Below are 72089 nucleotides of genomic sequence, written 5' to 3'. Positions count from 1 at the left end.
ATGTGTGTGCATGTAGAAACCATTCTGTGATAAGCATTTGTGTTTTTCATGTGTTTGTAGACAGATAACTGTGCTGTTTTTATGTTTTGGTAGAATTAGAAGCCAGTCATTGTTTATGAATTTGTGAAATGAGTTATGTTATGTTTCTATACTAAAATGTAGTACTACTTCTAGATGAAGAAATGTGTTTTGGTATAGTGCAAGTTGTTTGTCTAGAATCACACAGTGAGTCTGTGTGCATTTGGGAACCACTGTGAGAGAAGCATTTGGTAACATTGTGTATTTGCTGACAGATAACTGTTTTAACTTGTCATGTTGTGAAGTTTTAGTAGCATTAGAAGACAGTTATGGCTTATGATTTGATTAAATGAGTCAGGCTTTGACAGAAAAGTGTAGTCCTGAAATATGTAGATTGTGTGCAGTTCCCATACCACTTGCACTGTAGTGAATGAGTTTTGGTAAGCTCCTAGGGATAGTGGTGCTTGTAGAGAATCACAGTGTGAGTTAGTGTGTATTTGGGATCAGTGTGAGAGAAGCATTTGGTGACATCATGTATTTGCTGATAGATAACTTTTTTAAAACCTGTCATGTTGTGAAGTTTTAATAGCATTAATATCCAGTCTTTGCTTATGCGTTGATTAAATGAGTCATGCTTTGACACTGATGTGCTGTACTTAAATATGTAGATTGTGTTCAGTACCATTAACTCTTCTAGACTAGTGAATGAGTTTTGGTAAACTCCTAGGATAGTGTTGATTGTCTAAAATCACACTGTGAGTCTGTGTGCATTTGGGTAAGGATTGTGAGAGAAGCATTTGGTAACATCGTGTATTTGCTTACAGATAACTGTTTTAAAACCGGTCATGTTGTCAAGTTTTAGTAGCATTAGAAGCCAGTCTTTGATTATGCTTTGATTATATGAGTCAAACTTTGACATAAAAGTGCAGTTCCGAAATATGAAGATTGTGTGCAGTTCCCTTATCACTTCCACGGTAGTGAATGGTTTTGGTAAACTCCTAGGTATAGTGGTTGTTGTCTAGAATCACACTGTGAGTCTGTGTGCATTTGGGAACCACTGTGAGAGAAGCATTTGGTAACATCGTGTATTTGCTGACAGATAACTAATTTAAAACCTGTCATGTTGTCAAGTTTTGGTAGCATTAGAAGCCAGTCATTGCTTATGCGTTGATTAAATGAGTCAGGCATTGACAATAAATTGCAGTCGTGAAATATGTAGATTGTGTGCAGTTCCCTTACCACTTGCACTGTAGTGAATGAGTTTTGGTAAACTCCTAGGGATAGTGGTGCTTGTCTAGAATCACACTGTGAGTTAGTGTGTATTTGGGATCAGTGTGAGAGAAGCATTTGGTAACATCATGTATTTGCTAACAGATAACTGTTTTAAAACTTGTCATGTTGTGAAGTTTTAGTAGCATTAGAATCCAGTCTTTGCTTATGCGTTGATTAAATGAGTCATGCTTTGACACTGATGTGCTGTACTTAAATATGTAGATTGTGTGCAGTACCATTAACTCTTCCACACTAGTGAATGAGTTTTGGTAAACTCCTAGGATAGTGTTGCTTGTCTAAAACCACACTGTGAGTCTGTGTGCATTTGGGTGAGGATTGTGAGAGAAGCATTTGGTAACATTGTGTATTTGCTGACAGATAACTGTTTTAAAACCAGTCATGTTGTCAAGTTTTAGTAGCATTAGAAGCCAGTCTTCGCTTATGCTTTGATTAAATGAGTCAGGCTTTGACACAAAAGTGCAGTCCTGAAATATGAAGATTGTGTGCAGTTTCCTTACCACTTCCACAGTAGTGAATGATTTTTGGTAAACTCCTGGGTATAGTGGTTGTTGTCTAGAATCACACTGTGAGTGTGTGTGCATTTGGGAACCACTGTGAGAGAAGTGTTTGGTAACATCGTGTATTTGCTGACAGATAACTGTTTTAAAACATGTCATGTTGTCAAGTTTTAGTAGCATTAGAAGACAGTTATGGCTTATGCGTTGATTAAATAAGTCAGGCATTGACACTAAAGTGCAGTCGTGAAATATGTAGATTGTGTGCAGTTCCCTTACCACTTCCACTGTAGTGAATGAGTTTTGGTAATCTGCTAGGGATAGTGTTGTTTGTCTAGAATCACACTGTGAGTCTGTGTGCATTTGGGAACCTCTGTGAGAGAAGCATTTGGTAACATCGTGTATTTGCTGACAGATAACTAATTTAAAACCTCTCATGTTGGCAAGTTTTAGTAGCATTAGAAGCTGGTCTTTGCTTATGCATTGATAAAATGAGTCAGGGTTTGACACTAAGGTGCAATACCATGTACTATTCTGTTAACTGTGGCAGAACTGAAAATTTAAATGTTTTACCTAAGCACTGTCCTAGAAGTAGTCTGATTATTTAGTCAGTTTCTAAGTACCAAATAGATTGCTTCAAATGTCTATGCAGTATGCATGTAGTGTTCTAACATACTATACACTTGTCTTTTACACCTTCAATTCCCTAGTCAGTATCCATACACTTCCAGGAAACATCCTGTCACTTCCTTTGCAGTCCTCTAGAGACCCATTCAACAGCATGTACTAATCCATTCACTGTGCCAAAACCAAAACACTTATAAATTCACCAAGACACTCTCTTTCCAGTACTCTAATGATTCAGTCACTGCCTAAGTATTCATGCACTGAGCCAGGTCTTAGCACATGGACTTCTTCAACCCATATCCACTATGCATGCAGTCCTCTAACCACCTACACACTTGTCTTTCACACCTTCAATTCGCCAGTCAGTATCCATTCACTTCCAGCAAACACCCTGTCACTCCCGTTGCACTCCTCTAGTGACCCATTCAGCATCATGTACTAATGCATTCACTGCGCCAAACCCTAATAAATTCACCCAGACACTCTCCTTGCAGTACTCTAATCATTCAGTCAGTACCCAGGTACTCATCCAGTGACCCAGGCCTTAGTATATGGACTGCTTCACACCCTTTTCCACTATGCATGCAGTCCTCTAACCACCTACACAATTGTCTTTCACACCTTGAATTCCCTAGTCAGTATCCATACACTTCGAGGAAATACCCTGTCACTCCCTTTGCAGTCCTCTAGTGACCCATTCAGCACCATGTACTAATCCATTCACTGTGCTAAAACCCAAACACTTATAAATTCACCAAGATACTATCTCTGCAGTACTCTAATCATTCAGTCAGTGCCTAAGTATTCATACACTGAGCCAGGCCTTAGCACATGGACTGCTTCAAACCCCTATGCACTATGCATGCAGTCTTCTAACCACCTTGGGGCATATGTATCAACATCTCCATTTGCGATTCTCAAATAGCGATTTTTAAAGAATCGCTATTTGAGAATTGCAAAATGGGATGTATTTAAAAAATCGCAAAACTTTAGCGATTTCTTAAAATTCCTTAATTGCGATTAGCAAATTGCGAAATCGCAATTAAGGAATACCTTCCCATTCATTTCTATGGGCCAGAAGACCCATAGGAATGAATGGGAAGTAATTCTCAAATTGCGATTCGCAATTTGCTAATCGCAATTTGAGAATAATTTCAAAGGTGCAAGGGTGTCATGATGACACCCTGATGCACCCCTGAAATGAGCATGTGTGTGCATATGGCGCACATACATGCCCTAAGGGCATGTATGTGCGCAACGTGGCACTTTGTAAAATTACAAAAAGTGCATTTTTAACAGAAATCGCAAATTACCACCAACTAGAAGTTGGTGGTAATTTGCGATTTCTTATGGATAATTCGCAATGCTTTGGTGCGTGGTACATATCATTTAAGAAATCGCAATTTGCGATTTCTTAAATGCTTGCGCAAACTTAAGAAATCGCTAAATTAGCGATTCCTTAAATTTGCGATGAGAATTTGCCTCATACATCCCGTTTTGCGAATTTTTAATCGCAAATGCTGTTTTTTGCAAATCGCAGCGTTTGCGATTAAAAATTCGGTTGATACATATGCCCCCTAGACACTTGTCTTTCAAACTTTCAATTTCCTAGTCAGTACCCATACTGTCCAGCACTTGTCACTGCCTTTGCACTCCTCTAGTGACCCATTCAGTACCAAGTACTAATCTATTCCCTGTGCGAAAAGCCTAGCACTTATAAATTCACCTAGGCACTCTCCTTGCTGTACTTTAATCATTCAGTCAGTACCCAAGTAGTCATGCAGTGAGCCAGGCATTAGCACATGGACTGCTTTAAATGCCTATGCAGTATGGATGCAGTCCTGTAATCACCTACACAGTTGTGTTTCACACCTTCTATTCCCTAGTTAGTATTCATACTCTTCTAGCAAACACCCTGTCACTCACCCAGTGTGTCTCCTTATAGTACTGTAATCATTTAGTCAGTTAGCATGTAGTCTTTTAGTGAGGTAGGCTTTAGGGCATGAACTGCTTCAAAGTAGTATACACTATGCATGTAGTGTTTTAACGATCGTCACACTTGTGGTTCAGGGCTATAGTTTCCTAGTCAGTTTTTATATAAAATGTGTTTGTACAGTAATGGAACAACATGCGGAGTTAGTAAAGAAAGACTCAATGGCTCAAGATACTATGTTTCTTTCATTAATCGATGCAAGAACCCTAGTGAAAATGTTCTTAAGGGATAAAATGGCAGCCAGCTATAGTAAACATAATTTAGAAAAATATGAGTATGGGGAACACATAGGACACATATTGGCTTATCAGACTGCAGAGACAAAGACGAAAATCAGGATAAATTCTATTAAGGGAGCAGATGGGCTCATGTATACCGAATCTTCAGACACTTTAGAACAATTTTTGTTGTTCTATCAACATCTTTATTCTCTTACGTGGGCCCCAAATCGAGATGAGATACTATGTTATATTGATTACAGCGGTCTCCCAGCAGCAGATGTTGAGAGAACTGCTACTCTGGATGAGATGGTCTCGATAGAAGAAGTGGAGCTGGCAATATCAACATTGCCTTTGGGGAAAGCGGCTGGAGATGACTCACTGCCATTAGAATTCTATAAATCCTATAAAAAGACTTTGCTTTTTCCTCTTACCAGGGTAATACAATTCGTGGCCGCTAGCGGGGAGGTACCGGAATCGTGGAATACGACACAGATTGTGTTCTTAAAAAAGGGCAAACCACCAACAGAATGTGGATCATACTGGCCAATCTCTCTTATCAATACGGACGCCAAGATATTCTCAAAGATCTTGGCGACTCGTCTAGCTCCGCTTATGCCGGGACTAGTCTCTGAAAGACAACATGGGTTCATACTGGGGAGGGACACTACTGCCCACGTCAATATGGCTATTGGAGCATTTGACTTTGCAGAGAGAAAGAAGATTGATTTTGGAATGATTCTTCTAGACGCCGAAAAAGCTTTTGACCGCGTTAGGTGGGAATTTCTATGGGCTGTATTGGCTAAGATCGGTTTAGGCATGCAGTTCCAGTCTTGTGTACAGGCTTTACACTGCAATCCTCAGGCCAAGCTGTCTTATATGGGGTCCCGATCAATACCATTTCGGATCTTGTGCGGGACTAGGCAGGGATGCCCCCTGTCTCTGCTACTTTTCGCCCTATATATAGAGCCATTTCTACGTACTTTACAATCTTGCATGCATATTAAGCCATTGGAATCTGGGACTTTTAAACTCAAGTTCACGGCATACGCTGATGACATAGCGGTCTATGCAACTAACCCAAGCGAGGACGTGACAAGGATTAAGGAAGAAGCTGAGAAATATGGCAATGTCTCAGGTTATAAATTGAATGCTAATAAAACTCAAGTGCTTACTACGGCCGGGATCCAAAAATCTATAGCTGGGGCATGTACAATTGTGACTTACTTGGGGGTAAAGATAGTAGCCAAAGTTAATCAGATCATTGACTTAAATTACGTACCACTCCTACATGCAACTACCAAGCTGTTCAAAATCTGGCATAGGCTTCCTCTAGGACTGCTTGGTAGATGCAATCTAATCAAAATGAAAAAACTCCCTAAATTTTTATACCTGTTTCATTCGATTCCCTTAAAAGTTCCTAATACATTCTTTAAAAAACTTGAGGGGATATGTAGCAGCTTCATCTGGGGTTATAAAAAATCTAGGAGAGCAATTGAGCTTCTTAAATCTTCATTTGAACAAGGCGGACTTGGCTTTCCGGATTTCAAAATTTATTTCTGGGCCTCATTTACAGGTCGCATTCGCTGTCTGTTGGGTCTGGATCAGACAGACTCAGTGTTTGAGTTTATTTAAGGAAACCAGAGGGAGATGTTCTTATATGAATAAATGACCCAAACTACTTCAAGCGAGTGAAGTTTAAGACTGTGAGGGATACTGTATATATTTGGAGAGATATGTCTGCCAGGTGTAAATTACTAATATGTCATAGAAAATTTCCACTATGGGGGAATCCTCTGCTCCCTGAGGTGTTTCAGGACCAAGCAGGCAAATCTTGGGTGAAGTATGGAGTTACATGTTTGGGCGAAATGTACAATGAGAGAGGAATCAAATAATTTGAAAATTTGCGCCTAGCTTATAAACTCCCGGCTCATTTTTTCTTCAAATATCTACAGGTTAGAGATTATTTGGCTCCTAATCTGGCGGTAACTGAGATTATGCAGTCAAATATTTGGGATTGTATATATGGAGGGGAGACCAAATTCTTGATAGGGCTGATGTACGTACATCTACATAGTTTTAGATCAGACGGTAGCGAGAAATTAGCTGAACGCTGGAGCCAAACTCTGGGTTTAGCGGTCTCATCTAGAATGATTAAACAAGCCTTAGGTAACGTTAAGGATTCAGTCCACTCTGCTAGTTTGCAACTTCAGCAATTACGTACTACCTGCATGTTGTACTATACCCCGGCTAAAATAGCCAAATGGGCTCAAGCTAATACGACAGGGCCAAAAAAAACTGTCCCAAATGAGAACTCTATGCTGCTAATCTATTACATATGTTTATTGCATGCCCAGTACTGGCGGGTTATTGGCAGAAAATGGAACAGCTACTCCAGTCTAAACTTGGGCTGGATCATCCACTTACTGAGCTTGAGATTATGTTGGGGTATAAGGAGGATAACCCCGCTATCGCACGCCTCTTTTCAATCTTAATGGCTTCTGCCAGAATGGCTATTGCCAGGGTATGGGTCTCTCCCACACCTCCCTCGGTTGCGGAATGCTGGGCTATTATTAGAGAAACTTATGGTCTAGAGGCTGCTCTGGCAAAGGCAAGGGGAATTCACTCCTTAGTTAAATTAGAAGCGCTATGGAGACCGATGGCTTTTGATGGAATAATTTAGTATTTGTTAGTATTATATGAAATAACCTGTGTCCCCTATGATTTTTGACTTTTGCTTTTCTCTCTATTGCAATTTCTATGTTTTATGCCTGATTTATAAATTCTAAAACTCCAGTTTTTGTTTTATTGTATAAATGTGCCATTCTTGATGATGAAAATAAAAAATTAAATAAAAAAAAGTACAGTAATTAAATAGTATAAATTTGAAAGTTATTAATATACATTTTTTTGGGATTCTTTTTTACAGATACAGAACAGGAGTGTTTCTCATCTGTTTGCACTCTTCTCGTTCAAGATTGTTTGGATGAAGGGTCCTTAGGTGTTTCATCATACTTGCCGTGCCGCACGAGTATTTTTTGTTAGGAACCCCTCGTAACAGAACTCTTTGGCAAATCTTGCGAGTGACGAAGGTGGCATTGGTCTTTGTTTGCCCCTTGGGAAAAGTAACAAATTTCCTCACCACTGAAGAAAAACGTTGTGGGCGTGGTGCCTTCTGCAAAAAATTTTCCTCAGATTCGGTAAATATTTTAAAGCGGCAACATTTACAGTTTTTGTAAGTTAAATTTTGATAGCTGTATGCATTTTATATATCTGTGATTTGTTTCTTGTGGTATTTTGTTGAGAATGCCATGTTGTTGTTTTTTTAACAATCTTTCTGATTTTCCAGGTCTGTCGTTGACATCCATGGTCCCCACAGGAGTGTTCCGCCTTGTTGTGTTGTATTATTGTTGTTACATTTTGTTTATTAGTTTATTGTTCATATATATGTTAATAAAAAATAAAGTTTGAAAATAGTTTATCGTTTATATATTTATTATTATAAAAAATAAAGTTTGAAAAAAAAATTAATAAGGTTTTTGGTTGTTCTCTTAACTACTGTGTGACTCTTTCTTGTTCTTATTACTGTTATTTGAGGGAGTCCACCATGGTGTTAAATTTTGGGGCACTTATCGCTGGAATACTGGTGATATCTGCAGTTTGCACCAACTTCTGAATAGTGTGTAAGATTTATCTCAACTTTCCTTCCGTTAAATCGCTGATAATTAAATGGAGAGTAGCCGTTCCTGTGCAAAAAGCCACGAGGTGCACCTTTCCGATTTATTCTAAATACTAAAATCCTGTATTGAATTGCACTGAGGTATTGGCTGCACTTACAGTGTACACACAAAATCTATTAAGAAATCTCACTGTATTTATATAGATTGGGAATAGTGCGTCAGGTGCTGGATCTTGACGAGATACACTGCTCAGTTCGTATATTGTTCTGCACACGAGAAAAATCACATCACAACTTTCACACCAATTGCAATGCGAAACAAATTCCGGCGATAAGACACGTTAGCACCAGGGATTTTACACCTGCTTTCTGCTGGTGTTAAGCAGGACAACTACCTGCACCATGAAAGGGAACACAGCCAAGAGCCACACCAGAACACCCACAGGTGCCATAGAGTCAATGAGCATGATACAGGGATACCCATGAGGGCCAGAAGACTCATCTCAACAACTCCAGGACCGCCAATGCCCCCCAAACCCACATCTTAGTAAGTGTGTTACTGTGGTCATTGTCTTAGTATGATAGGCACGAGCCCTGCAACATCACAGTGTGCTGTCACCTCAGCGTTGGCAGTGAGCCTGGATGTGTAGCTATGCACGCATCCTCCTGCATACACAACTGTTGTGTGCTGGTCTGCGGTTCACAGGTCAGTGCAGGGGTGTGCCTATCCGGCAAGGGGAACGGGGTGTCTCGGACATGTCCATGTACAGGAAGTGCGGTAAGTGTGTCTCTGTGTTCTGGTGTGGCCTGCGACAAGAGCCGCAGCAGTCGATGTTGTAAAGTGGCATGCACCACCTCCAAACTGCACTGTGATGTTGTAGTTGGAATGTAGCAGGACATGCGCAAATAGGCATTACAATGGTGTGCCGTACGAGTGCACGAGATACAATAGCGCACCGTACAAAAGTGTGGGAGCTCGTGGGAGGGAGGAGCTGCCGTTTGGCAATATAACACAGAGTGAACTTGACCATGTGCCACATGCTGGGCATCTCATCCATGATGACCACATTTGCAGACATCCCACAACACCAACGACTGGCCTTTGTATACATCCTGTAAGAATGCAGCGTGGTTTTCACTTCTATGCTCGTTCAGTGGTGTGATGTTGGCGGGTTGTGTAACTTGTGCTCCTTGTTGGTGTGTTTCATTTTGGCCATTGTTAGTCTATATGTGTGTTGTACTTAATTGTGCATGTGTGCCATTCTGCCCATCTCCCCCCTCCCCCCACTCCCTGCTTCTTCCTCTTCCTAGTGCTGTTGTGTCTATAATGTTGTTGCTGCACACATAAATACATGTAAAGAATAAATTAGAATAGTTTCTTGATTATTTTAGGTTTCAAAACTTCTCTATTGGTTTCTTTTTAATTTTCCATACGAACCGTGTTTTTAATATTCAACAACACATAGAAGTCAGAAGTGCAACGTATTCTATCAACACACTTTCTAGAACATTCTACAACACGTGCAGGTTAAAAGTTCATCAATTTTTTAAAGCTTAACGATATTTTTTTTAACATTTTCTTGAATATTTAACGACACATGCAGGTTAAAAGTTGACGATTGTTTTAAGTTCGAACAGTGCCTTCCAAATGCAAGTAGCAGGTGTGGTTGAGCTGAGCAAATTTTATCCTATGATATGTACTCCACGTTGAAACTGCTTTTTCTTAACCAATCACAAAGATGCTTTTCCACAAAACTAATGTGCACCCTACTTTTAAAAAAGAATGCTTTTCATGATATCTTTAGAGATGAGTTATAGATAGGAATTAGCATTTAAAAAACCTTTGAAATTCACTGAAAAAACCATAGGTTTCATGCACGTTATAGTTAGGAATTGGCATTTAAAAAACTTTTGAAATTCACTGAAAAAAACATAGGTTTCAGGCACGTTATAGTTAGGAATTAGCATTTAAAAAAACTTAGAAATTCACTGAAAAAACCATAGGTTTCAGGGGCGTTATAGTTAGCTGGACATTTCCCTCGTACAAAACCCTAGAAATTCCCCTGTTATAGTTAGTTCAGCTAACTATAAGTCGCGCCCCCGCAATGCACTGCTGATGACGTCACATATTACATCACTCATGACATGGTCAGTGACATCACTGATGACATCACTCAGACATCTCAAATGACATCACTGATGACATCACTGATGATGTCATCCATGTGATAAATTAGTACATCTTCTCACACCCTAATATAACCTTTGATACACCGACTCAAAATTTCAAACGGCCATTTTGACAACCATAGATACTCCAATACCAATAACTACACACCCACTCATTGACTTTTAGGTATACATACATGTCCACTCACTCACCTGTACAGTCACTCATACTTACAGTTACTCTGTGCATTTATATACCTATATAGACACTCACATACTGCCAATCATCCATTGAGGTACTGACACATCTAGTCAGTCATGCAAATAATTAAACACAGTCCAATTTACTCACCTATACAGTTAAACACACTCAAGTTCACTTACTCATAAAAATACTAACAAATTCTGTGACTTCCTGCAGAAAAATAAACAGCACATGACACAGATATCATTGCACTATGGCGCATACAGCCACTCCCAAAATCACACACTCTCACATATAGATAGTTATATACTCTTACACACATATACACTGCGTTTCACATATGTAGTTACTGACACATGTACAACTGAGATATACATTCAATCACTAACACACCCATACGTACACTCACCCAACCATACAGTCCATCACAGATGCACTCTTAAAACCATGCACCCACTGAATCACCCACTCACACATCTAGTCACAGAGTCAAACACACCCTACCCACACAAACACTCAGGCACCCATACAGATACTCAGACAACCAATCAATAACCCATATAGACACTCATATAGCTATTCACAAAACCATGCAGCCACTTATACACCAACACACAGACACATACAGACATTCACACAGTTTAGTCACTAGTCTGCAGTAAGATACATTTAATGACTCACTTATAGAGTCAGTTACGCACCTAGAAAATCATCCATTCACACACTTGTACACCCACTTATTCTTCAACAGGCCTTTCCCTATATATATTAAACATAATAAAACTGTTCAGAAACACATACTCAATGGATGATGTCATCAGTGATGTCATCAGTGATGTCATTTGAGATGTCATCAGTGATGTCATCAGTGATGTCACTGACAATGTCATGAGTGATGTAATATGTGACATCATCAGCAGTGCATTGCGGGGGCGCGAGTTATAGTCAGCTGAACTATCTATAACAGGGGAATTTCTAGGGTTTTGTACGAGGGAAATGTCCAGCTAACTATAACGCCCCTGAAACCTATGGTTTTTTCAGTGAATATATATATATACACACACAAACACATATATATTGGTCGGGACACGGATAGTTACCAACCCCTACGCTATCTATTACGAAACCTCGTGGCTGATGAGGGGTTCTCAAAATGACTATCTTCTTGGCAGCTGCACGAGGTATTTTTACATGGAGTTTGCAGCAATAAGTGGAGGAGTTGTGAACTGTGTGCCTTGGAAGTGCCCATGTCGGGGTACAATATGGAACAGCGGCATTTGTCATCTAGACTGTTGAATTATGGATATCAACACTTTATGAAAAATTCCCGTAATGAAAACGGAGGGGATATACCATTGGCACAAGATAGACCAATTCCTTTCCTTCTCTTAGTGGCTGCAGCCAATGGGAATCGATCTACCAGTTGAAAAGTACCGGCGTGTATGTGCTGTCGACTTTTGTTTTAAAGCGAGCAGAAGAAGGCAGAATGCCGAAATGCAACCTCGCTGAATAAAGAATTGGATATGCCCCGTGAGTGCAGCATGTTTTCTTTTGAAGACAGGAGCTTGTAATTTAAATGGACCCACTTCCATTTTGGTATGCACCTGTTGCAAGATGCAGTAAGCGCTGAAGTGGACTTTGGAGCAGTAGTATTGTAAGGCGCAATGCACCGCCACGAAGGGGAACTGTGGTGTTAACGTCGACATGGTCGCCAGACATACGGACTGGTGGGGACACGGATATTTACCAACACCTACGCTATCTATTACGGAACCTCGTGGCTGACGAGGGGTTCTCTAAATTACTATCTTCTTGGCAGCTGCACAAGATATTTTTACATGGAGTTTGCAGCAATAAGGGGAGGGTTTGTGAACTGTTTGCCTTGGAAGTGCCCATGTCAGGGTACAATATGGAACAGCGGCATTTGTCATCTAGTTTGCTGAATAATGGATATCAACACTTTATTATTATATTCCCGTAAAGAAAACGGAGTGGATATACCATTGGCACAAGATAGACAAATCCCTTTCCTTCTCTTAGTGGCTGCACCCAATGGGAATCGATCTACCAGTTTAAAAGTACCGGCGTGTATGTGCTGTCGACTTTTGTTTTAAAGCGAGCAGAAGAAGGCAGAACGCCGAAATGCAACCTCGCTGAATAAAGAATTGGATATGCCCCGTGAGTGCAGCATGTTTTCTTTTGAAGACAGGAGCTTGTATTTTAAATGGACCCACTTCCATTTTGGTATGCACCTGTTGCAAGATGCAGTGAGCGCCGAAGTGGACTTTGGAGCAGTAGTATTGTAAGGCGCAATGCACCGCCACGAAGGGGAACTGTGGTGTTAACATCGACATGGTCACCAGACATACGGACTGGTGGGGACACGGATATTTACCAACACCTACGCTATCTATTACGGAACCTCGTGGCTGACGAGGGGTTCTCTAAATTACTATCTTCTTGGCAGCTGCACAAGATATTTTTACATGGAGTTTGCAGCAATAAGGGGAGGAGTTGTGAACTGTTTGCCTTGGATGTGCCAATGTCAGGGTACAATATGGAACAGCGGCATTTGTCATCTAGTTTGCTGAATAATGGATATCAACACTTTATTAATATATTCCCCTAAAGAAAACGGAGGGGATATACCATTGGCACAAGATAGACAAATCCCTTTCCTTCTCTTAGTGGCTGCACCCAATGGGAATCGATCTACCAGTTGAAAAGTACCGGCGTGTATGTGCTGTCGACTTTTGTTTTAAAGCGAGCAGAAGAAGGCAGAACGCCGAAATGCATCCTCGCTGAATAAAGAATTGGATATGCCCCGTGAGTGCAGCATGTTTTCTTTTGAAGACAGGAGCTTGTAATATATATGTATGTATGTATATATTCACTGAAAAAACCATAGGTTTCAGGGGCGTTATAGTTAGTTGAACATTTCACTCATACAAAAACCATAGAAATTCCCCGTTATAGTTAGTTCAGCTAACTATAACTCGGGCGCCCGCAATGCACTGCTGATAATGTCACATATTACATCACTCATGACATGGTCAGTGACATCACTTATGACATCACTGATGACATCTCAAATGACATCACTGATGAGTACATGTATGAGTGACTGTAAAGGACTGTTGGTGAATGAGTGGATGTGTGTGTAGATCTTGGAATGACTAAATAGGTGTCTTGTAAGTGGTATTGGTATGTCCACTGTTTTGAAAATGTTAGTTTCTATTTTTGATGTATGTATCAAAGGTTATATTAGGCTGAGAGGAGGTCTGCCAATCTATCACAAGGATGAGGTCATCAGTGATGTCATTTGAGATATCCTCAGTGATGTCATGAGTGATGTCACTGACCATGTCATGAGTGATGTAATATGTGATGTCATCAGCAGTGCATTGCGGGCATGCGAGTTATAGTTAGCTGAACTAACTATAACGGGGGAATTTCTATGGTTTTGTACAAGTGAAATGTCCAACTAACTATAACGCCCCTGAAACCTATGTTTTTCTTCTGTGAATTTCTAAGTTTTTTCAAATGCTAATTTGTAACTATAACGTGCCTGAAACCTATGGTGTTTTAAGTTAATTTCTAAGGTTTTTTTAAATGCTAGTTTCTAACTATGCCTACAGAGGTAAGACATGTGAAGAAAGAAGAAAAAACACACATAAAGAAGAAAAAGAAATGCAGAAAGAAGCAACAAAAGTCCTCAAAGACGAAGAAAAGTGCAGGAAGAAGGAAGACGTGCAGAAATAACAAACAGAGGAGCAGAAAGAGGCCTTGTTGCAAAATCATCCTGTACACTCAACTTTTTCAGATGGGTACTGGTGGTAACTGACTGTGACTAACCAGTCCTCAAGCCAGTGCTATGCTAAAAGACACATAGAATACCGTTAAAACACCTACATACACTAGGGAACACTATGCGTTGGGGTACCCCTGTGTTTACCATGGCCCCTCTGTAAGACCCTAGTACATAATAGAGCAGGGGGATTAAAACTTCCACTTAAAACGCGCCACAGGGCGTGTTTGAAAACTGATGAAGGGAGGAGGAGTGCTGAGCTGACGTGTGCAAACACGCCCTGTGGTCGTTTTAATTTGGTGGATAAACTCCCCTTGAATCCTTAGTGTCCCTTGGGTACAACTAGCCCACTAGGTACCTCCAGTGAGCACCACAGAGCTGTGTTGCAGAGAGGTGTAAAAAGGGGCATGGCCTGGACCACCTCTCTGCAATGCAGCACAGTGTCGCTTACTGGAAACACCTGGTGGGCTAGCTAGCCCCCAGGGGCCCTCAGGATTGAAGGGGAATTATTTCCACAACTTAAAACACGTCACAGGGTGTGTTTGCACACGTCACCTCAGGCCCTGTCCCCTCCCTTCACCACTGTGTAAACGCGCCCTGTAGCCGTTTTACGTTGGGAGATTAATTCCCCTTGAATCCTGAGGGTCCCTGGGGTCCAACTAGACCACTAGGTACCTCCAGTAAGCACCACAGAGCTGCGTTGCAGAGAGGTATGTAAAGGGGAACGGCCTAGACCACCTCTGCAATGCAGCACAGTGGCGCTTACTGGAAGCACCTGGTGGGCTAGTTGGCCCCCAGGGGCCCTCAGGATTGAAGGGGAATTATTTCCACAACTTAAAACGAGCCACAGGGCGTGTTTGTACATGTCACCTCAGGCCCCGTCCCCTCCCTTCACCACTTGTAAACGTGCCCTGTGGCGTTTTAAGTTGGGAGATTAAGTCCCCTTGAATACTAAGGGTCCCTAGGGTCAAACTAACCCACTAGGTACCTCCAGTAAGCACCCCCGGGATTTGGCCCACCCGGGGTCTAAATATTAACGAAGTGGGGGAGCCCGTGCATCGTTTTTTTAAATTTTAGCCGAAATTCGCACGGGGTGCGCGAATCTCACAAGTTTTGTTTTAAACAAATATTCTTTTTTGGGCCCTGGTGGTCCTTGTGGGACCCCCTGAGCAGACCTAGGGGATCGGGGTGTTTCTACCCTGCCCCCTTTTAGCTTTTTGCGCATTACTTTTTCTGTTTTCTTGTGCCTCAGTTCTACCGAGGCACAAGATGGCTGCCAACACTTCCTGGTTTGGATAGTTGACAGCCAATTAGCATAAAGCTTGTGATCGGGAGGGTGCCCAGATCCTGCACGGCCATAGATATATATGTGTTTTTACTTTTTATTTTCTCAGCAACTACTGAACGGATTTACACCATTTAACAAAAAGGGTTCTTCCTGAACCAAGAACTACCTCTTTGCCAAATTTGGTGTAATTCCGTTCAGCAGTTCGGGCTATAGCCGTGTCTAAAGTTTCCTTGGAAAATTGCATGAGGAAAACACATTTTGGGACCTCCCTTTTTTCTCAGCCCTCGCTTGACGAATCACCTTGAAACTTTCAAGATAGGAGCGGACCGGAGCGCCCCACGAGTTTTGAAAATTTCGCGAAGATTCGTCAATCGGCGCCAAAGTTATTGGGAATAGAATGTTGCGAATTTCCTATGGAAAATAGGTCCTAACCATAACTATCTACTGGCGACCGCCAGTAGATAGTATATGTATATATATATATAAATATCCACCAAAGATTCCTCTCCCGCGAGAGAAAAGAACCATAGGGACACAACGGGGAGCCTTTGGAGAACACTTTATTGCTGCATGGAGGGCATGACGCGTTTCGGGTTGAGTCCCTTTATCAAATGCCAAACACCTGAAACTGCTCCCTGTTGCCTTTCAAATGATCCATTTTACTCCCATTGGTGGGAGCCCAGCAGAGTCAACCAATCGCAGTAGCACTTCTTCGCAGTCCCTCTGGTGGACCATGACTCCCAGAAAGCACCATTTCGGCTTGCAGGTACGTGCTTTGGCCTGTTGACCCCTTGTAACCCAAAGTGAGTGCTGGTGATGCATGAACCAGCGTGTGTGGGTGCAGATTAAAATCGCAAGTGTCCTTGCCGCACAAAGTCCTCTCCCGGGCCCCCTTAGACGTCTCACTGCAATGTATAGGTCCAGGCAGTCTCGGAGGCTCTGCAGCAATGTACAAGCCTCACCGTGTAATCACGAACTGTTTCACAGCGATGTTTTGCTCCGTTCCTAAATGTGGGGGCCAGGGCTTTTCCAATACCTTGGAGTCCAAAAAGCTAGAAAGCTGGTGCCCTTCTCACTCGGGCCACCGATGAGACGGGTCCCTCCAGCGCGCCTAGGGCATTGCGCGCAACACATCCACCAAAGATTCCTCTCCCGCGAGAGAAAAGAACAAGAGGGACACAACGGAGAGCCTTTGGAGAACACTTTATTGCTGCATTGAGGGCATGACGCGTTTCGGGTTGAGTCCCTTTATCAAATGCCAAACGCCTGAAACTACTCCCTGTTGCCTTTCAAATTATCCATTTTACTCCCATTGGTGGGAGCCCAGCAGAGTCAACCAATCGCAGTAGCACTTCTTCGCAGTCCCTCTGGTGGACCACGACTCCCAGAAAGCACCATTTCGGCTTGCAGGTACGTGTTTTGGCCTGTTGACCCCTTTTAACCCAAAGTGAGTGCTGGTGATGCATGAACAAGCGTGTGTGGGTGCAGATTAAAACCACAAGTGTCCTTGCCGCACAAAGTCCTCTCCCGGGCCCCCTTAGACGTCTCACCGCAATGTATAGGTCCAGGCAGTCTCGGAGGCTCTGCAGCAATGTACATATGTCTATATATATATTGGTTTAACTTAGCTTAAATAGACTTATGTTTTGCTGTACAGGAATGTATGGTAAAAACATATTTGTGGTAAAATAATTTGCACGGCAAACGCTTTGCGTGGATAAGGCATTGTGGTGTAAAGGTGGTGTGGTACAGGCATGCGTTGTAAATGAATGTGTGTGTTTTAACTTCATACAACACCCCACCACACACACACACACACACACACACACACACAGCACCCAATGAAGAACCACATCCATTTCGGAAACAGCCAGACCTTTTTTCTTAGTCAATGATTAAATCACTTGGTTGGTGGACCCTATCTTCTGCCTTATTCATCAGTCAGTTTTGTCCGACACACCGATGTTGCATAAGTAGGGCGCCGGGACACCCAACCACCTCTCGTTGTTAATTCAAATGACATGCTATTGAAAGAGACATGCGATAAAATGTCAATACTTAACAGACGAAGACGCACAATGAATAATAACTGTACAATTTCATTTGCGAGCATTGCAATGTTCTGAGCTCTAGTTTAACATTGCAATGCATATTTATGTAGCACATGAATGTTTCTCTAAAAGTGAATTATGATGGTTGATTAGTGCTAATATGTGTTCTGGTAGGTGCACATGGTATAAAGAAATTTGGCTATAAAGAAATGCTTGCAACCTAAGTTTGTGAAACGCGAAAAATATTTTGAAAGCCTCCCAAAACTAGACTATGGTAGTCTGAATTACTGTTTTAAAAATTCCATAAAAGAACCAAACGTTTGTTTTCAAAACTTGATTCGTCCTCGGGCGGCTGTCCAAAGGAATTGTCACAGTGAAGAAATGGTATGCTTTGTTGCTTCTTATAATGTGCATTTAATGTTATGTTTTGGGGCCGAGTAGAGTGCTTGTCACTGGTACACTGGGTAGTGGGTGGTGTACAACACATACCATTTGTTGAAATGCTAAGTACGCATTCTCCCTTTTCTCAGAAATTGCACGCCAATCATACCTTATGTGTGGTGCTAGAGGACGGTATACTTTGGACAATTAAACTATAAGGACTTTGGCAATATGTAAACCTTCACAAGCCTCCTTACGGTGACGTACCATGATGTAATTTCTTTGTTAAGGAAAGAGCGAAATGCAATTCACCTTTACGTTTGTTGACAAATTATCTTTTTCCTCATCTTGAAGGAACACAGTGGACTAACCGGGCATGCAGATGGCTAAGCAGTAATGTGTGTTCGAAAAATCTGCTAGCTTTTGTCTAGCTATATTTTCTGCTAAATGATCTGCGGCCCCGAACAGCACTTACTATTTGCTAAATTAAAAAGATGATGCTGCAAATGCAAAGGTTGAGTCGGATCCCAGTTATTTATTAATATTCTACTTGGAAAAATTACAAACTCATCTACCGAAAACCACTTTGGTATGATGGCTGAGGACACAATGTGTTCTGTGAGCTGTGTTTGCATAGGCTGCTGTAAAACTAAAGAAGTTCAATGGGCGATGTGGGTCCTCTTCACTGGCATAGGCAATACTCAATGGCATTGTGATCTAACTGTAAATACTTTCCACTAAGAAAAGTGCTGAGGATGCTGAACATAATGTGGATCATCAGCAAACCAGCATATCCACTGGTTTATGGATAAGGCATTTGGGAAACATCTGTTAACTACAATAAATGTAAATTAGTTTCTTGCATCTGCTAGCATCCCCCATTCTTGCAGGATCCCTAAAATGATGTGTGCGCGAGATTATAAATGCAAATAGCTTTACCCTTTTTGATTGTTAAGAAGTAAAAAGGCTATTGGGTATCCTTCTATTTAGGATATTGATATTCAACAACACATTTCTCAAATATGCGATTAGTAAAAATCCTCTTTTTGAAGAATGTGTCATTGTTTCGGCAACCTCCCCCCCTTACGATGGTTTGTTTGTGAAAAGTGCAGCAGCATTGGACTTTCCTATATGTACTGTGACATAGCTTAATTCATGTTCATCATTAGCACACTTCTGCAGTCCTAAGTGTGAAGAAGGTGCCAGTTCCCACCAAAAAGTGAATAAAGCTATTTCTATGATGTGTTCATTCTGTGAAAGGAAAATAGAAAGCAGACAGTGGCCTAGAACCAATGCTTGTCCTCCTCTCCGTGGCGCTTTTGGGCTTGTGCCATAAAGACCACAAATTTACCAAGAAGTGACATAAACCCAGCAAAAAGTGTTCTGTTGGAATTACTTTCTGATGCAAATCGTGATGTGTGTTGCAAATTTGCATTAAGTCCCGCATCGCATTGCAGGAGGAGGTGAGGCTCTCACTACTCACCACTCAGTCGCTGTTTTCTGAAGGAGTCGCCGGACGGGACTGCAGGTCCCAGGAGCCCTGAGCGCCGCAGCTGTGTAGCGGCCCGCCCTCACGCCATCCCACCCATTAACGGGATAACGGACCACCTCTATTTCCCATTGGCTGTTGTCTTGGCTACAAAAGCACCAGTACAAGCGGAGCGGGACGCGACGCGGGACGCCCTGGACGAAGCCCGGACTAAGGGCGGACAGTCTGAGACAGTCCGGGACAGGAGGGGGCAGGTGGGAGCAGCAGACCGGCCTATCGATATTCGTGTTATTTAATTCACCATAGCGCATTCTGTTGTGTGTATTGATAGCCAAGTCACTTTTTGTTATCGTTTAAAGCTCCTAGGAGATCGGAGGTCGTATGTGATAACCCATTTGGGAAACACTGGTATATTGTTGTCTGGTGTCTACAAGCAGAAATTTAAGGGGGTGTGGGAGCCTGATTTGCTAATTATGCCTAAAGCAAAGACAGCAGCCCTGACCACAACCATGGACAATTACCTGGTTAAGATGGTCGATAAAATTAACCAGGAACGTAGGAAATCTCTAGGTCGTCCAGGGTCACAGAGTTTGGTGTCCCCCCCGCCTAATTGTTTGGCCTCCGAGACCCCCCTTGTTCAGGATGCTAATTCTCCCTCATTACCCACTAATTGTATATCTGAGGGAGTTGTAACTGACATCATTAGCTCGGAAAGTGATACTCCTGAGTCTACGATCGACCCTGAACCAGGCCAAGCTATTTTTCCTGATGTACCCATCCCCAGCCAGTCTGTATCCAGACGCCAAAAATTAACACGCACCTGTAGGAACACCAGTAAACCCACACAGTCTAAGCGAGGAGGGAATCGCCATGCTAACAAAAAGGACACCACCCCGCAGATTAATGTCCCAGCCCAATCGGTGCTAACGGAAGGAGCTAAGGTCATTTTAGATAAAGAACAGTTGGATCTTATAACCCAGGCTATAGCTGCCAAGTTTGACATATTTGTTAAACCTCTATTGACCAAACTTTCCACTCTCGCCGATGAAGTAGTCAGATTGGGAGGCATTTTGGATTCTTTTATCAAGGCTAGACCAGCCCCAAACAATATTACTGGTACACAGGTGCCAGAGGAGACTTCTTTAACTACCTCTAATTCAGCCCTAATGGTGGCTGAGAACAGCAGTTCTGAATGCAGACCTGGGTGTGCCCTTGGAAAGCCTGTTGTGGGTCCCAATGTACCATATCAGCGGCAAGATATCACTAAACCACCCGCTGGTTCAGAACTGGGGGAATCGTTGGGCCATAATGTTAACACTCCTAGCACCAGAAACCCCCAACCGGACCTGCCACCTACGTGTGCACCATTTGTAGCAGTTCTTATGAATGTCCCCCCTGTTAAGAGGTCTGATAGCAATCCTGCTAGTGTAGAATCACACTCGTCATTAAAGAATAAAACTGTGGACTGGCTCCACCGACAGTGTGATTTCCCTATAGCATTATCCAGAGACATACTTAGTACCAGGAGAATTAACTGGGTTGGTAAGTCCCGTAAGACCTGCGAAGGCGACTGTATAGTCATCAACTTTCGCAACCCTCAACTTACCGCCACAGTTTTAATTAAAGCCGCTTCTCTCCCTGTGAGTGAACATGGTATATCCTTGCGGCCGCTTGGGTACTTTTATAGGGATTTTGCAACTCAACCTGTCATTCAATCTGTTGATGAGCGCCACTGGTATAGGCCTAGAGTACAGGATCTGTGTGCTACCCCCACTATCTCTACGTTTAATAGATTCCAGCCATTAAGTGGGCTTGATTACAATGATTGACTGGAGCCATCCATAGATGGTGTTAGGTCGGAGGACTTGGACTCGAGTAAAGGGAGCAACTATAGGGCCCCTAGGATAACAACGATTATTACTAATAATATTGGTGTAAGCCAACCAGACTCTACTGTGGTATGCGACCACGAAAAATTGGTTAACGTGAGAGGGGATAGGTCCTTATTGAATCCTTCCACCTGCTTAGTTAACCCTGATTCATGTGTCATAGCTTGTTGGAATGTTGCGGGACTTTCCCACAAGGACGATTGCTTAGGTTGGTTTGATTTTATCAATCTTTTTAATATTTTATGTTTTCAGGAAACCTGGAGTTTGGTCCCCATTAATTATAACGGGTTTGTCTCATATCAAATACCAGCAGTGGCTTCGAACTCAGGAAGAGCCAAGGGTGGCCTCCTGACACTGATTTCTGTTGACGCTCCGTTTGTAGTAAAGAAACATGTCCCGGTGGGGGACCATTCCCAGATCCTTTGGCTTTGTAAGGAGCAGGATAGGAATATCCTTTTAATTAATTTTTATAATAATGTTTTTGATAAATCTAGGCAAAGGATAGCTTTTGCTTTGGAGGAAGCCTTGGTTAAAATTGTTACAGGAAATGAAATCGCCTTCGATTTTATCTGGTTGGGTGATTTTAATATCTCTACCTGTATGTCCTCTGCCCATAGGGTCTGTGGTTTTTTAAGCTCCCGAGGAGAGGGAGTCGCCCATTTTCCCCATAATCCATATGGGGATTCATTAAATAAAATCCTGATGACATATGATATGGAGATCATGGGGAATGCGAGGGGTGTCCTTGATGAAATTGTCCCTACCTTCACGGGCAGAAACGCTAACTCTGTCATTGATTATTTTTGCACTTCCTCTAGCCTTATTCCATGGTGTTCTGCCCCTTTGGTTGTAGATAATTTGATTAGTGACCACAACTGCCTGACCATGGAGATGGCCTTTTGGAAAACTAATATAGGTCCTAAACCAAGTATTGTGGATAACATTGAACCACATAGACCCAATGGGTATAGAATTAGGTGGAAGGGGGAGAAGGCAGACCTCCTGTCTAGTTCCATCATTGAGAACTGCTCTAAAGAAATTGAAACTATCCTAGTGAGTGATGAACCGACAGCTGTAATTTTGAATACATTTGTCGATATCAATCACTCTATAGAAGCAGTATTCACCAAACATTTTAAGGGCGATTCAAATCGGCAAAGGGGGTGGTTTGATCATGCCTGCACTGCTGCCCTGAAGAGCCTTAAGGTGGCACTGGCAGAAAAACAGAGGGACATTACTTTTATCCAGCATCTTAGGGCAACCTATAAGGCAGCGGTTTCAGAAAGAAAGGCAGAACTTAAGTGTGAGGCCTGGGATAAGTTAGACAGGGCCGCCGAAACCTCTGACTCCTCGCTGTTTTGGGCCACAGTCAACAGCCCTTTCTTAAGGGATGAGGTTACGCCTATTCTGTCAGCTAATGTTAGCGTGGGAAGCTGGGTCTCCCACTTTTCCCTGATTTTTGATTCTGATAAACACGTGGATAATGGAGGTGGGGTCTGGCCAATTCTTCCCCTAGATATCACACCTATCGAGGTTAAGAAATGCATTATTGCAAGTAAAGGTGGGAAGGCTCAGGGACCCGATGGTGTGCCGGTGGATATTTATAAAAAAGAACCTGAAATCTGGGGCCCATTATTGACTAAGGTATTTAATACTGCTGTGAGACATGGGGCACCGCCCACATGGGAGGAATCTATTATTATTCCCATCTATAAGAAGGGGGAGAAGGGCGATGTTAAGAACTATCGGCCAATCTCCCTTCTTGATTCGTCCGTGAAAATTATGAGCCGGGTGCTCCTTGTCAGATTAGAAGAATGGGCAGAAAATAATAACATCCTGGCCAATTCTCAATACGGATTTAGGAAGGGCAGAGGCACTGTAGAACAGTGTCTCAACCTAGAACTACTAATTGGAAAATATACTTTGGCCAAGAAAGGTTCCCTCTTCCTCTGTTTCGCCGACCTTAGTAGTGCCTTCGATATGGTTAACCATCAGATTCTCTGGGAGACACTACTTGGAATGGGGGCACCGGAGGGTATTGTCTATTTTCTGGCCAGACTGTATGCTAATCTTAGTTCTAGTGTTCGATATGGCCCGGGTGGGGAGTGTACTCCTAAGTTTCCTGTTAAGCGTGGCATTAGGCAGGGGTGTGTGTTAGCCCCCTTGCTTTTCACACTTTTTATCAACGAGGTAGACTCTGTCTTAAGGTCTGTGGGGGCAGACGCCCCAATCATTCTTGACTCCTATATCCCGGTATTATTATATGCGGACGACGCAGTACTTCTTTCTAGGACCCCTGTCGGCCTCCAACGCCTCATGGACAGGTTTTCCTTGTTTATTGGGGAAAGGAAGCTGGTCATTAACAAAACAAAGACCTTTGTCATGGAATGTGGTAAGGGCCGTAAAAAACCTCATTCCTTCTTTATGGAAGGACAGAGGGTACAGACGGTAGATACATTTAACTACCTGGGTATCATCTTTTCCAAGACAGGTAGCTGGCCCAGTGAAGTCACCCACGTTAGAGCAAGAATGGCGAAATGTGCTCACGGGGTATTCACGTTCGCCTCTAAAATCGGGGATAAACGTATTAGTGACATGCTGAAGATCTACCAGATGAGGTGCCTTTCAATTGCCCTTTATGGAGCAGGTGTCTGGGGGCATGTTTCGGTTGGGAGTCTCCAAGTGGAGGAAAACCTGTTTTTAAAAAGGTTACTCTGTTTGCCTACTTCAGCATCCACGCATTTGGTGCATAGGGAATTTGGAATATCCCATCTCCTAGATTCCATTGCCCATAGACCCTTAATGCTGTGGCGTGCGATCTGGGCTAAGGAGGAGACCTCCATGAACAGAGCTATTATTACGGACTGTTTATCTTTAGATAATTATTTGAAGATCCCCTGGGTAAATTTTGTTTTGCACAGTTTTAAGGACATATATGGTCTTAATTTATACGAGGACTGTTATGCTGCCAACAGTATGTCCAAAAGCGAATTGAAGTCAGTTTGGTTGTCACTAAAGTATGAGCAACATCTGAAGGCCAGTAGCAATTTATCCACCTGTAAGCTCTATGACAGCTGCTGTGAGTTGTCAGGTTATCAATCATATTTGAGCTTTGTTACTAGGCCCTCTCATAGGTTCGTTTTAACCAGACTGCGCTTTGGAATTGTTCACCATTTGGTGGCGTTTCCTAATATCAAAAAATACCCTATTGGTCCTTGCCCTTGTGATGGAACTACAGCCCAAAGTACAATGCACTTTCTACTGTTCTGCCCACTATATGGTAATTACCGTATTGCTTTTTTAAAACCCCTGTATAAGAAACTCGGTGTTAGAACAGTTAAGGATGTCATGAAATTGATATTTAACCCCTCTCCTGATGTCTGTTTCTTTACAGCCACATTCCTTTTAAAAGCTATCAAGGCTAGGCCTAGTATAATCATCTTTTAACATTGCTATTGTAGTTTTTATGTATTATCTGTTTTTAATTCCATTGATGAAGTTTTTATGAATTATTTTTGTTATTAGTTTATGTGTATCATTGATGTGTTTTATGCATGATCTGCTTTTATGGACTTTGTTGTTAAGCTCCGAATAAAGCTTTATGAATTGAATTGCATTAAGTAGAAGCAAAGTAGGGCAATGACTGCTTTGTGCTACTTTGCTTCAAGGGGGTGTTCCATGAGTGGTGCATGGGCATTCCCATGCAACCACCCTAGAACTGTGATGCAAAGCACTTTCTACTAACGTTTGTAGGCAAGGCTTTGGCCACAAATTACACCTCCTCAAGGCAGACATCAAAGTGGAGTATGTTCAATAAGTCTTCAAGCAGCGCACATACAAGGTGGGAAAGGCATTCATCCTTGATCAAGCACAGCATTTTGTACAGGAAGGACCTTCCAATGCAAAATATATGCTTGACAGTAGACACCAATCCTTGCAATATCTTAGCAAATTTAGTGCTGCTTTTCTCTCTCCCTTTTGACAGAATGCAGCGCTGCAACTTTGGTTGCGATGCTGCTTTAAAGTTTAAAGCAAATTTCCCCAATGTCTGAGGCCGCCACTGAGAGTGCCACACATATGTACATGCCCGCTTACGCAGAATAAAGATTGCCGCCCATTCTGTATCCAGTACCTCATGATAGCTACAAAGCCTTTAGCATCACATGGGTATGTTTGCAATGGCATGCCAGCTTCCACAAGACTCAATGCATGAAGATCTCACTGATTAAAACCTAGATAACATGAACTGACTGATAATTAAGGAATTACCCTCCTCTCTGCTAATTGCATAAAAAGGGCTTTTTTTCAGGTGTTGCCGCAATAGATTTGCCAAGTCTTACAACACAGATGAGCATGTCATTTTAAAGCACTGAATTATCTTTGCTGCAATTTGGTGATCCAGGAATGGTACTGAAATATATTAGTATTGCACCGCTGGTTAGCAATGTAACCTTTCATTTCCTTGTAAAAGCATTGCGCTTTGTATGGGTGGTACCTGGAGCCACCTGTCAAGAGGTCACCATATTTTATGCGTTGATGTGTTCAATATTTTTTAGCTCTGTTTATGTTTCCTGCAGACTTAACATGAAGGATAGCCTTCGAGATTAATTATAAGTAGCTGCACTACAGTTCAGCTTTAAATTTGCTCCCCTTATTTTATCTCCCTGAAGTGTCGCTTCCTGGCAGAAGCCATGCCCTCTTCGAATAGCGGGCCTATTAGGAACAATTCAAGCATGTCCAATATGTGGACACGGGCAGTGGGCTCACCATGAGTCACCATGAGTGACCACCTGCGCACCATAGAACTCAGTCAGTGAATGTATCTTTCTTCAGCTGCTCTCAAGCCATACAGGATGATAATAAAACGATAGAGTCATAAAACTACATTAATAAATGATAATAAAAACATGCTTAAAAACAAGTTGATTCCATTTCATAGGATCACACAAGTTTACATATCAAAATCATTCATCACACAGACCCATACAGGTTTTGCAAATAAAGCAACGCTACTCTATGAGATCTAATCTTGGATGTACAAAGAATTGATCTCAGGAAGTGCTTCTATGGTTGAGCATATAAATGACAGAAGAGAGCGAAGTGCATGCTGCTTTGCTTTGATGAATCATTGCAAGGGCAATTTGGCAAGAGTATACCTCAGTCAACATCCTTGGGATAGGCCACTAATAAATGAAAAAAGTTAAAAGTGAAATCTGGTGAGCAAGAACCTACATTTTTCATCAAAGATTGAAATCAGATAAAATTCACAACCCAGCGATGATTTGATGAAGTTATATTTGGCACTACAACTTAATTTGTCAAAATGAGCCTGAGGGAGGCTACACCTTATTTCCCTGAATGCCTCTTCCACCAGGGATGTCACAGTTGGCTTTATTTCTCTCAGGTTGAGATAATAGATCTGCAAAACCCAGATCCATAAACCCTCCTTTCACATACTTGATCTAGGGGCTCGCCAAAGCATGATCCAGGAAAAGGCAATCCTCCAGTACATCTTTTGAAAGTAAAGCTCCTTTCTACACTGAATTCTGACCCAGAGTAACAGAGGATCCAACTTAATCCTGTCCTCCAGGGGGTAGAGACCCATCTTGGAGTGGCACGTGAAAGAAGGAGAGGTTTGGGTGACAGCTAGAAGTTTTTTGGGGAACTTTTTCTCAACCTTCTCAAGTGGGCCAGCACTTTTCTACCCCCACCCCCCAGCTCTGTACAAAACTACATAAGTGCAATAACATTTGTAAATGCTAATCATCTTGCGCACCTGATCATGCCCGAGCCGGGGTGCGAAGCTGAACATCGCCTCTATTGCTCTTTGGAACTGAAAACCCTATTGGAAAATAGACTGTGCTAAGTTAAATTATGGTCAGGAGGGATGCCTAAATAATTAAAAGTCTTGACCTTTTGACATTCCATACCTCCCAGATAGAACATTCAAGTGTAAAAATGTTTGGGCCATTACTCATAGTGAAAGATTTGCTGAGATTGGTTTGTAAGTCGAGCCCCCACCCAAAAAAAAAATAAACTGTAAAAAGAGTTTAAAAGGCATTGTAGAACTCTTTATTCCAAAGGAGTGATCCTTGCTTTAAAGGATACAGGTCAGTTAAATGTTTAAGATCCTCCTGTAAAGTGTATCTCGTCTTCGCTCCCTAGTTGAAAGATATGGGGCTTCTATTTAAACCCAGTTTTCCATAGCAGCCCAGTTATGGATAATGTTCCCATATCTTCTCACACTGTGCGCACATCTAATGGTAAAAGAAAATTTGAATCCTTTGAAATTATTTGACACTTATAAACCTGGCATGGTATTTATTACTGAGACCTGATTACAGAATTCATCGGCACCTGATACAATTGATGCTATCCCTCCTGGCTACTCCTTTCTACAGCAGAATAAAATCAAGAAACCAGGTGGAAGTCTTGCTATTATATTTACTCTAACTACGAAATGCATCCTTTCAAAGCTTGACGCCCCTTGCTGTGAAGGTCTTACTTGTATGGTCACCATAAGCGGATCCTAATGAACTAAAAATTATAGGCCTACGTCTTTGCTCCCACTGTCATCTAAAATTTGGGAAAGACTATCACTCAGGAACTATCCTTGCTGTTAGAAGAGAATAATCTACTCAGTGTTTCTCAATCTGGGATCAGACCTGGCCATGGCACTGTATCTACACTAGTGATCACTGATGATACCCTGCTGAAGTCTCAAAAAGGATGGGGTGTGCTATTAGACCTATCGGCAGCCTATGACACATTCAACACAGTTTCTCTTGCAGAACTAAATGCCTGTTTAACAGAGCTGGGCATCACACAGAAGCCACTGAGGTTGCTGGATGCTTTTCAATCTGATGAAAATCAGATTATTTTCTGTTCTCCAGTACAGTAGGGTTCATCGATTAGTTCCACCATATTTAATCTGTACATGCGTTAGTTGCAGGCATATTATGATCTTTTGGTTTGAATATTTTATCTTATGTGGACAGCACCCAGAAAATGACCACCATTACAAAGAACTTTCATACCATCTCTGTTAGCCTTCATCATTGCGGGTGCCCCTCCTCCACCCGTTTTATTTTTTGTGTGTCACTGTTTCCCTTTATTCATTTAAGGGCCTGTCTTGTGCCTGTTCTTCTTTTCCTGTGTCACAGTGCCCTTTATTCATTTAAGTGTCTGTCTTGTGGCCTTTCTACTTTTCCTGTGTCACTGTTGCCCTTTATTCATTTAAGTGCCTGTCTTGTGCCCGTTTTTCTTTTCCTGTGTCACTGTTGCCCTTTATTCACTTAAGTGCCTGCCCTGTGCCCGTTTTCACTGCCAGTGTTACTGTGGCCCCTATTTGTTGTGCCTTGTAACTGTTGTTGTTTTCAGGCCCTTTTTCCACCTGTTTCCTGCTCCCTTCCCGCTGCTGCTGCCCCCATGGCCCCTTCCCCCTGCCGATTAACGCCTTCCAGCTGCTCCTCCCTCCCCTTCCCTATTTAATGGTGGCCGCATCGTTGGAGCGCGAGCGGAACCTCTGACCTCCTGGTCAAAGGCCTGCTCTCTCCCTCTGCCATTCCGTTGCTCCACCGCTGCTGTGTAGTGCCTGTGCAGGTAGGGGTTTGAGCCACCGCATTGTGCTGTGTTCCGCCCATTTTCTTTTTCCTGTGTCACTGTTGTCCTTTATACATTTAAGTGCCTGTCTTGTGCCCGTTCTTCTTTTCCTGTGTCACTGTTGCCCATTATTCACTTAAGTGCCTGCCACGTGCCTGCCCTGTGTCCATTTTCACTGGTAGTGTTACTGTTGCCCTTATTTTTTGTGCCTTGTAACTGTTGTTGTTTTCAGCCCCTGTTTATGCCCGTTTCCCGCTCTCTTCCTGCCGCTGCTGCCCCTGTGGCCCCTCCCCCCTGCCAATTACCGCCCTCCAGCTGCGCCTCCCTCCCACTTCCCTATGTACTGGCGGCCACTGCCATTGTGTGCCGCTGGTGCACCTGTGCCTTTTCACGACCCGATCGTGACCAGCGCCAGAACCCATGGATCTCCGACCATGCACCGCTACGACCCTGCTGCCCTCCTCGCACTCAACCCAAGGAGAACAACAACTGCCAGCTGCCACGTTGAACACCACCCACGCCAATTCTCCTGCCGCCACTGCCGCCAGACTATCGCCTCCGGCCATGCCCCCACTGACACCGCCCCCACGACAAATGCCAACATCTCCGGAGCCCTGAACTGCATCCTCCTCAATGTGCACTCCCTGCACAGACACAATGTAAAGATCTGGGACCTACTCAACACCCACTCACCAGACGTTTCCTTCTTTAGAGAAACCTGGACCTCCGCCTCCTCTGTCCCCGATATCGCCACTACCATCCCTGACAGATACAAGATCCAGAGAAAAGACCACCCCAACTGCCCAGGAGGAGGACTCACCATCGCACACAAGAGCTCCCTCTGACTCTCCACCTCCACCACCGAACACCTCAACTTCCAGGTCCAGACCAACCGAGAACCACACTTTGCAGCACCCTCGTCTACAGACCCCCCAGACCTCCATTCCGTCCGCCGCTGCCGACCTCATCGCACCCCACGCCATTGCCTCTATGGACTATATACTCATCGAAGAGATTTGAACTACCACCGCGACACCCCAAACTACCCCAACTCCTCCACCCTCCTGGACAATCTTGCCAACATCTGACTGAAACAGCTCACCACCATGCCCACCCACAAGGCAGGACACACCCTCAACCCTATCGGGAAGCAACCATATCCATTTCAGCCACACTATGCAACCCCCATGGACAGACACCACTGTGTTCACTTCGACGTAGACAACCCCACGCCGCCCTAACCTACACCACGCCCTCCATGAAGGAACTGGAGCAAAGTCACTAAGGAGCAGCTCAACTCCACCCTCATCCATGATGCCCCAACCACCTCAATCAATGCTAACTTCACAGCCAAAGAACTCCACAGATGGATCTCCAACTGCGCAGACAAGCTTGCACCCCTACGTTACCCTGACAGGCAGCGCCCCAGGAAGGCCACCTGGTTCACGGCCGGCCTCCAAGAATCCAGATGCACTTGCAGACGCCTCGAGAAGAACTGGAGAACCAGCAAAATGCTGGAAGACCCCACCACATACAAGAACGCCATGAGGGAATACCACCAACGCATCAGATCCCCAAAAAGACCTTCATGCAAAACAAGATCCTCACCAACTCCAGCAACTCCAAGGAACTCTTCAGAATCATTCAGGAATTCACCAAACCCGCCAGTGAAACCAAAGACATCACCCCTTCCCAGGACCTCTGCAACAAGTGTGGATGCTACTTCCATCTGAAAATCAAGAGCCTCTACGACAAATTTAATGACCAGACACCGGAATCTGTAACCATCTCCCTCTCCAGTAACTCCAGCCAGCCCACCATCTCCTCCTGGACCCCAGTCACCACCAAAGACACAGTTTTGACCATGATAGGCATACACTCAGAGGCCCCCACATACCTCTGCTCACCACACATCTCCCACAGAGCCACTACTGTCGTCGCTTCAGAACTGCGACGCACTATCAACACCACCTTCGAGACCAACATTTTTCCTGACGACTGGAAATGCACAAAAGTCAGACCCCTGCTCAAAAATCTCTCAGCTGATCCCACGGACCTCAAGAACTACCGGCTCATCTCCCTCCTCCCTTTCGCGACCAAAGTCACCGAGAAGACCGTCGATTCACAACTAACAAAATTCATCGAAGAAAGCTCCATCCTCGACACCTCCCAATCCGGATTCCGCAGCAACCATAGCACCCCCCTTTTTGCCACCACAGACGACATCTGCACCCTCCTCGACCAAGGCCACACCACAGCCCCGATCCTACTGGGCCTCTCTACAGCCTTCAACACCATCTCTCACCGCACACTCACCACCATATTCCACAATGCCGGCATACAAGGAAAGGCCCGCAACTGGATCCGCTCATTCCTTACCAGAAGAACCCAAAGAATCAGACTTCCGCCCATCCTCTCAGAACCTACAGAAATCAACTGTGGAGTACTCCAAGGATCGTCACTCAGCCCCACGCTCTTCAATATCTACATGGCCTCCCTCGCGGCATTGTCAGACAGCACTGACTCAGCATAGCATCCTACGCAGATGACAGCTCATTCTCTCCCTCACCGAAGACCACAGTGCCACCAGACTCAACTCCAAGGAAGAAATGAAGGATGTTGCATCCTGGATGAGCAACAGCTGCCTGAAGCTCAACTCGGAGAAGACAGAGGTCCTCGTCCCCTCCCCCTTGGCTTGGGACAACACCTGGTGGCTCATCGCCCTCGGCAGCCCTCCCACACCCATCAATCATGCCTGGGACCTCTGCATCATACTCGACTCCTCCCTCTCCATGACCTGACAGGTCAACACCGTCACCTCTAGCTGCTTCAACACCCTCTGCATCCTCCGAAAGACCTTAAAATGGATGCACCCCGAATTAATAAAGACCGTCACCCATGCACTCATAACCAGCAGACTCGACTACGGAAACGCCCTCTACTCTGGGATCAACAAATCTTTGCTTCTCAAGCTCCAGACCATACAGAACACCGCAGCTAGACTCATACTCGGCATCCCTCAACACAAACACATTACCCAACACTTGCGAAACCTCCTCTGGCTCCCCGTTGAGAAGAGAGTCACCTTCAATATACTCATCCATCCCTACAAATGCCTCCACAACACCAGACCCTAATACCTCAATGAAAAAGTCTCCTTCCACCTACCCAAATGAAACCTGCGATCTGCCGACCTTGCCCTCGCTGAAACCTCTTGTATCCGTAGAGCCAGAACAGGTGGAAGAGCCTTCTCCAACATCGCAGCCAAGACCTGGAACGAGCTCCTGATTGACATCAGACACTCACCCTCCTTGAACACCTTCAAGAAGACACTCAAGACCAGGCTCTTTGACTGAACAGAGCTGCTTCCTCCCCCCCCAGCGCCTGAGACCCCGACGGGTGGGTAGTGCGCTTTCAATTCCCCTGATTGATTGAGCCCGCTGGATTAGCTAAAATTTTGTTAAACTGAATGAAGAGAGTATAGAGGTGCTTCTATTCAGTTACCATTCTTCTACCCGGCTAGTATCATGGTAGCCTGAGAAATTGGATGCCCTTCCATTGCCAGTTATCTCTGTGAGAATCCTTGGAGTAATTTCCGATAATGGCCTTCCACTCCCCACCCAGATTAATCAGGTGACTTTGACCTCCTTCTTCATGTTCTGCAGACACAAAGGAAAGTGTTCCCACTAATTTCATGAGGCACAGGGTCAAGTCTGATTTGCATATAGCTGGGTCTGAACAGGGGTGGTGAAGTGAGCTAAAGAACAATGATGGATTCAAGCCAGATCAGTGACTGGGGGTGAGTGTCTGAAAAGGTTCAGTGCTCCATCCATAATCTCCTTGTGTTACCTTCAAACAGTTGCCATTTTCTTGCAATTAGATGTCTGCATCCTGCCTTGGGTCACATAATTGGCTTTTGTTGGCAGTCGAGCTATGTATATTCCTCCTACACAGCCACACACAATAGGAGCTTAGGTGTGACTGAGTGGGCTATCACTTGCAGAATGGGAGGGAGGAGTTGGACCCAGCTTCATATACACCTGAATAGACTGTACCTGTTCCCACACAAAAAGATGCATACCCCTTGTAGTTAGTCTGGAGCCAGGGCATATCATCTGTGCACTTCAAAGGCTTGTCACTAGAATTTTCTCCCCCTCTTAGAAGGCACCACTGGATATGAAAGAAAAACCTCAGACACCACCACCTCAGTATAATTCTGGACATGTGGATACTCTGCCAGCAATAAGGACTGTTGTGCTACCAAAGGACTGCAACTATGCTGAACTGCACACTTCTAGAGTCCTGCTCTGCTGTGCTGAACTGCTGCCTGCTGCCCTCTTGCCTGGGTAAGAAGGACTGGACCTGCATCTCTTGACCCCAGAACCCAGAGTGACTCCAAGGGTTAGTTGGCTTTCCTCCTCATATTAAGTCTCAGGGACAAAACAGGCTTCCAAACCCCCACAGATCGACTGTTGTATCTGTAAGTCTACCCTGTCTAGTGGTGCCACCGCAGTTCTGGACCCTTGGAAGTGAGTCTAAGGTGCTTGCCAGCTGCAATAATGCATCTTCTCTGCTGATTGAAGCATCCCCAAGCAGAACTGACACATCTCCTCAGCTGAGGGGCACATCCCCAAGCAGAACCAATGCATCACAGCTGCTGCATGGATTTGATCCATTGCACCAGACTCGCATTGCCCACATCTTGGGACCAATGCATTGCCTTCAGAACTGCCAGTGCATGACTCTTTTCTTGATGCAGCTCCTCGCAACTCTTGCCGGCGGCAGCTGTGATGTCAAGATTCAGCATCACAGTTTCACCACTCCTTGAAATTGATGCATCGTCTCAACTGTGCATTGCATTCCCGACACTGGACTTCGTATCGCTAGCCTTGTCTATGGAATCATCGATGTCGACGCAATAGCCACGCTGTATTGGTGAACCGAAACATCGCATCAGCTAGGCGACGTATGCTCAACGCAGAGCCACATAATGCTCCGCAACCAGGATTTAAGAGACTCTGTTCAGCGGGCCTAATGGGGTTGGCATTGCCGGCCCACCATCTATCGCGGTCAGCCTGAACCTGTGATTTTGTCCCGGTCTGGGGTGATCAGATATCCTTAATATTGCTTTGTTCTTTTTGGTGAAATTTCTTATTAGACACTTTAAAATTTTCAGTATCTTTGGTTCTATTGATAATTTTTTGTCATTGTGGTCTTCTTTCACTTATTAAAACTTACTCTATCTATTTAAATATGTTGTGAGCTTCTTTTGTGGTGACTTGTCACTGTTTTACAGTTTGAAGTGTTGCTCAAATACATAACACATTGCCTCTAAATTAAGCCTGACTGCTCTGTGACAAGATACCAAGGAGGTGAGCACAGGTTAACTTAGGGTTTGCTTGTGTCTTATCCTGACAAAGATTGAGATTGGTGCTTACCAGGGCATACACCCCAGTCAACCAACAAACTTACATATATCTTCACAAATACAAATAAACATATTTTTCAACTTTTAAAAAGATAACGATGTTGTACTTGTAAACTTAAAATAAAGGAACTTACTTTTGTTAGATTAGATATTTAGAATTCACTCCAAACAAAACAAAACTGGGCAAAGTGTTGGACTTTGGAGAAGTTAAATTTAGTATTTCCAATTCATACTAAACAACATTGGGGAAAGGGTTGGACTCTGTGGGGTGGTGGGTCGTGGGTCATGACTATTTCCATTTCAAGATAAGCAACATTGTAGAATTCATTGGGCACTAAAAAAAGCTAGATTTACTATTCACATTCCCATTCCAAATGTAACAAAATTAGGCAAAGTGTAGGACTCTGGAGAGATCAATACAAACTAAGCAACACTGGAGAAAGCATTGACATCCAGGGGCCACATATTGTATTCTCACTTCGAGCTAAGCAACATGCAGGAAGGTGTTAAATACTGGAGGAGCAGATTTATTATTCCCACTCCAAATGAAACTAAACTGTGCAAAGCATAGGACTCTGTAGGGGTAAAGTTTAGTATTCCCAATCTAAACAAATCAAGTTTAAAGAAAGCTTTGAACTGTGGCGGGGTCAAATCTACTATTCTCACTCCAAACTAAACATTTGGGAAAGTGTTGGAGTTGGAGACATATTTAATATCACCACTTTAAACCAATTAGCATTGGTGAAAACATTAGGCTATGGTGGGGGTGGGGAGGGGGGGTCACATATACTATTCCACTCCAAACTACACAACATTGAGGCAAGAGTTTGGTGCTGGGGGGTCAGATTTACTATTATCACTCCAAATGGGAAAATAATTGCGCGAAGTATAGGACCCTCAAGGGATCAGATTTGCTACTTCCAATATGAACTTAGCAACATTGAGGAGGACTCTTGTAGTGAGGGGGTCAGATTTACTATTCCTAATCCAAACTAAGCAACACTGTGGAAAGCATTTAACAAAAACAGTCATTTGAAGGATAATGCAAAAAAGGCCAAAAGGTAAGAGTAATTTAATACATCTATACACAGAAGGGAAAACAGGATATTAGAATTTTCACTAAAGAGTGTTGCTTCTTATAGAGTCCAGTGGAGCTAGGGTGACATTATTTACCTTGGTAGGCACATGCTGTCTTTTTCTTTAATTGAGTTACAAGCACTCCCCTTTATTTTCCCAATAGTTTCTTGTGCTTCTCTTATCATGAATGGTTCTAGTGAAACACACAATCTTTGGAAAAGCTACAGGAGAGTACCCCACAACTGGCACAACTCCTCTAAGCCTTTCCAATAGTTAATCTCTTCGAACAGACAAGAAGGGAAAAGCTGCTCAACCAAATCTATCTTCTTTCTTGGTTTCAAGACTGGTTCGACTGAATGTAGTGCACATAGAAGTTGCCTTGTGTTTTTTATGACTGGCACAACTACAGCAAGCCTTCTCAGTTCTTCACGGGTCAATTGAGAGTACTCCACAATTTTTCAGGCAGCCTCTCTGCTTCTGAACCTTTGCTGTTCCATGAACCTAATGGCTTAGCAAGCATGTACTTCTGAAGGCAAAATAGGCTGCCCAATGCCAGCATAGACTCATATATCCATGACGGTCTGTTCAGGAAACTGTCTATCATAGTGTTTAAATGTATGCCATTGAAGCAGATAAACTTCTTGAGTGTTTTTTTAACTCTTCCACTAATTCTCTATGGAAATCTGGTAAAATATCTCTCTTCTTCTCAATTCCTAGTCTTATCAGATTGTGTGACACTGATTGCTTCCCCTCATTTAGTCCCTAATTGCCACCATTCCTAATCCTATTATCCAAGAAGCGTGATATGGTCCATGGTGTGCCTCTTTGTATTGCAGAGGAAATACAACATAATCACTAGCAAGCAAAACCCATCATGTCACATGACATCAACAGTAAGAAACCCTAAGACTATCATTTTGTAAACAAGTCAGACCTTCTCAACTAAAGAGTAATAACAGCATCTTCAATATGAATACCCAAAAGGATGTTCAACTGAATAGGCAGTCAGCACATTTTGGAAGGACCCTGTGGTCAGAAATCTTACCTTACACCCACACTTCAGTATACATCCAAGGAAGAATTTCCATCGTCAAGCCCTTTTAACACGAATACACTCAACCCTGCAAGGACCTGGAAGCCGTAGAAGAACACCTGGTGGTATTAAAGGAATGAAGACCAAAGGAAGCCATATTAAGACCAAGAAAGAGAGATTTGTGCAGGTTATCAAGAAACAACCAGTGCCTGTTCCAGAGAAGAGAACATAGAAAACGCTAATGCCATGGAAGAGCTTGTTCCCCAAAGGACTGTTGAAGACCCAGATGTTGAGGCCGGAGGAGACCTGGAAGGAGTCATGCATGGCATTAAGTTCATGAAATGCAGTAAATGTATGGCCTGTGGGCTAGAAGCAGAGCTTGTCCTCATCTGACATGCTGCTTTTACTTGGATTATCTTTGAGACTTAAGGCCCTTATTGAGGTTAATGAGGAAATTAAACATCTATACAGATCATTATCTTCACACATACATGCCAGATGATCTTCCAGAATGAAAACGGGCAACATCCAATTACCGAAAAGCAAAGGATTAGACCAAGACTGGACTGGAAACTATATTAGGTCGTCGTGAATATGTTCAAATCAACCCCACACTACATGAAGCTATGACTAGAATGGGCCACGAGGGCATGTGTGGGTCACAGAGCCCGCTCTCAAAGCAGCCTCCCTGCAGACAACCAACCTGCAAAATATCAGAGTGGCAGACTGGCCAGGTCAGGTTGAATGGTGTGACCTGTAAAGATAAGGCCAGCATGCCCTGTGGAGGTGGACCATTTAGGGAGTGTGCTCTTGTTAAACACATGAGTATCACTTAAGCAACTGGAATTGATGCTACCAGAGGTTAAAGAAAAGCCTTCGCCCTGGTTCCCATGATCTTGGAACCTTGATCTTAAATTCGGATTGAATATTGATGGTAAAGACTATTTAGAGATAGTTGTGGACCACACCATTCATGCCACTTGTTTGCAGTTAGAGTTTTTGTACGTATGGATAAATCATGACATAGAGGAATCTTTGAACATCCTTAGTGTGTCTGATGTATTGTCAAGTACTTCGAGGCCGTGGAATATAATAAGCAATGCTATCTTTGCAAAGTGATTCTCGACTCGCTGGTGAAATGCCCAGCCTTCCTTATCGTTCTTGACGCTCTGGAATGACTAGACAGGGGGCTTCAAGAGTTAACTGACTTTACAGATTCTACTGCAGCAGGGGATCATGGGACAGAGCTTCAGCCAATGGTGACTGCACCCAAAGAATCCCGAGCTCCCCTGAGAACTGGGATTAAGTAAGGCACCTTCGTGGTGTACACACTGGTCACGTGCTCGTGGGATGATTGCTCATTATAGCTGTGTATCATTCTTTGTAAATCAGGGGTCGCCTTGTGAGGATCCGGGTTTTAACTATTGTAGGAGGGCTCTCACAAGCTGGCACTTTAAGTCTAGCTGAAAGCTTCTAGCCACATTTCATGTTGGTCCATCACATCCTGGATAAACAGACCCTGGCAATAACTGAATAAATATCAGGATTACATTTGACACCCGAGAAAAAATGTCCACACAAGCGTGAATCTATGAAGGTTACACTTATGATATTAAAACAAAGCACATCCTGATGCGTTGTAAGTTCCAGAGAAAGTGTGCCTTGATTTACCCTAATGACATTTTAATGACATTACCTATCGATACAAAGGGTCTTATTTTACAGGATATTATTATACCATAACACACAGTGGTGTGGCAGCACTTGATGTACAGGTAATGGACAACACAGGGTGCTCGTTGAGAGCACTGTTTGATAGTGTTTGGAATTACTATAACTGGGAGCACCAATGTTTAACCTGCATCACGTGTGGAGGTGAGAAAAGTACGTATTTTCATCTAATCCCATAGGCCTGTGCACACCCTACAAAATAGATTTTTAATCACACTTTTTAAATGAACTGTATACTAAATGAATTCAATTTTAGGAAAATGTACCTGTGTTTAAGACCTCAAAGTGCTGCATGTTTACCAACTAAAATAGAAAATCCGGTAGATTGTGCTTATAGCCTGGGCCCACGAAACAGAATCAGCAATAAAGCGTGGCCTGAATGCCATCATCAGAAAGCTTCACTTTTCTTTTAAGTTTGCACGAATTAAGGCGCTCCATTCCCCAATAGCACATACAGAAAACATTGCACCATCCCCCTGCGAAGAATCTGCACTGAAAAGAGCTGGCTTTTCAGATTGGCCGCCCTTCCATCCTTTAGGTAAATATTTCCAGCTCCCACCTAATGTGGCGCGTGACTTGTTTTACCAGTTCAGATTAGTGCGCTAAGGAAATCCATATGAGCTGAGCTGGTTGCTGCGGGCCCTGCGTCCCGTCTGTAACCATGGAGTCGCTGGATTTATCATGGCGGCATGGCAGGGCGCGCGCCTCATTATTCTTTCCTGGCAGCTTTGTATAGCTTTTATTTTGCCTTAAAAATGAATTTACATTTCTTGAGCATCTGAACGGGAGATGAAAAAAAATTCTCCATGATATCCGAGAGAGCAATATGTTCCCTCCGCAGATTGTTTTTCAAAGGAAATCACTTTGATCGTAAAATCCTAAATTGTTTGTTCAAACCCAGGCTGTTTGTCTTCGAGGTGTCAAATAATTATTTCTTATTCAAATTTTATATCATTTCCTGTATTTCTTAGAAAAATAATGATGCGTGTAATATGCCATATAAATCCAAATTCCTTGCTGTGACTTGATTTGCTCTAGCAAATGTCTGTCTATGGAAACACTTGAAATCCACTGAATTCAGCACTGATGCACAATAGGCTAATGAATAATAGTGTTCAACGTATCAGTCAGTGTTTCATAACATTTACTCTCAGCACATACCAATTATATACATTCAAGTTTAACCAGTGCTTCATTGTCTGCGTTTGGTAATTGCTCATTGGTGAGAAACTAAGATGCATAATGTCAGAGATTAACTTATTTTTATTATATTGTGTGAGTTCTTTATGGCTGCATTTGTTATATCTGCATTGCTGTAGAAAACATTTGTACAATTTAGTATGCGTCTTCCCAGATTAAATTTGCTGAACTGAATGGTTTGATTCATTAATTATTTAGAAGCTATCTCTGATAATTTCATGTTTTCACTTGCGCGAAATGCAAGTCTGCACTTCTTCATGGTACATTGCCTGCTTTCGGGATTTCTTTTCATTTGTCTATTTTGACTGTGCAGGCACAGCAAGGAATAGATGCCCCCATAAGCTCAGATAATGTACCCGCAGTTGCATGGGCGAAGAAGAGTGCGGAAAATGTACAGATAAAAGAGTGAGGTGGATTTAATCATAGCCAACAACATTTAGAGGCATGGAAAATTAGCACAAAGACATCATTTTAGTGTAAGGTGAGCTTTGTGGGACATGAGCATTGAATGATCCTCTCTGAACCAAAGAGGGCAGTCTTGCTTTGACGCCCCTGAGAAAAATATGTTGAGACTCTGGAAATTGTGGACCTTCTAGAGTAAAGATGAAAGCCTGCGAGATTGAGCTTCATGAGTGTGCCAGAGAATGAAGATGAACCACTATTACTGTCAGATCACAATCTCAGAAAAGATTGCCAACTTTTTAACAGAAAGCTCAATCTACTTTATTTGATGTAGATAATAATTTCACAAATCGAACCTTTTTGCACCAACATTTCAACCAGCAGTGTCTTTCCAGTGGCTCTCTCGCTGCTAAGTAGTCTCGGCACGATAGTTCAAATTCATTAGCTGCCTAGTGTACAGAAGCAGAAGAATAAAAAACAGAGAGATTGGGAGAGGGGAAAAAAGAAGAGGGAAGTGGGTTTCAGAAGAGTAGATGCAAAAGGAGATTGAGGAACAAAAGATGAAAAGGGAAACAAGTTTAAAGGAAAACAAGATAACACTTAAAGGGCCAGATGCATCAACAAACCATTTTGCAATTTCCTAATTGTGAATCCTTGCGATTCGCAATTAGAAAATAGCAAAACAGAATGCATGAAAGTGTGTTAAACACTTTCTGTGATTCCTAGGGGATCGCAAATGACCTACCTAATGAATATTTATGAGGTAGGTCGCAATTTGCGACCCCCCAAGGAATCGCAAAACTCACGGGGATGTTGGCCTGCTGGGGTCAGCAGACCACCATGTCCGTGATTGCTTTTAAATAAACTTTTCTTTTCATTTTCTAAGAGCCGGCAGTGGTCTGTGGGACCACTGCATGCTCTTAGAAAATGCATCTACAGACATTCACAAAGGAGAAGGGGTGCCTTGGGGACCCCTTCCCATTTGCAAATTGGTTACCACGTACTTGAAATAGGTGGTAAAATGCAAACGTTTTGCGACCACATTTCGTTTGCAAAACATTCATGCATACCGATGCGATTCGGTATTAGGAAGGGACGCCCAAAACACGCCCCTTCCTAATAGCGAATCGCAAATCAATTTTTCTAATCGATAACAGGTTACTGAATCGCAAAATATGGTTTGCTGCATCAGAAGAGCTTTTTTTTGCGTTCACAAACGGCCGATTTGCAGAATCGGCCGTTTGCAAAGGCAAAAAATGCTTGATGCAGCAGGCCCCCTTATTACAAATATTGCAGAATGCAGAAATTATGATAGCGCAGCTAAAATTCAGTATAAGGAAGCACTTTCCAACTACAAAAAATTATTAATAACAGAAAAAAGTAAATTCTATACTGATCAAATTGAAGCATCTCAAGACTCCACGAAACAACTGTATAAAGTTGTTACCAAATTATCAGGATTAAACACACCCCCGTCAGTAACACCTACCCAAATTCTCTGTGATAATCTTGCCAGTTTTTTTCAGAATAAGGTAATGGACATTTACTCCAGTTTCTCTGCACAAAACACTATGTCTATTATGGACCTCTCCCCATACAATAGTCCAGCTTCCCAAAACAAGAATCAGGTTCCTTCTCCCTCCTTTTCAGAATTTAAAAAAATCACAAACGAACACATAACTGACCTCATTCTTAAATCCAAATCTGGATCTCCCAATGACCCTTGCCCACCCAATATAATAAAAACCATTGCAGAAACCATAGCCCCAGAACTAACAAAAATTTGTAACTCTATGTTTGAAACTGGAATTTTCCCCTCCATCTGGAAAGAAACAATAATCAGACCTCTTTTAAAAAAACCCAACCTTGACCCCTCCGACTGTTGTAACTACAGACCCATAGCAGGTCTCCCTCTTCCAGCTAAAATCATAGAAAAGGTGATGAACACTCAGCTGGCCGAATACATCGAGAACAACAACTGTCTAGATGAAACCCAATTTGGATTCAGGAAAGGGCATGGAACGGAGACAGCGCTTATTAAAACAGCTGATGAAATACGTACAACTTTGGATAAGGGTGGAGCTGCAATTCTGGTGCTGTTGGATCTCTCAGCTGCATTTGATACGGTGGACCATTCAACCCTCATTAACCGTATATCAGCCATAGGAATTAAAGATAAAGCCAAGGCCTTATTAGCCTCCTTTCTAGACAATCGTTCACAACAAGTTAAATTGGGAAGCTTCCTCTCACCTCCCTTTTCCCAACCATGTGGTGTCCCGCAGGGCTCATCATTGAGCCCTACGCTGTTTAATCTTTATGTTGCTGACCTTGCTAAAATCATAAAATCGCACGATCTGCGACTCTCATCATATGCTGATGACACCCAAATTGTCATTGAAATATACGAAAATGGAAACATCACTGCAGACAATTTTAAAAAAGGAATGTCCACCATTTGCACCTGGATGTCAAAAAATTGTCTAAAACTAAACTCTGACAAAACGGAGGTGATGATTTTTGGAAAACCTCTCCCCAGCTGGTCATCCTCCTGGTGGCCTGAGGAATTAGGCTCCCCCCCGGTTCCGGTCACCAGAGTTAAAAACCTTGGAGTTTTATTTGACGACAGACTAACATTCATGCCACACGCTAATTATATCACCTCATCCTCATTCTATACCATCAGAATGATAAAGAAGCTTCTACCCTATCTTCCTCCTAGTGCAGGAAAATCTCTTATCAGTACCCTTGTCATGTCTAGAATAGACTATTGCAATGGACTATTTATAAACGCACAAGAAAAAGTCCAAAAAAAGTTACAAATGGTACAGAATGCCGCGGCTAGGATTCTCTCGGGTACTCCTAAATCTAAACCAATTTCAGGAGTCATTCGACAGCTTCATTGGCTGCCTATCAAAAGCAGATCCAAATTTAAGGCATTATGTATAGCCTATAAGTCAATCCACGGCTCAGGACCTGAATTCCTTAGGAGAAGCTTTTGCCAGTATAGACCTATCAGGAATCTACGCTCTAGCTCTAATCAGCTGCTTACGGTCCCTAGAACCAAGAAAGCCACCTGGGGCGATAAGAGATTCATCGTGGCAACAACCAAACTCTGGAATGAACTTCCGCTACATATTAAGAGTGCCTCCACTCTTTTATCTTTTCGGAAGTACATAAAAACATGGTTATTCAAATAATTCTCTTCGTCTCACCTGACTGACTGTTCTAATCTGTCCTATAGCGCCGAGACACCTCCGGGTAGTTGTGCGCTTAATAAATCGCCTAAATAAATAAATAAATAAATATTACCAGCTGATTTCACGTGGTAATACTGCTCCATACGATTAGCAGTACAGCTCTACGCGGGTCTGAACTGTTATTAGCATATGTAGAAGAAGTACGTCAGATATTACCGGGTTTGTATCTGCAATAGTTCATACCAGGTGTACTTCTGCACTAGGTAGTAATGGATGAAAAATGTCCATTTGTGTTAAAAGGAACCCTGTTGCAAAATACAGCTGAAGTAGACAGTGGACCAGTAATTCTAAAATAAAGGTCCCACTGCTTATAGCAGGTGCCAAAGCAAGATATTTAACATAAACTGCACACTAAGCTGGCATTAAACAATATGTTGGCATGAATAATTTTGATTCTGTAGGTTTCTAAGGCCCTGTCGTAGCACCAAACACAACTTTGGCCTAACCTAACCAATAGGAAACAACCCAACGCACAGGTTTCAACAATTAGCCCTTCAGGATGTTAAAAATGCTCTTCATTCATTACATGGTGTACACTTCTTATAAACCTGGGCTGAAAAACACATCTACAAGTCTCAGTGGCGTAGCTAGACCTTAGACCGCCCGGGGCGGTCCCTGAATTTGCCACCTGCGGTGGCCGCATTGAAGAGGGGAGGGTGGGGGGGGGGAGAAGGGTTGCTCGCAGATTCCTCGAATTGTTGGCTGCACTGGCGAAGAGTGTGGGGGGGTGTTTGCTGCCCCAAGAGGGTAAGAGCTGGGGGGAGGCCACCAACCCCAAATCTCATGCCACCCAGGGTGGACCACCCCCATCCCCTTGCTACGCCACTGACAAGTCTGCAAGTGGCACTGTGATGCTCCTTGCATTGTATTGTAGTGTAATTGCATTATATAGTGCATACTACCCTTGACAAGGTGTCGAAGCACTTTTTTGGCGAGTAGCACGCTACTCCGGAACCCAAAAAGTATTAGTGGTGAATTTGTATAGTGAAATATGAAAGTAATTTGAGTGGTGGATATGTTAGTCAGTTATTTGGATTCAGAAGGATATTGGAGGGATAGAAAAGGCAAAAAGGTTTGTATTTATATAGCAATGGGGTGTTGAAGCGCTTTTTCTGAGAGTAGTACGCTACTCCGGAACCCATAAAGGATTAGTGGTGAATTAGTATAGTGAAATATGAAATTAATTTGAGAGGTGGACATGTTAGTCTGTTATTTGGATTGGAAGGATAGTGGAGGGATAGAAAAGGGAAGGATTTAGACATTTCTTTGTTTTGTTTTGGAGGTCATAGCAGTGGGAGGAGGCTTGGAATGAGAAAAAGGGATGTGGAGGGGGAAGAGTCAGAGGAAAGGGCTTAAAAATGTTTGTTTTGGAAGAACGTAATATTAAAAGAGATATGGGATGATGCAAAGAGGGGTAGAGTAGGTGAGAGTCTAGAAAGGGTTATTTTGGTGATCATAGTAGTGGTATGGGGTTTGGGATGAATGAAAGAGTGGAGGTGGAGGATATATTGATAGAGGTATTGGGGGAGAAATTAGGGTAGTGCATTGGAAAGAGTAGTAGAAAGAGGTTTGAGATGAGTCTGAGAGTTTAGGTAGAGGATATATTGAGAGAAGTATAGGGTGAGAAATAGGTTAGTGTAATAGATATGCTAAATTAGAAGAAAAGTAATACATATATAATCCATAAGTACATGTAAGGTATATAGATGCACAAAGGAAGGAAGTATATGTAGATTAAAGATGCATTAAATAAACTCCGGCTTTCAACTGTTGTTGTACTTTGTGTTTTTATGTGTATATATATATATATTCCGACAACGCTGTAATTCCTCCTTTCCTGAATCCCCAGCAACCACGGACACCAAATGAGCTTCAAACCGGTCTTTTTAATGAGAGCAAATAGGCAAAACAATTACTCTACGCGTTTCGGGATCACACTCCCTTGATCACGAGTAAGGCAAAGTGAACCAGGAAGTACAATATATAGTCATGTGATTCTTTTTAGTAAACAAAGAAAACAGACTTCCAGGCTACTCGTTACTTCACGAGGCCATTTTTTTCTTGAATGCAACTTTAACAAAGTTTACATTTCGACAAAAATTGCATTGAGTGGAACTGAGTAACACACTTGATGTGATCTGAACCTTCATTGCATTATATATAATAAATAACTATTCCCGTTCATTTAAATCATACGGGTTAAATATATACCTTCCATCATATTCCGATTCAATCGTTATTTCTTCTAAACAATTGTCCACTAAAGCCCCTGTGGGCATTAATATGCAATGTCAAAATTGCTTGTTTGAACGGAAATTAATTTTACTTGACATTTAAATGGTACGTCAAAATTGCATATATGCATCTTCAGTCAACACTTCTTGCCCCAGTGGGCTTATCAAAGATACTCAATCTTCCATATGTCACCAGAATAGATCAAAGTTTGCATCTACAAGAAAAACAAATAAATCAATTTAACAATTGATCGAAAAATTTTTTTTAACTAAGACTATATTTCCTGAAAACTTTACACTTTAAAATTCATAAAAACATTTTTTTGTAATAGCATTTGTGCACAAGTTGCTGACTCTCGTTTAAAAAATGCTGGCCTGTGAAGATTCAACATGAACATATTCAATTCATCCTAAGTGCACCGCTAACTCTTCGTCACAGTTATGACCCATCGGGGCCAAAGTACCATACTGGATTATTAGTTTTGACTCCAATCGTCTAAGGTCCTGTACCCTATTTCCTCCTCTCTCATTCATCTTTATTGTGTCAAGGACACAAAAACTGAGTAAATCACTGTTTTGATTGTGATGACTCAGGAAGTGTCGTGCAACAGGGTATTGTTTATCGCCATGTTTGATGGCGCGAAGGTGTTCTAAGATTCTGATTTTAGCCTTATGTATGGTGCTGCCGATATAGGCTTTTTTACAAGGACAAAACAAGGCATAGACGGCATAATCTGTGTTGCATGATGTATGTTTTAAAATCCTGTGGGGCTTGTTGTTTGGAGAAAGGATGCATTCCTTACAGTTTTTGCTATGTTTGCACGCCTTACATTTTCTGCATGTGTAAAAGCCTTGTACCCCTAGAATGTTGGTGTGTGTAGGTTCAATAGTTCTGCACAGTGTGTCCTTTAATGATTTCGCCTTTCTATATGTGACTTGTGGAAACAATTCTACACTTTATGAGAGGTCACTGTCAGTGTGTAACACTGGCCAAAAAGTATTGAGGCTCTTACGCAGATCACTGGCTTGATTGTTAAAGGAGGTAATGAACCTTATTTTCTCTGTCTCGTCATCTTTTGTTTCTTTTTCAGTTAGTAATGATTCCCTTGATCTTTTAGCTACTTCTATCTTTGCTTTGTTTACAACAGTTTTTGAGTAACCCCTTTCCAAAAATCTCAGAGTCATCACTTCTTCTTCCTTTTGATAATCCTCCGGGGAGCTGCAGTTGCGCTTGGCTCGCAAGAGTTCTCCCAAAGGGATACTATCTAACAGAGGTTTTGGATGACAGCTGCGTGCGTGCAAAAGGCTGTTTCCAGCAGTTTTCTTCCTAAATAGGCAGCATTTTAATTTATCATTTTGGATGGTAAGGGAAAGATCAAGAAACTCAATGGTACTCTGTGACCATTGGCTTGTGAACTGAAGATTGTAGACGTTGTCATTAAGGCTTTCTACAAACAGATTTGCTTTAGTCTCACTGCCATTCCAGATACATAGGATGTCGTCGATGTACCGCACCCACTTAACTATCTTGTTTTTGAAAACATGATGTTCTTTGACAACCTTTTCCTCCCAGTACCCCAAATAGAGACAGGCAAAGCAAGGAGCAAAGCAAGTCCCCATTGAAGTACCGAGAGATTGTTTGTAAATTTTGCCATCAAAAGTGAAGAAGTTTTGTGTTAAACAGGAAGTCATCATTTCAACAAGCATCTGAGTGTGCCTGAGGTATGAGATGGATCTCTCATTCAGATAATATCTACATGCTGCAAGTCCCAACTCATGTGGTATACAAGTATAGAGACTTGCAACATCTAAAGAAAGGAGCGAAAATTCTCTCTTCCACTCCAAATTCTCAATTACTTTCAAAAAATGACCTGTGTCCTTTATATATGATGGAAGCTTAGTGACAAAGGGTTGCAAGAAAAAGTCGACATATTTGGAAGTGTTTTCCATACAGCTACCTCTGGAAGAAACAATCGGTCTTCCCGGAGGGTCTGTTGGGTTCTTATGGATCTTTGGTAATAGGTATAGGGCTGGTAATTTGGGATGTCTGCACGTCAAAAAATCATACTCATTTTTCTCTAATACCCCATCTTTCTTCCATTTGTCTAAGCTTGTTTGAAACAGTCTTATAGAATGTTCGTACTCCATCCTATTACTCCTTTGATATTTCTCACTGTCTGCTAGTTGTTGCAAGCCCTCATTCATATATTTCTGTCGTGATTGAACAACCACGTTTCCCCCTTTGTCTGATTTCTTGATAACTATAGAGTTATCATTTTTCAAACTATTGATAGCCTCTCTTTGTGCTGATGTAACATTCATCCATCCATGCCATTTTTTCTTTGAAAGTTTCATTAATTCCTGAGTTACTCCTCTCTCAAATACTTCAATTGCATCGTTCTTAATTTGTGGCAAAAAGATGGACTTTGGTTTAAATGGATTTTTTGCATTCAAATTAAGGATGACGTTTTCATTCTCAAAATCAGTAAATGGATTATCATTGTTTGTTGCTAAGCCTGCCAACACATTGGCTGTATGAAGTAACTCGGCATCATTAATACTTACTGCGCTTGGATTAACATTCATGCTTTCTACTTGAGTTTCCACCTTGGTTGCAAACCATTTTTTAATACGTAATTTCCTAGTAAAATGGAAAAGATCTATTCGGCTTTGCGTGTAATTGAAGTCATTTGATGGACAAAAAGTGAGTCCAAGGGCAAGTAGTTCTATTTCAAAATCACTAAGCACTCTGTCAGATAGATTGATTACCGTTTTCTTATCCATTACTTCATCTTGCTTTGGCCCCTTGTACGACTTCCCACTGGGCTCATATTGTCTTTGCGTGTTGATTTGTTTCCTCTTCTTGCGCCTTTGCCTCCTCTTCCACGACCTCGTACACTTCCTTGTTTGTTGTTGGTTTGTCTTCCCTTGGCCATCATGTTGAATTCTGTTAAAATGCTTGTTTTTACCCCATCGAAATTAGAGATATTCGAAACTTCACTGCTACTGGCGATACTTCCGTCAGTCTGGGACAGTGAGAAATATCAAAGGAGTAATAGGATGGAGTACGAACATTCTATAAGACTGTTTCAAACAAGCTTAGACAAATGGAAGAAAGATGGGGTATTAGAGAAAAATGAGTATGATTTTTTGACGTGCAGACATCCCAAATTACCAGCCCTATACCTATTACCAAAGATCCATAAGAACCCAACAGACCCTCCGGGAAGACCGATTGTTTCTTCCAGAGGTAGCTGTATGGAAAACACTTCCAAATATGTCGACTTTTTCTTGCAACCCTTTGTCACTAAGCTTCCATCATATATAAAGGACACAGGTCATTTTTTGAAAGTAATTGAGAATTTGGAGTGGAAGAGAGAATTTTCGCTCCTTTCTTTAGATGTTGCAAGTCTCTATACTTGTATACCACATGAGTTGGGACTTGCAGCATGTAGATATTATCTGAATGAGAGATCCATCTCATACCTCAGGCACACTCAGATGCTTGTTGAAATGCTTGTTGAAATGTTGAAATGATGACCTGTTTAACACAAAACTTCTTCACTTTTGATGGCAAAATTTACAAACAATCTCTCGGTACTTCAATGGGGACTTACTTTGCTCCTTGCTTTGCCTGTCTCTATTTGGGGTACTGGGAGGAAAAGGTTGTCAAAGAACATCATGTTTTCAAAAACAAGATAGTTAAGTGGGTGCGGTACATCGACGACATCCTATGTATCTGGAATGGCAGTGAGACTGAAGCAAATCTGTTTGTAGAAAGCCTTAATGACAACGTCTACAATCTTCAGTTCACAAGCCAATGGTCACAGAGTACCATTGAGTTTCTTGATCTTTCCCTTACCATCCAAAATGATAAATTAAAATGCTGCCTATTTAGGAAGAAAACTGCTGGAAACAGCCTTTTGCACGCACGCAGCTGTCATCCAAAACCTCTGTTAGATAGTATCCCTTTGGGAGAACTCTTGCGAGCCAAGCGCAACTGCAGCTCCCCGGAGGATTATCAAAAGGAAGAAGAAGTGATGACTCTGAGATTTTTGGAAAGGGGTTACTCAAAAACTGTTGTAAACAAAGCAAAGATAGAAGTAGCTAAAAGATCAAGGGAATCATTACTAACTGAAAAAGAAACAAAAGATGACGAGACAGAGAAAATAAGGTTCATTACCTCCTTTAACAATCAAGCCAGTGATCTGCGTAAGAGCCTCAATACTTTTTGGCCAGTGTTACACACTGACAGTGACCTCTCAAAAAGTGTAGAATTGTTTCCACAAGTCACATATAGAAAGGCGAAATCATTAAAGGACACACTGTGCAGAACTATTGAACCTACACACACCAACATTCTAGGGGTATAAGGCTTTTACACATGCAGAAAATGTAAGGCGTGCAAACATAGCAAAAACTGTAAGGAATGCATCCTTTCTCCAAACAACAAGCCCCACAGGATTTTAAAACATACATCATGCAACACAGATTATGCCGTCTATGCCTTGTTTTGTCCTTGTAAAAAAGCCTATATCGGCAGCACCATACATAAGGCTAAAATCAGAATCTTAGAACACCTTCGCGCCATCAAACATGGCGATAAACAATACCCTGTTGCACGACACTTCCTGAGTCATCACAATCAAAACAGTGATTTACTCAGTTTTTGTGTCCTTGACACAATAAAGATGAATGAGAGAGGAGGAAATAGGGTACAGGACCTTAGACGATTGGAGTCAAAACTAATAATCCAGTATGGTACTTTGGCCCCGATGGGTCATAACTGTGACGAAGAGTTAGCGGTGCACTTAGGATGAATTGAATATGTTCATGTTGAATCTTCACAGGCCAGCATTTTTGAAACGAGAGTCAGCAACTTGTGCACAAATGCTATTGCAAAAAAATGTTTTTATGAATTTTAAAGTGTAAAGTTTTCAGGAAATATAGTCTTAGTTAAAAAATTTTTTTCGATCAATTGTTAAATTGATTTATTTGTTTTTCTTGTAGATGCAAACTTTGATCTATTCTGGTGACATATGGAAGATTGAGTATCTTTGATAAGCCCACTGGGGCAAGAAGTGTTGACTGAAGATGCATATATGCAATTTTGACGTACCATTTAAATGTCAAGTAAAATTAATTTCCGTTCAAACAAGCAATTTTGACATTGTATATTAATGCCCACAGGGGCTTTAGTGGACAATTGTTTAGAAGAAATAACGATTGAATCGGAATATGATGGAAGGTATATATTTAACCCGTATGATTTAAATGAACGGGAATAGGTATTTATTATATATAATGCAATGAAGGTTCAGATCACATCAAGTGTGTTACTCAGTTCCACTCAATGCAATTTTTGTCGAAATGTAAACTTTGTTAAAGTTGCATTCAAGAAAAAAATGGCCTCGTGAAGTAACGAGTAGCCTGGAAGTCTGTTTTCTTTGTTTACTAAAAAGAATCACATGACTATATATTGTACTTCCTGGTTCACTTTGCCTTACTCGTGATCAAGGGAGTGTGATCCCGAAACGCGTAGAGTAATTGTTTTGCCTATTTGCTCTCATTAAAAAGACCGGTTTGAAGCTCATTTGGTGTCCGTGGTTGCTGGGGATTCAGGAAAGGAGGAATTACAGCGTTGTCGGAATACGGAGAGGTTTGCCACCTCGCTGCGGACCACCATCACAAGTGAGTAGGGGGAGGGCTAACGGTGGCGGTTCGCTACCATTGCGGTTTTTGATATATATATATATATATATATTATCTACTGGCGGTCGCCAGTAGATAGTTATAGTTACAACCTAGTTTCCATAGGAAATCTCAAAATTCTATTTTGAATAACTTTGGTGCCGGTTGATGAATCCTCGCGAAATTTTCAAAACTAATGGGGCACTCCGTTCAGCTCCTACCCTGAAAGTCTCGGGGTGATTCGTCAAGCGGAGGCCGAGAAAAAGGGGGGGTCCCAAAACGCGTTTTCCCCATGCATTTTTCCATAGGACCTTTAGTCGCAGCTACAGCCCGAACGGCTGAACAGAATTACGTGAAATTTGGCAGAGAGGTAGCCATAAGTTCAAGGAAGTGCCTTTTGCAGGTCTGGTGTAAATCTGTTCAGTATTTCCTGAGAAAATAGCATTTAAAAGCATATCAATATCTATAGCCGCGCACCGTGCGCGCACTGTGCGCGCACACTGCCGTGCGTGAGCGCAATTCTGATTGGTTGTTAGATGTCGGTAAACATTCGAATCGGTCGAAACCAGGAAGTGTCGGCCGCCATTTTGTCTCTCGCAGTCTGAGGGGGTGAAAAAAAAGGTGGAGAACGTGAAAAGGGGGCAGAGTGGACAGTTCCTGACCCCCTAGCCTTGGTCAGGGGGTCACAGAAGGACACCCAAGGGCGAAAAAACCTTTTTTTTTTTTTTAAATCGCGAGGTGCGTGCACGGTGCATGCACGGCGAAACGTAATATCTGAGGTCATCAGCAGAGGATTGCAGTCGCGTGAGTTATAGTTGCCTGCACTAACTATAACGGGGGAATTTCATTGGTTCTTTACGAGTGAAATGTCCAGCTAACTATAACATGTGTGAAACCTATGGTTTTTTAAGTGAATTTGCAAGGTTTTTTAAATGCTAATTCGTAACTATAACGTGTGTGAAACCTATGGTTTTTTCAGTGAATATATATATATATATATATATATATATATATATATATATATATATATATATATATATATATATATATTAAAAAAATTGTAATTCAGTAGTGAAGCAATTGTAGATACATAGCTATGATAAAATATTAACTTATTTATGCAGTCCCTCATATACATGTTAAAAACAAAGAATACTGTAACTATCAGTAATATATACATTTGTTTCGCGGGACAAATGAATATCTATATATATTTTGTTTTGCAAACATAATTATTTTACATGATTATACAAATTAATACACATATATAGTTACATGTCTATAGTACATATAAATGCTTATATATAGAGGGATATGCTGTATATTTCTGTTTGTGTATGGTGCTTATGTGAAGAAAAGCTAATTTTTTAGTAGTTTTCTGAAGTTAGGGTGGTTATCCATGGATTTTATGTTGGTGGGTAAAGACTTCCATCGTTTGGCTGCTTGAACAGAGAAGATGTGCCACCCATGTTTTTTTTCTTGTATTTTGGGATTTTGAGGCGAGGTGCCTCTCTAGAGTGGAGGTTGTTGAATGTGTTTAGGGATTTTATTCCTGATGAAGAGCAGTCCCGTTCCATGTATCACTTTGTTGGTGAAAAAAAGCAGCTTGATGTGGATTTTCTGGCAACCGGTAACCAATGCAGGGCTTTCAAGGCAGGTGAGATGTGGTCTTGCGGTTTTATGTGTAAGAGTAGTCTGGCAGCCGAGTTCTGAATCCATTGTAGCCTTTTCACAGTCATTAACGGTGATCCATGGTAGAGGTTATTGGCATAATCGAGTTTGGACAGAACAAGGGAGATGGTAGTTTGCACCTTTTGTAGAAATCCCAAATGGGGAAAGATTAGTTGCAGAGTTTTTATAGTAACAAAGCTTATTCTTGCTAATTTATCCACTTGGGCATTCATCGATAGCTTGGAATCCATGGTTATTCTGAGGTTTTTTACTTCCTTCGATACTTTATTCGGTGTTACCAGATTATCAGGCTAGGCAGCGAGCGGGTCATAATGTTTCCAATCACCGTATGTGAGTATTTTTGTTTTGGAAGCATTGAGTTTGAGATGGCTGCAGGTCATCCATTGATCCACGGCTCTGAGACAACTGAAAATTGGTGAGTTTCCAAAGTCTTTGGGGCATTCCATTTGAAGGAGTATTTGCGAGTCATCTGCATTGTTATAGTCGTGAGGTGAAATTGATTGATCAGTGCCGGCAATGACTTCATGTAGATGTTGAAAAGCATGGGCTTTGAGGGACCCCTGCTTTTATGGACGAGAAAGGTGGAGTATGGATAACATTAGTTCTGTAGTAAAGGTAGGATCCAATCCAGTCTAGAGCAGTCCTGTCTATGCCGGCTTTGTAGTGTCTTTGTATCAGATTGTCGATCAACGAGTTAGTCCTAAAATGGCAAAAACCCTATGGGCTTTCCACTAGAGTGGTGGCAAAATACAAATAATAATATTTAAACTAAGGATCGATATTCTGTATCTGTGGAGATCTTACTAAGGGCCACCTTGTAATGTGCAAAACTTTAAAACACACAAAACATAAAGTCAAGCAAGCATATCTGCATAAGTACAAATGATACACATTTCTATGACAAAAAACGAAGCATCTTTCCACATGCAACTGACATTATTTATGTAATACCAATAAACAACAAACTATGGATATCTGCCAGCCAAGCACATTTTTGATTTCAATGTAAATTATCTGTGGGAACCAAAGGCGAGTCGACGAGTTAAGAGAAAGCAAATATATTACTAACATGTATAATCAATCTAGGCCGTTTTAGAAGAATGTACCATACCCAAAATAAAATGAGAAGTAATGTTAAGGTAGTAAGGAGACTTCACTCAGAGTAGGGTTTTTCATGCACATGGGACCGATTTACAGACATTGTGATATGAGTGGCTGCAGCCCTCTTGTAGCACTCCTTATTTAAACCTGAATTTAAAGAATATTCCTGGCTTACTTGTTTGCACCAATTCAACAAAATACATCTACGGATGGAGCTCTTTGCACCTCCCCCCCCCCCCCCCCCCCAGAGTTTTATATAGCTCGAACTTGACCTGAAAATATCGGGTATCAGAGCGCTTTACATAAGCACCAGTTTCATTACAGACAGCCAAATTTCTTTTTTTTTTGGTTAGGCACGGGGAGATCAAGTGATTTGCCCAGAATCTCAGAAAGTTGAGCGTCGTTGCCAGTAGCGGCTCCTGGAGGGAGTGCTGCGGGGCGGTGGGGCAGGGCGGGGGAGGGACAGGCTGGGGGGAAGTAAACTCCGGCATACGGCCGATCGGAGTTAGGTAATGAAATATATAAATAAAACAAATTAAATTGCGCACTGCAATGCCAAATGCGTTGCAGCGCGCGCAATTTAATTTAACCTATGTGTTGTAGAACTACAATTTGAAAAGAATAGGGAAACATGCATCACCTGAAAAAAATAAATACACCTGACAAACATTACTAATGAAAGCACACAAATCAAGCCCACAGACATGGGATCTAACCACTTTTCTTATTCTGTGAAACACACCAGAGCCAGATATCACCTATAGTCGAGTTCTGCGTCAATGTGTTAATGTTTGTTTGTGTGTATTTGGGACATGAAATATGTTATGATGTTTTGTTGGGGTGTGTTAGATGTGAGATGAGTCATGCCTTTTTATAAAACAAATAATTGATTTATATATTTGCAATGTTTTATCTATGTACATCTCTTATGTATCTATTTTTTATATGTCATTTGAATTGATAGCTCCAATGCTGACAAGTATATGGCAATTTGTAAACATTTTCTGCTTTTAAATTTATATTTTATATATTTGTATAATATGACATATACGTGTCAACAATATTTACAGTTATATGATTGTTTGTGTTACATGTGTTATATGAACTAATATATTTTTATTATTATTTAATATTCAGACAATGGGATGGATATGTGTGTATGCAAAGTTGAAATGTATTTAACTATTTTTAAACTATTGTAATTTTTCTATTATTTAACCATTTCTTTTACATTTGTACAATATGGTGTTAGTAGCAATTTCTAAAGCATTATGACCATTATTTAAGTGTATTTATTTTTATTATTCGACTCAGTATCCACGGATTTGTATCTAATCCCCTTCCATTACCTGTGAGTGGAGGTGTGTGATGTCTGATTTACTCCAAGTCATAGTAGGGGCATATCTGAGCCTGTTTGAGGCATAGTACTTCTGGAGTAGACATGGGCGTACCTTTAGGGATTTAAAACTGACTAACCATTTTGAAATACTTCTGGTTTACTTCTGACTTATTCCTGGAATTCTAAAGTACTACATGAGTAAATCTTTGTGAATCTGGCCCTTTGACAATTGGGCCCAATGTATATGACACATATAGTGGAAATTTCCACCGCATCTTAGAGAATTGCACTTTGTGATAGTGAAGTAGTATTACTGGAATACTGCTTCATGTGTTCAAAACACTCTTTTGGATTGGCCTCAACACATGTACACATTTTTAGATTATTAATATGAGATGTATAAGAACTTCTTTACAAGGGTCAAAGCCAAATCAGTAGAGGACAAATCAAGAGAGCATACATGTTAGCAAATTATACCATGTTTGAATCAACATAGAGGAGCTTATTGTCAGATTAACCTTAAACTTTAGACACTAAAGTACAGCTCTAATTGCAGATGCATAGCTGATCTGGTGCTCAAAAAGGATTCATGATGTTATGCAAAAACCGACAGTAAATAGGCTTAAGGAGGTAAATAAATAGCTAGAAAAATTGGCTTAAAATGACTTTCCACAGTGTAGTAACCTCACCAATATGAAGGTGCAAGAATGCTATTGCTTCGGTGTATGATCAATACTTTAATTTCATAGCTGTGTCATGGTTATGTATAGCAGCATAAATTGCACTGTGGATGTCCAAAGACTTCCCCACTGAAACTTGGAAAGAGCGTTTTCATGAATCCCCAGAGTAGTGTGACCGGCTTTGGCACTTTGACCAGGGTGGTAAATCAAAAGAAATTTCATCAAGCCCGTTATGATAGGAATCAATACTTTATTTTGGAATGCATTATTCATGAAACATCTTATAGGTTTGGTATCAACTAATGTATCAAAGCAATTGTTTCTCTCGGGAACTTGATATCAACTAAGACAATTAATGTGGGAGGACCTTGAGGAGTGGTTAATGCAGCTTTTATTTCTTCAAATAAGAGTGTAAAAAATCTATTGATGTCACTTCATCTGTTTACAATTTCTAATATGGCCAGTGCTTGTTGTTTTTAGGTTGTTCTGATTGATACGTGTTCCTGGAGGACTTTTCTAAGTCTTCCTAGATCTTAGAGATGGTTTGTGGCACTGCCTGAAAGGGGCTTCCAGATGGGTCCACAGCCTGGTAAACTGCAGTGTTCAGACTGTTTGTAAACCCTGCTGTCTCTTAGTCACTGCGTGGAGATATTTTGGAAATTATGTACTTGTCAGGGAAACAAGGGAACACACAAGGAAAAGGGTAGAAGAGAAACCCAGGATTGGATTTGACCTCTGGTTGGGTTTACATCATTCAGAGGAAGCCTCTAAGAACTTCCACCAAAGAATACCAGGGATGTTAAGAGATTGAGGACCAGCTATGTGGCAATAAATACAGCATGGTTAAGAATATAGGACAAGAGTGAGCCAGAAGGTATATGCTGAATGACAGTGTGGCTACCTAGCAAAACGAAAGGTGGCATGGTAATGAGTTCCTGTCACACAAGGATTTCAGTTGGGAGCCCCAGGATGCCATAAGCCCAGCAGGTCACATTATGAGGAATCCAAGAGTTGAATAGGCCAAGTGGGATCAAAGCATAAACAAATCTATTAGGAAATGTTAGAAATGGGGGTCGCTATTTGGCAGACGTATGCACCTTGACCAAGAGGGGACCTTTCCTTCTAGTAAGGGTAAGGGGGATACACTTCTAAAAAAAACACCTGCTCACCACCTTGGTAGCTTGGCACAAGCAGTCAGGCTTATCTCAGAGGTAGTGTTTAAAGCATTTGCACATAACACACAGTAAGACGGTGAAAACATCACAAAAGGACACCAAACCAGTCTTAGAAAAATAGCCAATTTTATCCGTGTAAAACAAGACCAAAACAATAAAAACCTATCATACAGTTATTCAAAATAACAATAACGCAAAAAATCAGGTCCTTGCAGTTGAGAGCTCCATCTAGGGCTCTCCCGGAATCATGAACACACCAATCCAACAGTTCCAGCCGACCATAGCAGTGTTGGAAGACCCTCAAACAGTACCTTTAGTTCCGGTGTGACCGCGACGGTACGGGCCGGCCACGGTGGCCGTTGGGGCTGCAATGTGAAGTGGAGCGGTGCAGCGTGTGGTGCCATCAGGTCTTGGTGCAGGTAGTGGCTCGGTGACAGATGTCCAGCAGCATCGGTGAGACCAGGGCAGCTGTGCGAAGTGGGGTGGTGCTCATTGCAGTGTTGACAGATCACTGTGCAAACCTCAGTGCCAGTTGATGATCTGAGGTCGATGGGGCTGGCTTCAATAGGCCAAAGCTGCGTTGTGGTATGGGCAGGTGCATCATGTAACATATGAGTAGTGCCCCCAAACCACGATGCAGGCAGTTGCGTCAATGTCAGCGTGCAGCAGTGCTGTTTGGGAGACCAGGGCAGCGGAGTGAAGCGATACATAGTGGAGTGCAATGCCCACAGGGCACGGTGCAAGCAGCAGCTCAGGGGCGTCAGGCAGTGGGGGTGAGACCAGGGTTGCGTTACAAATTTTGGCGGTGCCCTCTCCAGTGCCTTAAGGCCACAGAGCCATCGGCGGTCTCAGTGAGGGCATCGGATTGCTGTTTCCCTCTGTGGCAGCTGAAACACACAGTCCCAGATGCGGTAGCCAGAGGAATGTGAAGTCTTTGCTATTCCTGAGACTTTTTGAACAGGGGCAAGCTCTAGTTCAAGCCCTTGGAGATACTCAAAAGAAGAAGTTGTAGGAAGTTCAGTCCATTCCTTTCACTGCCCTAGACAGAAGCAGTTACTGCAGGCCAACACAGCAAAGCAGGCAGCAAAGTGGTAATCTCTCCTCACAACTTCTTCTTGGCAGGTTCCTTGATCCAAAAGAGTTCCAAAATTCTAGGGTCAGGGTCCCAATATTTATACCACATTTCCCTTTGAAGTTGGTACAAGCAACGTTCCTCTAGCCCACATAAACCAGTTCTGCCTGGCACAGGCCAGGTTCACTACAGGAGGTGGAGATATATTTTGTGGAAGGCAGCCACAGTCCATTCAGATGCAATTGACAACTCCTCTAACTATGTGTCACCCAGGAAAGGCAAGACACACCCGTACCCCCCTCCTTGTGTTTGCCGAGTGTGGTTGCATGTCCCCTGCTCCTGTCACTCTTTACCCAGACTGAGAATACACAAATGGCAAAGGCACAGCGGATGGTTAAGCAACAAAATGCCCACTTTCTAAAAGTAGCATTTTCAAACACACAATATAAAAATCATCTTCACTAAAAGATGTATTTTTAAATTCTGAGTTCAGGAACCCTAAACTCCAGCTCTCCATCTTGTCCCAATGGAAAATTATACTTGTAAGGTGTTACAAGGCAACTCCCATGTTAACCTATAACACAGATAGGACATGTAACACACACCAGTACATGTCGATACGTTTCACAAACACTGCACCATGCCTATAGGGGTATCTTGGGCCTAACTTAGGGGTGTCTTATATGAAAGGAAAGGGAAGGTTAGGGCCTGGCAAGTGGGTGCACTTGCCAGGTCAACATGGCAGACAGTGCACACAGACACTGCAGTGGTAGGTCTGAGAACCCTTTGAAAAGGCCACTTGGGTGGGTGGCACAGTCAGTGCTGCAGGCCCACTAGCAGCATTTGATTTACAGACCTTGGGCACACACAGTGCACTGTACTAGGGACTTACTGGTATAGCAAATATCCCAATCACGGAAAACCAATCATAACACAGTTAACAGTAGGAGCACTTGCACTTTAGCACTGAATAGCAGTGAAAACGTGCGCAGAATCACTAAATCAGTAAAAATGAAGTACAGCATACCATAAAAAACAGGAGGTCAGAAGGCAAAAAGATTTGGGGAAACATGTCAAAAAATGCCATGTCTAACAGGAAAACAAGCAATGTCGAAAGGTCATGTATGACGCAGAATACCACAGCCAGTAAACAACATGTTGACAGGAATATTCTGCATTTTGGAACAGGCCTTAAGTTCTGACTTTACATAATCTACCCCAGAAGTGCTTCTGAAAGCCTGCCAGTAAGAACGTTATAATGTGGTTAGAGTTGGCAAGAGCCCAATCTCCATTGCCATGTCTTTCAAAGTTTTGAATCCTTCGAAGCCCTGTGTATAACTCGTTGTCAGAGTTGTGTCTTAGTCCTGACTAACTGTCTATGTACATGACAAAACTTCAAATGCCTGTGCCATTGGCTTGCTCCAACCTTTACTACTTCCACCTATGGCCTGGCACACTATAAGCATGGATTTTGTGACCGACTTAACAGCTTCATGATAGCATATTACAATTTTGGTGGCCATGGATTAAATGGCATATTTTTAGACAATAAGAAAAAGCTTTTGTACGGGAGAATTGACTGATACTTTCGTACTGCAATTATTCAGCCATCATAGGTCACCATCTGTTATTATCTCAGATCGTGATCTGGAGGACCATATGCACATTTTAGGACACTTACTCCTGTCTGCCATCATCATGCCATTCTCAAATGAATGGACAGAGGGAAAAGGTTAATAAATCAGCATAATATTATCTGTTGTCTACTATCCATTATTGTGAATAGTTGTGTGGAAGCAGTTACACTGGCTAAATGCACCTGCATCTACACTCTTTTTGCTTGTATGGGTATATTGCCTTGTCTTTGCCTCACAAGATTGTGTCCACAGATGATCATTTTAGGTGAAACAAGTGGTGCCGGACTTACTACTGCATTGTGAATAAGCTAAAAGTAGCTAACAAGAGACAGTATTCAAAATTGACTAACAACAGACAATATTAAAACTGGATGCAAGAACAAACATTTTCAATAACTTCTGTAAGCATCATAGCATAGTCTAGAAGACAAAGTGTCACTCAGAAAACTACTTCTGCCTTATCTCATTGGTACTTTCAAGTCCAATCCTGGTTGTGAAGGAAAAACAAGGATATTATCTCGAAGCTCATCAATAACTTTTGAGAAAGCACCAGAATAAGATATGCAGGGCTTACTTTGGCTTCTAATGAGCAAATAGTAAAAATTTTGGGGCCTGTTAACAAACTACATTTTGTAACTTGTTTAGTAGTACTACAATAGTGCTTCTAATGTACTACAAAGTGGCATTCACAAACCTACATGTGGAGGTCTAATGCCTTTACAATTTTTTATGTGAATGGCCACCCGCAGCTGCAGAGATCTCCGCAAATGTAGGTATATGTTTTAGTAGTAAACGTGGGAGGGATGGGGGAAGTGGCTGGAAATTGGGAAATGTTTAGGACTAAAGGAAGGTGTATTCAAAGGAGTAAGTCTGGGTTAAGGGAGGGCTACAGAGGGATTGAATTTGAAGCATGCACCCTGCCACAAAAGAGTAAGCCCCTTCCTGTTCTCAAACTTCATTTCTAAATGTACTACAGCCATAAAGCATGCAAAACATTCTTAAATGTACTCCAACTCAGAGCTGGAATAAGTCCAGCACCACCTATGGCCTTGCACAAGTACTGCAAAACGTTCCCATAGAAAATAATGGAGGCAAAGAAATAAACCATAACCCTATAAATAATGTCGATATATATTAACACATTTAAATTTTTAAAATATATATATATTCACTGAAAAAAACATAGGTTTCAGGGGTGTTATATTTAGCTGGACTTTTCACTTGTACAAAACCATTGAAATTCCCCCGTTATAGTTAGTTCAGCTAACTATAACTCGCGCGCCCGCAATGCACTGCTGATGACGTCATATATTACATCACTCATGACATGGTCAGTGACATCACTCATGACATCACTGATGACATCTCAAATGACATCACTGATGACATCACTGATGACATCATCCAGTGAATGTGTGTTTTTATGAAAATTAAATATGTTTTATATGTGTATATCTCAAGGTCGATGGAAGAATAAATGGGTATATAAGTGTCTAAATGGATGATTTGTTTTTGAAAAATTGATTGTGTAACCGACTGATTAAGTGTATCATAGTGAATACATGGCTTAGTGAGTAATGTTTAAATATGTAAATATCTGTATCAGTCTCTCACTTTGTGTATAAGTGGCTGCATGGGTTGGTGAGTAGCTACATGGGTGTCTATATAGGTTATTAGTTGGTTTTTTGAGTATCAGTCTGAGTGTCTGCATGGTTCGGTGGGGGGTATTACGTAGTGCATAGGTGCATGAATGAGTGACTCACTGTTTGTATGTGTTGAAGACAGCATGTGTGCAGGACTGTATGGGTGGATGAGTGTGTGTATGGGTGTGTTAGTGAGTGAATGACTGTCTCAATAGTGTCTTTATGAGTAACTACATATGTTTTAAACTAGTATATGTGACTATTGGTGTATATAAGTGAGTATATGTGAGAGTGAGAGATTGAAAGAGTTCCTGTATGAATAAGTATGTGTTTCTATAAGTGATTGTTTAAAAGACTAAGTATGTGTAAGTTTCCATAGAACTAAGTGTGGTGGTGTGTGTATAACTGTATATGCAAGTAAATGTATGTTTGATTCTTTATTAGCATGAGTGACTATGTGTGTGAGCAACTCTATGGATGAGTGGCATTGTGTAACAGGATGTATAGGTGTATGAGTACATATGATGAGTGAGTACATGTATGAGTGACTGTATAGGACTGTTGGTGAATGAGTGGATGTGTATGTGGATCTTAGAATTACTGAAGAGGTTGTTGTAACTGGTATTGGTATGTTCATTGTTTTGAAAATTTTAGTCTCTATTTTTGAATGTGTGTATCAAAGGTTATATTAGGGTGAGAGGAGGTCTGTCACTCTATCACAAGGATGATGTCATCAGTGATGTCATCAGTGATGTCATTTGAGATGTCATCAGTGATGTCATGAGTGATGTCACTGACCATATCATGAGTGATGTAATATTTGATGTCATCAGCAGTGCATTGCAGGCGCGCGAGTTATAGTTAGCTGAACTAACTATAACGGGGGATTTCAATGGTTTTGTACAAGTGAAAGTCCAGCTAACTATAACACCCCTGAAACCTATGTTTTTTTTGTGAATTTCAAAGGTTTTTTAAATGCTAATTTCTAACTATGCCTACAGAGATAGGACATGTGAAGAAAGAAGAAAAAATGCACAGAAAGAAAAAAAAGAAGTGCAGAAAGAAGCAACAGAAGTCCTCAAAGACGAAGAAAAGTGCAGGAAGAAGGATAACGTGCAGAAAGAACAAAAAGAAGAGCAGAAAGAAGCCTTGTTGCAAAATCATCCTGTACCCTCAACTTTTTCAGACGGACGCTGGTGGTAACTGAGTCTGACTAACCAGTCCTAGAGCCAGTGCTATGTTAAAAGACACTTAGAATACAGTGAAAACACCTACATACACTAGGGAACATTATGCGTTGGGGTCCCCCTGTGATTAGCATGACCTCCTCTGTAAGCCCCTAGTATATAATAGGGCAGGGGGATTAAAACTACCTCTTAAAACAGGCCACAGGGCGTTTTTGCACACGTTAACTCAGGGCCCGTCCCCTCTCTTCACCACTGTGTAAACACGCCCTGTGTCCGATTTTAGTTGGGAGATTAAGTTCATTTGAATCCTGAGGGTCCCTAGGGTCCAACTAGCTCACTAGGTACCTCCTGTAAGTGCCACAGAGCTACGTTGGATGAGTGGCATTGTGTAACAGGATGTATAGGTGTATGAGTACATATGATGAGTGAGTACATGTATGAGTGACTGTATAGGACTGTTGGTGAATGAGTGGATGTGTATGTGGATCTTAGAATTACTGAAGAGGTTGTTGTAACTGGTATTGGTATGTTCATTGTTTTGAAAATTTTAGTCTCTATTTTTGAATGTGTGTATCAAAGGTTATATTAGGGTGAGAGGAGGTCTGTCACTCTATCACAAGGATGATGTCATCAGTGATGTCATCAGTGATGTCATTTGAGATGTCATCAGTGATGTCATGAGTGATGTCACTGACCATATCATGAGTGATGTAATATTTGATGTCATCAGCAGTGCATTGCAGGCGCGCGAGTTATAGTTAGCTGAACTAACTATAACGGGGGATTTCAATGGTTTTGTACAAGTGAAAGTCCAGCTAACTATAACACCCCTGAAACCTATGTTTTTTTTGTGAATTTCAAAGGTTTTTTAAATGCTAATTTCTAACTATGCCTACAGAGATAGGACATGTGAAGAAAGAAGAAAAAATGCACAGAAAGAAAAAAAAGAAGTGCAGAAAGAAGCAACAGAAGTCCTCAAAGACGAAGAAAAGTGCAGGAAGAAGGATAACGTGCAGAAAGAACAAAAAGAAGAGCAGAAAGAAGCCTTGTTGCAAAATCATCCTGTACCCTCAACTTTTTCAGACGGACGCTGGTGGTAACTGAGTCTGACTAACCAGTCCTAGAGCCAGTGCTATGTTAAAAGACACTTAGAATACAGTGAAAACACCTACATACACTAGGGAACATTATGCGTTGGGGTCCCCCTGTGATTAGCATGACCTCCTCTGTAAGCCCCTAGTATATAATAGGGCAGGGGGATTAAAACTACCTCTTAAAACAGGCCACAGGGCGTTTTTGCACACGTTAACTCAGGGCCCGTCCCCTCTCTTCACCACTGTGTAAACACGCCCTGTGTCCGATTTTAGTTGGGAGATTAAGTTCATTTGAATCCTGAGGGTCCCTAGGGTCCAACTAGCTCACTAGGTACCTCCTGTAAGTGCCACAGAGCTACGTTGCAGAGAGGTGTAAAAAGTGGCACGGCCTGGACCACCTCTCTGCAATGCAGCTCAGTGGCGCTTACTGGAAGCACTTGGTGGGCTAGTTAGCCCCCAGGGGCCCTCAGTATTGAAGGGAAATTATATCCCCAATTTAAAACGTGCCATAGTGCGTGTTTGCATGTGCCACCTCAGGCCCCGTCCCCTCCCTTCACCACTGTGTAAACGCGCCCTGTGGCTGTTCTAAGTTGAGAGATTAAGTCCCCTTGAATCCTAAGGGTCCCTATGGTCAAACTAGACCACTAGGTACCTCCAGTAAGCGCCACAGAGCTGCATTGCAGAGAGGTGTAAAAAGGGGCTTGGCCTCAGAACACCTGTCTGCAGCACAGCTCCCTGGCACATACTGGAGATGCCTGTTGGGCTAGTTGGCCCTCAGGGACCCTCAGTATTGAAGAGGAATTAATTCCCCAACTTACAATTCGCCAGGGGGTGCGTTTGCAGAGTGCTGCAAGGAGGGGGCATGGCCTCCGGCACGATGCCAGTCTTTTATTTATTTTAATTTTTAAGAAGGGGGGCTGTGTGGTTCCCGTTCTTATTCTAATTTATTGGCCCTGATGACCCCATCCCCCAGGGCCTGTCTCCTAATTATATTTTTTTGAACCCAATCCCCAGGGCCGACCACTGTTTTTTATTATTTTTAAAAAATATATATTTATAGACACACCTAGGACATGCTGGACAAACTGTACGTACCTATCACCATGACGATTTGTGTGATATTCATTAAAAGGCGACTATGCATACAATTAATCCACGTGGAATGTATTTACACGACTAGTGAAGCTCTGACATGTCTGATGCCCTACCGTGCCTAATCCCGGTAGACACCCTTGTCGTTTATTTATACAAACATGGGTAGCTATTGATGGCCACATTTAATACACATGCACACCAAGCCATTCAAAGGGGATTCGACAAAAATTCGACTAAAACTATGCAAGAAACCCCCCTCACGGTTAATTAAACACACATCCACTGCCGGATGTGTAATACTTTTTATTTTACTCTCTGGAAAGGGGACGAACATCACTTGAGAGTCACAGCGCGCTACTGGCAGAGCCCAATGCTGTGTTACACCCACCATTGTCTGCTGAGTGCCACACACCTCTGTGTTGTATTCCACTAGCTAGTGCATATGCTATGACACTCTCTAGCCCATGTGCACTGTAACACCACCCCGTGAATATGTCATGCCACACTTGTCTTCGCACGGGTTATATTGCCCCATCTAACGTGCCTTCCTCGATGCCTATGTTATAACGCACAGTGCTATGCCATACATATTACAATCTGGGATCCATATCTTTGTCACAGTGCATATGCAACGTTACACTCCCCAGCACATATTTTATATTACAACTTTAGAGACTAGTTAGGTTACACAACACTGCCCTGTGCATATTACACTCCAAGGCGCATATCGCATAGCACGCGCTAGTGCCTGTGCTATCTCGCGCTCTCCAATGAATCTGTAATTGCGCACAATGTATTGCATATTATATTTCACGCCTGGTTCATCTTATATCACACTTTTTGGTGCATAGTTTATACCATACACTATATCTAGTTTTCATTTTCAATTGTGCTCTCAGTACTATGTTCTATATAACACTGTGTTCACCTACCCTTTTCACGGGCATTACATTTTGCGATAGGGGGTGGAGGGTCAGGGGGTGTTTCTGCCAAGTGAGCCCGGAGTCACAGTCACAAACGTCCTCTTCTTCCTGAATAAAAGTGAGATTATGCTGCATACTTGTTCATATTTTAAGTAGTTCGCACAGACACAGGTTTTAAAAGCAATAAAGTTCCTAATACCCGCCTTCTCTGAACAGTTAGCTTGCTGCCCCATCCCCCTCCTCCCTAACCTCTGTTGTGTGAATCCATGGACTAGCCTCCTCCCTCCTGCCATGCATGGTCTGATGTGCTGCCACTGCCCTCAATTTAGTATGATGTACCAGTCCACTCCTCCTGCCCTCCATTGCCCAATTCTATGCCCCATCATTGACCTCCTACTTAAACTCTGTGCTTAGCTTGCTGCCCCTATTCTCCTCCCCCTGCCCTCCGATGTCTTTGTGCATGCCCCTGCTCCATCCTTTTTGCCCACCATGTTCCATGGACCTGCCACTCCTATCTACTCTGAGTGTTCTGTTGAGCTGCCACTCCCCTCCCACCTGCCTAGCATTGTCAGATGACTGTAACCTGTCCCTGCCACCTCCACCCTGCCTGTCCACATGCCATGCCCCTATCCTCTTCCTCCTGTCCTACATGGTCCATTGTACTGCCACACCCTTCTGCCCTCCCTGGTCTGTTGTGCTGCAACTGCTCCTCCTGCCTGCCCCGTGCGGTCTATTGTGAGGCCCCTTCCCCTGAACTTTCTGGTCTGTGCACAGGTCCTGACCCTCCCTTCTATCCTCCATCGTCCTTTGTGCATGCCCCTGCACCCTCCTTCTTGCCCATCATAGCCATTGTGCTGCCACTAACCCTCCCACTTGCCATGTATGGTCTTCTGTGCTGCCACGGCCCCTCCCACCTTCCCTGTGTGGTCAGTTAGCTGCCCTGACCCCCTCCCACCTTCCCTCCATGGTCTGTGTGTATGCCATCACAGTCTCAGTGTTGCTCTTCATGGTGTGTCTTGCTTCTAGTGCCCATCCTGCCTGACCTCCATGGCTATCTTGCTGCTCCTGCCCTGCCCCCTTGCCCCAGCCCTCTGTTTACATGTGCAGACCCCTACTCCCTCCCTCCTGGCTTGTCTGTTCCATTGTAATGCCCCTGATCCGTCCCTCCTGCCCTTTATGGTCAGTTATGCTGCAGCTTTCTCTCCTGTCTGTCCATTATGGTCAGCTAGCTACCATTGCCTCTTGCCCCTCTGTTCTCTGTTGTCCATGTGCATGGTCCTGTCCCCTCCCTCTTGCTTTCAACGGATTGTTGTGCTGCACTCCCTTCCCACATGCCCTGTGTGGTGTATTGTGCTGCTGCAAACCCTGATGCCTGCCCTGCAGTTGTCAGTTTGGTGCACCTCTCCATGTCCCTCCTGTCCTCTGTTATCCAAGTCCATGTCCCTACCCCATTTCCTTCCATGATCCAATGTACCATACTTGCGAACATTTTGAACTTGGTAAGAGGGAGATTTTGAAAAAAAACTGGGGTATTGATTTTCCCCTTTGTGTTACATTGAAAAAGAGGAGATTGTAGACAGGAGACTGATCAAATAAAGCCCATTTGAGCTTAAAAACATTGGACGTTTCCTGGCTGAATCGGGTCTGTTGGCATGTATGGTTGTACTACCATTGCCTCTTCCTTCTGCCCACAATGGTCTATTACATTGCCACAGCCTCTCTTGCAAGTCCTGTATTGTTGGTTTGTTGACCCTGCCCCCCTTTCCACTGCCCTCCATAGTCTGTTGTGCTGCCACGGCCCTTCCTGCCTGCTCAGTGTGGTTAAATTGTTGCCTTTGCACCCTCCTACCTGCCTTCAATTTTCAGAGTCCTTGCCCCTGGCCTCTGCCTCTCAACAGTATCCTAATGAACAACTAGATTGCTAACATTCTATATTTATTACAAAAGTGTGGAACGCCTGACGTCATCTTGATGTAATCAAAACTGTAATACCTAGAGCATTTCCTTTAGAAATTACATATATGAGAGGGTCTTATTGGCATCAAAATTATGGTTAGTGCTCTAAAAGACTAAAATAAGGACATATTTTCTGAGTTTTCAAATAGCGACAAAGCACTTTTAAATTATTTGTTATCTTTATGTTTTTTTATCCAGTTGACCACTTGATTAAATGTTGCACTTAGGGGAGAGGATGTGGTGTTACTTCCAGAACTGCAGACTTTGCAACTGGGGAACCAGGTTGGAGTTTCTGCTTCAGCTCGACATTCTGTGATTCTGGTCAAATCACTTAGTCTCCCCATGTCTACAACCAAAATGAATTTGTTCTTGTGTGATGTAACCAATGCTCATGTAAAGCACTCCAATACCTGACAAGTCTGCACTATATAACACTGCAAAAACACAAAATAATAAGTGTTTTGCACACTTCTGTCATTGGGCTATATTTGGGCTACATCTGGGTGATTTTGGGCTACATTTGGGCTCTTTTGTCTCCGGTGGCCATCTTGGGAGATTTATTTGTTATGAAGTTTCCTAATTTCCTCATGTACTGCAGTCTCCTCAGTAGGAAATGCTTTCAGTTTTTTACTTTGATTCCATCATGAAGGTATTCAGATATGTCACACATTTGCCATAAATTCTGAATGTTAGCACTCTAGTTGCTCATTAGATCACTGTAGTAAAACTACTGTTCACCATGGAAGTCTGCTCCTGGTATTAAAAGTGCATGTTTCACTCCGCATGTCAGAATTTTTTAATGAAATAGAAGAGGATTTGAGAAGTCACTCAAAATGTGCCCTCATTTTCTTTCTTCAGCATTAATCATAATTTCTATGGCAAAATGAACCCCCTCATTGTGTTCCTTTTTAAATTAAATGTTTTAAGTGTTACCAGTTTATTCCAATCAAGATGGCTTCAGGTGTGCCATACTTTTGTCATAATGAAGACAGTAAGCGCTCTAGTTGTTTTTAAGAACACTCTGGGACATTCTGTCATCGGGCTATACTTGGGCTACATCTGGGTGATATTTGGGCTACATTTGGGCTCTTTTGTCTCTGGTGGCCATCTTGGGAGACTTATTTGTTATGAAGTTTCCTAATTTCCTCATTTACTGCAGTCTCCTCAGTAGGAAATACTTTCAGTTTTTTACTTTGATTCCATCAAGAAGGCATTCAGATGTGTCACACATTTGCCATAAATTCAGAATGTTAGCACTCTTTTTGCTCATTAGATCACTGTATTAAAGCTATTGCTCACCAGGGAAAACTGCTGCTGGTATGTATTGAAAGTGCATGTTTCAGTCTGCATGTCAGAATTTTTTTATGAAATAGAAGAGGATTTGAGAAGTCACTCAAAATGTGCCCTAATTTTTCTTTCTGCAGCTCTAATCATACTTTTTATGGAAAAATGAACCCCCTCATTTTGTTCCTTTTTAAATTAAAGGTTTTAAGAGTTACCACTTTAATCCAAGCAAGATTGCTTCAGGTGTGCCATATGTTTATCATAAGTAGGACTGTTAGCGCTCTAGTTGTTCTTTGGAACACTCTGTGAAGCTGTAGTAGAACACAAAGGAATCAACTGACAGTCTCTGCCCATGTTGGATGTACATGTTTTACTGAGAATGTCAGACTTCATTCTCACATGACTGAGAAAGATAATGTGAATTTTCAGAAAATAAGCTCTCAGTTTAGCTTATAGATCACCTTCCAAACCTCTGTGGGAAAAGCATGAGAAAATATTTTTCTCTCAATCATGATATCCCAGCAGAAGGCTTTTTCACATGGTGAAATCACCTTAGAACATACCACAATTCCTAAAATGAGTATGGTACCATCAACAAATGATTTATAATGTAACTAAAGTCTTAAAACCTTCTATTAACTGCAATGCTTTTTAATGAGGTGCTATCATGTATATTGGTCCCAAGATGGCTGCCAACACTTCTTGGATGAAGTGCTGACAGCCAATCAGATCTCAGGATGAGATGTGTGGCTAGGCTCCGCCCACATATGTATATGATTTTACGTTTGATTTTCTCAGGAACTACTGAACAGATTGACACCAGACCTGCAAAAGGCACTTCCCTGACCTGAGGACTACCTCTCTGCCAAATTTCAAGTAATTCTGTTCAGCCGATCGGTCTGTACCTTGGACTAAAGGTCCCTATGGAAAATTGTAATTCTCAGCCCCCGCTTGATGAATCCCCCCGAGTCTTTCAGGGTAGGAGCGGAGCGAAGCGACCCACCTATTTTGAAAATTTCGCGAGGATTCGTCAACCGGCGCCAAAGTTATTCCAAATAGAATGTTGCGGATTTCCTATGGAAACACGGTCCTAACTATAACTATCTACTGGCGACCGCCAGTAGATAATATAATTATTTTAACATAAAATTATAAATAATTACTTCACATCATTTTATTTTAAAATAATGTAATGTCCTATTTTCAAATTAAGAATAGATTTTACTTTATTTTTTAAATAAATACATTTCAATTAGAATCATGTTATACATAATGTTTAGCAACATTTAATACAAAATAAATAAATATACCAAAGTTTACCTAGGTGGATTTCATTTTTTTTCAAATCGTTCAAAAAATTAATTTGATTTAATATATTTGCTACATAAAAAAGTGCAAAAAAGTTATAGTTTTAAAAACTACTCTGCATTATGTATATTTATATATATATATATATATTCCCAAACAACTCGCAAATCCTTTCCTGATGCAAGAAAGAGCCACACGAATCCAGTGTCCAATAATCTTCGTTTTAATCACAGGGCAAAAAAACAGACGCGTTTCGAGCATACAAGCTCTTGGTCACGGGTCATGACCCGTGACAAAGGAGCGGCTGCTCCGAAACGCGTCGGGCGTTTTGCCATGTAACAAATACACCTTTTTTTGAACCACGCTTATGGATTTGGGCTTCGGTTTTTGTGAAACAATAAATCACAAGGATTGGATTCAGGCACAAACTCTCTCTCTCTCTCTCTATATATATATATATATATATATATATAGAGTTTGTGCCTGAGTTGGTGGTTTCCAAAACAGCTACGGACCACCAATGACTTTAGAATAGTAAAAAAATGTCCAAGAAATAAGGGTTACTTCTTAATACCAGTTTATTAACATCACCGAAGTAAGTGCAGACAAGTGTCCGCCCCGGACGCGTTTCGATCGCATAAGCGATCTTGATCACCTGATATACACATAATGCAGAGCAGTTTTTAAATACATATATAGTATACACCATACAAACGGTTTGAATGCTGTGAAGTACTTTTTGGATAAAAGGAACATTAAACTCTTCAGGCACAATGTTATGTTACTGAAAATGATTGAACTTTGATTAATGAATAATTTATCTTTATTCAACAAGGAAGTGCATCAGCAGATGCGTGGAGTGGCTATGGGGGCATGCTTCTCTCTACCAGCTATGCTTGTTTGCATGTAGGCGGGTGGGATGAGCATGTCCTCAAGCTCACCCACAAGGAACTATTCGCTACCCATGTAGTTGAATGGTGGCGGTTTATTGATGATGTGTGTGTAATTTGGCGAGGTTCCAAAGAATCTGCACAGGAGTTTCATCAATGTCAATGATTTAAACCTTGAGTTCACAGCCACCATAAGTAATGAGAGGGTTGAGTTCCTTGATGTGGAGTTATATATCAATAACATGAATATCCAGACAAAACTTCACAGGCAAAGCACAGCAGGGAACTCAATACTGCATGCTAATAGTTCCCACCCTAGACACCTCATAAAAAGTATTCCATATGGACAATTTTTAAGAATTAAAAGAATTTGCAGTTCGGATACAGATCTTCAACAGTGTCAAGCAGAATCACTACAGCGATTTCAGGCACGGGGCTATAAAACAAAGGATTTACAAATAACATTACTCAAAGCCAACAACACCAGTAGAGGGACAGAGTTGACTAACATAGGCCTGGATATAGTGTCCACTGTAGTTGAGAGAAAGGATAATGCACATAGAAAAGATGAGGCGGTCAGATTAATAACTACATATTGCCGCCATGAAAGGCAAGTCAGAAGCGTCATTAATAAGAATTGGCCAATTTTAAAAACTGACATCACCCTTTCTCCAATTTTACAAGAAGTACCAGAAATTACCTTCAGGAGGACACCCTCTATGAGGGACGCATTGGTTAAAACCAGCCCTGAGGTAC

Source organism: Triturus cristatus, chromosome 5_2, assembly GCF_964204655.1.
Source record: "Triturus cristatus chromosome 5_2, aTriCri1.1, whole genome shotgun sequence".
NCBI classification, from domain to species: Eukaryota; Metazoa; Chordata; class Amphibia; order Caudata; family Salamandridae; genus Triturus; species Triturus cristatus.
Note: the sequence above shows the minus strand (reverse complement) of the source record.